This window comes from Diabrotica virgifera, chromosome 5 (genome assembly GCF_917563875.1).
Source record: "Diabrotica virgifera virgifera chromosome 5, PGI_DIABVI_V3a".
NCBI lineage: Eukaryota > Metazoa > Arthropoda > Insecta > Coleoptera > Chrysomelidae > Diabrotica > Diabrotica virgifera.
The window spans coordinates 248,844,648-248,896,085 of record NC_065447.1 but is presented as its reverse complement, the minus strand read 5'-3'; the positions used below and the strand labels follow the sequence as shown (position 1 = coordinate 248,896,085).

Below are 51,438 nucleotides of genomic sequence, written 5' to 3'. Positions count from 1 at the left end.
TGTCACAACAGTACCTGGGGAAGTAACAAAACCGACAAATGTGGTAATCTCTTAAACAATCTCATCGACAATTTAAATTTAGTGTTACTGAACACTGGCAAATCTACTAGGTTCAATTCATACAATGGTACATTTTCAGCTATAGATCTCTCTTTATGCAGTCCGTCGCTAGCTACTTTATTATACTGGGACACATTGGGGTATTTATATGATAGTGATCATTTCCCTATCACAATAAACATAGATACTAATGATATATTGACTTTTCCAATTCACCAAACATGGAAAATAAAGTCAGCTGACTGGGATTTGTATCGAACACTTATAGAAGGACAAACAAACAACTTTAATTTAACCAATACCGCAAACGAAAATCTGGAACTATTTAATAATATTATTATTTCTGCAGCAACAATCGCAGTGGGGAAAACAAAATCAAGTAAAAGGCAGCCAGTTCCTTGGTGGAATAACGAAATTGCGCAAGCACTTACTTTGTCTAAACACGCTTTCAACGTTTATAAGAAACATAAAACTATCGATAACCTTATAATTTTTAAAAATCTCAGAGCAAAAAGCAGACAATTGATCAAGAAAGGAAAACGAGACAGTTGGAAAAAGTATGTGGCTTCAATAAATCCTTCCACTCCCATAGGCGACATATGGAACAAAGTACGCAGAATAAAAGGAACAAAATACTTCCGAGGCATAGATACGCTATCATACAATAACCAAATGCATTCAAACAAGGTAGCTATTCCAGAAATACTAGCAGATATATATGAACTTAATTCTAGTGATTCCAACTATAGCATATCTTTTTTAGAATATAAAAATCTAATGGAATCGTCAAATATACAAATCACCGAGAGCGACAATCCAATAAACAAACCCATAAGTCTTCAAGAATTAGAATTTTGTTTAAGCGCAAAAAATTCGACGCCAGGACCTGATGATATCCACCCTCTTTTCTTACGAAATCTTCCTCTAAATGCAAAACTAATATTAGTTGATATTTTTAATAATATTTTCATTCAGCACGACTTTCCTGATCTATGGTCGCAAGCAACTATAATTCCAATCCTTAAATATAATAAACCAAAAGACGATCCAAATTCCTATCGTCCAATCTCACTTACTTGCTGTACCTGCAAACTTTTAGAAAAAATACTTAATTATCGTCTTAAATGGTATCTCGAAAACAATAACCTAATAAGTATCAGACAAAGTGGATTTCGTACGGGTAGATCCACAACAGACAATCTAATAACCCTTGAATCAGCTGTACATGAATCTTTTCTGCACAATCAAAAACTTATTGCCGTATTTTTTGACATAAGAAAAGCTTTTGACACAACATGGAGACATCTTATACTAAAAACACTTCAAGAATGGAATGTCCAAGGGCATATGTTGTCGTTTATTAAAAATTTTCTAGAAACACGAACTTTTCGAGTTAGAGCCAATGGATTCACATCTTCCAGACGAGTACTGCAAAATGGCACTCCACAAGGATCTACTCTAAGTCCTACACTCTTTCTGATTGCAATAAATAGTATTATACATCAAATAAAGCTGCCTGTATTTACTAGCCTATATGCAGACGACTTAGTCATTTATCTAAAAACAAATAATGTAACTCTGGGATCACATATATTGCAAACGGCCTTACATACAATTGAAAACTGGTCGCAAAACACGGGTTTTATATTTTCTGGCGAAAAGACACGTTATTTAATTTTTAGCAAAAGGAAAGACTATCCTAATATTCAATTAACACTTAACGGAGTTATGCTGAAGCAGTCAGAAGAAATAAATTTCTTAGGACTTTCTTTTGAACGTGACTTAAAATGGAAAAACCACGTAACGAATCTGCAACGTTCTTGCCAATCCAGAATTAACCTACTAAAAATGCTGTCAAATACCTCTTGGGGGGCTGATACAACAACTTTACTTAATCTATATAGATCATTAATAAGAAGTAAATTAGATTACGGCTGTTTATGCTACGATACTGCTAACAAAACATCTTTAAAAAAACTTGACTACATTCAAAATACGTGCTTGAGATTGGTTTTAGGTGCCACACGAACTAGTCCAGTAAGTAGTTTACAAGTTCTGGCTAATGAACTCCCTTTAAGCCAACGAAGGCAACTTCTATCACTGAATTACGTTGCCAGAATTTCAGCAAACAAAAGCAACGTAACCTACTCAACAATATTCTACAGAACAAATATATCTTCTGATCATTACGAAAACATTGCAAGAAATATGCTACCATTTCCTGAGCGAACAAAACGTATTGGTTTTAATTTAGAACAGTTCAGTCTCACTATACCCATTCATGTAAATTTTCCTCCCTGGATGATCAATCCTCCAAAAATAGATATGTCTCTAAAAGATCTCCCTAAACATTCCACACATCCTTTCCTTATCCAGCAAGCTTTTAAAAATTTAATTTCCAAATACCCAACAACTCATCGAATCTTCACTGATGCTTCCAAATGTGATGAAGGACATGCTGCAGCTTATATCTGCGGAAACATCAAGTCTACCGTACGAATCCCAACAAATTGTTGTATATATACCGGAGAACTTACAGCAATTCACCAGGCAATGAAAAAATGTGGTTCTATCCATGAAAGCAAATTTGTGATTATCACCGATTCAATGAGCGCATTACTTGGGATAAAACAGCTATATACAACTCACGCTATTCTTCTCAAAATCAAAGAAGAATTATCTTATCTACAGAATCAACAGAAAGATATTCTCTTCATCTGGGTACCTTCCCATATGGGAATAATTGGCAACGAGGAAGTGGACTCTCTAGCAAGCAATGCAACTACCGACCAAAGTATTTCTATCACAGATCAAATACCTTGGACTGATCACAAAGTAAATATCAAAGGTCATGTCCACAGAACGTGGCAAACTACTTGGGATCAGACTAACAACAAACTAAAAGAATGCCTAAGTCAAGTAGGAACTAAACTCATGTTACCAAGAAATAGAAAAGACCAAGTCATCATCAACCGACTCCGAATAGGACATACGTTACTAACACACAAGCATATCTTCAACAAGGAGGCCGCTCCGATGTGTACCAATTGCAACACGCAACTGACAGTGAAACATATAATTATCGAGTGTCCAGTGTACCAGAAAGAAAGGATCGCGTGTGCTCTTAGTGACAATATTAAAAGTGTACTGACTTCAAACCTAAACTCCTTATTAAATTATCTCAAAATGACTAAACAATACACCAGATTGTAAAGCATGTTTATATAATAATATGTATCTTACTGTTTGTGTATGTCCCCCCGCTAATAACCCTTAGTGGTTGATGCGGGTTTATGTGTGTAAATAAAAAAAAAAAAAAAAATTTCTTCAATACTAAGAAATGCATTAGTGGTTACTAATTTTCTTATCCTAAAGTTTTTGTTTCTTAAATTGAAAACTACAAATATTTTGCAGTATAAGAAATATATGTTAAGTTAATCCATATTTATATTTGTGAACAAGAAATTTTCTTGCAATCAAATAAATATTTTAAACCACAAGAAATAATTCTTCAGAAATACCCTCTTAGGTCTGGATCCCGCGTATGAAAAACAAGTTGATTAATATGGTCTCTCAATGCACGTTAATTCTCCTATATACAAGGATTACAAAAACTACATCTATCATAATCGATTATATTGTCTCAGATTTCTCACCCCTTGATGTCAGCTCTACAGTGTATACGAAGTTTAACATCTTCAGCAAACTCTCCTCAAAAACCCGACGTTTAGGTAGGATTTTTTCCGCCCAGAATTTTTGTAAATTCCAAAATTTATGCTTAACTTCTGAGTGGCAATTTCCTTCTATAGACGTGGACTATAATTTCAGTGTTTTTCTAGATAAGCTTCTCCATATCTTCAATAAGGCATTTCCTTTAATTCCTATTAAGCCAAAACATCGGAAACCTTGGGTTACGAAAGGTATTCGCATATCAGCTAAGAATATGCGTTCACTACTATACATCAAGAAATTTACTACCAATGTTGCTGTCACTGAATATATCATGAAGTACAGGACAACATATCTAAAACTTGTCAGGTCAGCTAAAAAAGCCTATTATCAAAATCGTCTGGGAAGCTCTAAAAGTGTTGCAAAAGAAACTTGGTCTATAATAAACGATCTTCATAAAACTCACACAGCTCAATCATTTTCCCTTCCAAATCTTGAAAGTCTAAACGACTACTTCGTTAATGTGAGTAAAAATATAACATCAACAATTTTGCCGCAACAAGATCCCATTTCCTATCTTTCTAATTCAAGACAGGTCTCGAATTCATTCTTTTTACGACCAGTAGATAACTCTGAACTGATCCAAACAATCAATAGTATCAAAAGCAAATCATCCTTTAGTACTTATGGACTATCTATAAAAATTTTCTCTAATCTCACAGAAAATGTGTTGGAAATCCTCCTCTCACTAATTAATGATTCCTTCGAAAAAGGTAAATTTCCGGAGTGCCTAAAGACAGCCATTATTATTCCTCTTCATAAGGGTGGCGAAAAATCTGATGCCTGCAAATATAGACGTATTGCCTTACTACCGGTACTCTCCAAAATTATTGAGAGACTCACTAAAACTCGAGTTATGTCCTTTATCGTTGATAACAACATTTTATCACAAAATCAGTTCGGCTTTTTAACAAATAAATGTACCACTGATGCCATGTTTTCTGTACTACACGAGGTTTACCAAGCACTAAACAATAATCTTTATACTGCCACTGTTTTCTGCGACTATGCCAAAGCTTTTGATTGTGTAAATCACGACATCTTGATTACAAAACTAAATTTCTATGTAATTCGAGGTATTTCTTTGAGTTGGTTCCAATCCTACTTGAATAATCGGAAACAACTAGTTAGAGCAAATGATACTGACTCTAGTCTCAAAAACATCGTATGTGGAGTACCACAAGGTTCAGTATTGGCTCCTATACTGTTCCTTATCTTTATAAATGACATCACTAATTTAAAAATCAATGGGAAAATTTTTCTTTTTGCTGATGATACCAGTATCACTTAAAGCAACTCAACTATTGCATCTCTTCATGAAACTATAACTTCGGATCTACTGACGATAAAGACCTGGTTTGACTCTAATTTACTCTCTTTTAACGTAAATAAAACAGTAGCATTATCCTATAAAGGAGCTCTTCAACCTTTGCCTCTTAATAACAGCCAGATCAGTACCGTTGATTCTATAAAATTTCTTGGTATTTTTTTAGACAGCAACCTCAAATGGTCCCTTCATATCGATTCGTTAAGTAAGAAACTCGCCTCAGCTTGCTATGCAATACGATCTGTCTCAAGGGAACTCAATTTAGCATCTTCTAAAATAACATATTTTTCGTTGTTCGAGTCTCATCTTCGATATGGTCTTCCTTTTTGGGGTTCTAGTACATCTGCTCAATTTAATGTCATTTTTAGATTGCAAAAAAGAGCAATAAGATATTTGTTTGGCCTCAGAAGATCTACACATTGCAGAAGTTACTTTAGAGATCACGAAATTTTAACACTTCCATCTTTATATATTCTAGAAACGGTTTGTTTAATTCGTAAACACCGTCATGTCTTTCCATCAAGGCCCAATCAGCTTTACTCCACCAGAAATTCAATCTTTGATATTTATTTACCGATTCCATCCACTGAGTTAGTAAAGAAATCTATATTATATTCCGCAAAGAAACTGTACAATCATCTTCCGTTACAACTTAAATCTGCAACATCTTTCCCTAAGTTCCGTAAAATGACAAAAGCCTATCTATCCAAAAGACCATATTATTCAATAGAAGAATTTCTTAATGAATAACTAAGAAAACTGGGTCCCATACGCAGTAGCATAAACTTGTCAGTTCCTTATGTTGTACCTATTTTATTTTATTTGTTGTATGTTCAATTTGCAATTTATATATATATTTTGCAATAAATTGTTTTTGTCTTGGTTTTTATATCTTATACTGTACATTATTGACGATTTATCTAATTTTAGTAAATTGTAGTTGTTATTTGTTATTTATATTATGTTTTTCTTATGACTATATGTAATCTTTGTCCATAAAATTGTAAAAATTTTCAGTGACAATAAAGCATATTTCTATTCTATTCTATGAACCGAGGGGTACCAATCACCATAAAATCTCGAAACTTACAATACTTCGGCGAAATAAATTCAGATATGCCCTCCTACAAGCCATCCTGCAAGGAAAAATATTTGGAAAGTGAGGTCCAGGAAGAAGAAGAACATCCTGATTAAAGAACCTCAGAATCTGGTTCAACACAACATTTGTGCAGCTTCTCCGCGTTGCTGCAGATAAAATAAAGATTGCCATGATGATCGCCAACATTCGTCACGGGTAGACACATTAAGACACACCAATTATGTAACAACTTTGAGTATGCATGCGGATGATACTGCTATTTTGGCAAAACATCTCGAAGGTTTGCAGAGACGATGAATAAGACTTGATCATGAACAAGATGAAGAATTGATCATGCACAAGAATAATGGAATTTCAATAAATATCAAGAAAACAAAATTTATGAAGAATACAAAATCATCTCAAAATAATGATTTTAACGTAAAAACTCTTGAACAGGTAGAGAATTACAACTCACCTGGCACCACCATGAACAATCACAGAAATGATTACTCTAAAATCTAAAAAAATTGAGTACGCATCCAAAAAGGTACGTACAAATTTTAATACACTGAGAAAGGTGCTTTGTACAAGGGATCTGAAGCTGGATTTAAGAATTTGTTTGGTAAGGTATTATATTTTTTCGTCACTTATATATTGAATAGAGGCATGGACCCTGAACGCAGCGACAATTAAGAAACTTTGGAATTGTGGATATACAGAAGAATCCTGAAAATATCATTGATTAATAATTTAACTAATGGTGATGTCATAAGCATAATGCATAAGAATAAGCATATATTATAAATCGTTAAAACCAGAAAGTTGCAGTAGAAGGAAAAAGTGCAGGGAAGGCGAAGTATAGAAAGGAGAAGAATCTCTGGCTGCGCAACTTGCAGAAATGGCTCATTTATCGAACTTTACAGAACAGCCTGATCTAATATCAGAATAGTCATGATGGTTGCCAATCTCTGCCGCATTACGCAACAGCCGGATCTAATATCAGAATAGTCATGATGGTTGCCAATCTCTGCCGCAAATATACCAGTAAAAAATGAATCCATTGTAGCAGGTTCTGCTACATTGGTCGGTCTAATTTATTGAGTTCTTAGTGTACTGCCCATTCTTCTTTACGAAAATCTAATTGTAATACTAACTTCCTTGGTAATTTTTTTTGATAACAGAAAAATACATTAGTCTTTATACAGGGTGTTAGTAAATAGGTATGAAAAATTTTAAGGACTAATTCTACATGAAAAATTAATGCCAGTTTGCTCTATAAACATATGTCCGCAAATGCTAAGTTTCGGAGATACGGGTTGTTGAAATTTTTATTTCAAACTGCCAATTTATTTATTGCTCTAAGACCAGTTGAGCTATGAAAATAAAATTTGGTGAGTTTTAAGAGGTAGTTATTACAAATTTTACGAAATACAATTAAGAATTATGTATTCATCATTGGAGCGCCTACGGGCAATGGTCTGAATTATTTTAAAGAAAAAAATAGTATGCCACTGAGATATTTCGAATTAGAAATTATTTTTAAATTCCACGTCTAATTTATGATAAAAAACCTTTCTTGCCTTTTTTTCATATGATGTACCGTTTTTATGCAGAAAAATAAAACATCTAAAACATCTAAAACATTTTTCATTTCTTAATACATCATCAAGAACTATCCAATATAATAATACTAAACTAGAACAATAACAGAAAATATTACTAATACCATTTCAACTAGGTACAAAGCTGTAAGAAATGTTTAAAATGATCTCCGTTACAGGTAGGTAACACAAGAATTTTATATTCACCCTTGGCGCGCGTACGGGTAATGGTCTGAATTTTTTGAAGAAAAAAATAGTACGCCACTGAGGTATGTCAAACTAAAAATCATTTTTGAATTCCTCGTTCAATTGACGACAAAAAATCTTTCTTGCCTTTTTTTCATATGCGGCGCCGTTTTTATGCAAAAAAATTAAACATCTTAACGTTTACAAAGTATTTGAACTAAGTTTCTATGCATATGGAAACTACCTCAAATACTTGGTAAGCGTTAAGATGTTTTATTTTTTTGTATAAAAACGGCGTCTCGTATGAAAAAAAGGAAAGAAAAAAATTTTTTGTCGTAAATTGAACGAGGAATTCAAAAATGATTTTTAGTTTGACATATCTCAGTGGCGTACTATTTTTTTCTTCAAAAAATTCAGACCATTACCCGTACGCGCGCCAATGATGAATATAAAATTCTTCTGTTATCTGTAAAGGAGATCATTTTAAACATTTCTTGCAGCTTTGCACCTAGTGGAAGTCTTATTAGTAATATTTTCTGTTATTGTTCTAGTTTAGTATTATTATATTGGATAGTTCCTGATGATGTATTAAGAAATGAAAAATACGCGGGGATATGTTTTATTTTTCTGCATAAAAACGGTGCATCATATGAAAAAAAGGCAGGAAAGGTTTTATATCATAAATTAGACATGGAATTTAAAAATAATTTTTAATTCGAAATATCTCAGTGGCGTACTATTTTTTTCTTTAAAAAAATTCAGACCATTGCCCGTAGGGGCGCCAATGATGAATACAAAATTTTAAATTGTATGTCAAAAAATTCGTAATAACCACCTCCTAAAACTCACCAAATTTTATTTTTATAGCTCAACTGGTCTTAGAGCAATAAATAAATTGGCAGTTTGAAATAACAATTTCAACACCCCGTATCTCCGAAACTAAGCATTTGCAGACATATGTTTATAGAGCAAACTGGTATTAATTTTTCATGTAGAATTAGCCGTTAAAATTTTTCATACTTATTTACTAACACCCTGTATAAAAAATAAATTGTTTCAGATATTTAGATGTCCATAAATACTGGATCTTGATAAATATTACGTAGTAGGTTGTAATCCTGATTTATAAATAAAAAAACATAAACAATAAAAAATATATGTAATTATAGTTTTATGCATTCCATCAAGGTTTATCTCTTATCACAGCAATTAAAGAGCTCTTCGACATCTCCATAAAAATCAGCAGGTAAAGCAAAATCGTGCAATAAGACCGCAGAATGGTCGACCAAAACTTCAAAATGATCGTTATCCATATAAGACATCAATACTGCGTCATCCAGAGGACTGGTATCCAAATGTGGGCATACATAGTCGGGAGGAATTATGTTGTCTGCTGCGACTATTCGATTTCTCCATCTCTCCTCTCTTTCTCTTATGAGTTGCCTGCATTCATCATTATTATTTTTATCTGAAAATATTTCATTAGGTACATTAGAAACACAACAGAATACAAAATGGTTAATTAATCAGGAGTATTTACTTGATTGTTAATAATTTTAAATAAAAAGCATAAAGATTGAGTTATTCTACGACGCTGAAGACTTTGCATCTTAAATTTATCGAGAAGTAGCTCTTCAGAAAATCCCCTAGCAGGATAAATGCCAGTGGATTTAAAGTGCATACTTTTTAAAAACCGCCTCTGTACTGATTCCAAAACAGTTGTGTGATTTTGATAAATTGGAGACCAAACTATCGACGCATAATCGAGTTTGGGGAGAACAAGAGATGAATATAAAAATTTGCAAGTGTCAATATCGGTAAGTTCTTTCGCATTTCGTAAAATGAAACCTAGAGTACTAAACGCACCCGCAACGATATTAGTGATGTGTGGAACAAATGATAGTCTGCGGTCAAATATGACCCCCCAGGTCCTTAACAGAGCAGGGGCGAAAAATGGAAGTATTATGTATATGATAATCATAGTGTGTTGGAGAAGGGCTTCTAGAAAAAGACATAACATTACATTTAGACGCATTTAGCTGCAAACAATTAGTGTCACACCATATACTGATTTTATTCAAATTTTCTTGAAGTCTAATGCAATCGGAGGGTGACTTAATTTCAAAAAATAATTTTAAATCGTCCGCATAAATTAGTGAATGAACATCTAGGTCATCAACAATATCATTAACGAATATCACAAACAATAGCGGCCCTACAATTGAACCTTGAGGTACTCCGGATAACTGAGGAAAAGGGGTTGATTTAAAACCTCTAATTTGTGTATATTGCCATCGATCTGTAAAATAAGAGTTAAATAATTGTAACAGCGTAGGTGTGATTGAAATAGAACTGAGCTTATTCAGTAGAATTTTATGACTTAAGCGGTCAAAAGCTTTGGAAAAGTCAGTGTATATGACGTCGACTTGAGCATTTCGGTCTAATGCTTCACACAGGAATTGAGTGATATTAACAAGATTTGTTAAAGTAGATTTACCACTGATAAATCCGTGCTGTTGGGGAACTATGAATGGTGAAATGTGGGTGTAAAGGTGTTTATTTATACATCTCGAAAATTTTACTAAAGTTGGATGTGATAGCAATAGGCCTATAGTTTTGGATAGAAGTTCGATTTTCTTTCTTAAACACAGGGACAATTTTAGAAACTTTCCATTGTGTGGGAAAGACCGAACTGGATAATATGCAGTTAAATAAAGTACACAGAGGAGTTGAAAATACGTGAGCACAATCTTTTATGAGAAATGCAGGAATATTATCTGGTCCCATCGTCATGTTCGGCTTAATCTTCCTTATGGCCTGTTCAATTTCAGATTTTGTAAAAGCGGGAATGTGCAATTGTTCGGCAATATATGTATTTAATTTGGGAGTGATATGGTCGGGAGGAGAAATATCGGTGTATGACTTTAAGAAGAAATCGGCAAATGATGAGGCAATATCCTGTGAAGTCTCTAGCTTTATATTATTATACGACATAGTTTCAGGAATAGAACAATTTGTTTTCTTGGAGTTTATGAACGACCAAAAGCTACGAGGATCTTGTTTAAGATTGAGTTCTAGTTGAGACACATAACGCTTGTACATTATTTGATTTTTGATTTTTCAGATCTTGCTTTATTTATCTTCTGCATTCTGTATTAACCATTTTGTATTCTGTTGTGTTTCTAATGTACCTAATGAAATATTTTCAGATAAAAATAATAATGATGAATGCAGGCAACTCATAAGAGAAAGAGAGGAGAGATGGAGAAATCGAATAGTCGCAGCAGACAACATAATTCCTCCCGACTATGTATGCCCACATTTGGATACCAGTCCTCTGGATGACGCAGTATTGATGTCTTATATGGATAACGATCATTTTGAAGTTTTGGTCGACCATTCTGCGGTCTTATTGCACGATTTTGCTTTACCTGCTGATTTTTATGGAGATGTCGAAGAGCTCTTTAATTGCTGTGATAAGAGATAAACCTTGATGGAATGCATAAAATTATAATTACATATATTCTTTATTGTTTATGCTTTTTTATTTATAAATCAGGATTACAACCTACTACGTAATATTTATCAAGATCCAGTATTTACGGACATCTAAAGATCTGAAACAATATACAGGGTGTCCAGAAACTCTACCGACAAACGAAGACAGAAGATTCCTCAGATAATTTTAAGACAATTTAACCCAACTCACCTAGTTCGAAAATGCTTCTGAAGGGAGCTAGAGATCTTTGAAGATGGTGTCTTGTAATTAGTTTTTCTAAAATACCTCCAGAACGCTGCTATTTAGAAAAACAAAAATTGGTACGCGTATTTATCTTCAAGATATAAATCTAATCCATACATTGCAAATTTCTAGTACCGATCATAGGCGTCCGTTGTGGGTAGGGCAACGGTTATTTTATCGCATTACTTTTTTATCTTTAACTTTTATGCATTTCTGACACTGGATTATTAAATTGTGAAGTATTCTAGTACTAAAAGGTTCTCTTGTTTTAAATCGGTAGGACACACCGTTTTCTAGAAAAATCGATTTGAAAATTTTTCACTTTCTGAATTACAAAAAAAAAATTCAAAAAAAAACTGTTTAGAAAGACGAAAACTGGTACATTTATTTATATTCCAGAGATAAATCGATTTCATTAATTGCGAATTTCTAGTACTGGTCATAGGCGTCGGTTTTGGGTAGGTCAACAGTTATTTTATAGCATAATGTTTTCGTCTTGAATTTTCGAGCATTTTTGACATTAGATTATTAAATTATGAGGTATTCGAGTACTAAAAGTTACTCTTACTTTATGTTGGTAAAATACTTCGTTTTTTGTTGAAAAGTTCTTTCAATTTTTTTTCAAATTCCAAAAACGAAAAACTTTCAAATCGATTTTTCTAGAAAACAGTGCATCCTACCGCTTTAAAGCAAGAGTACCTTTTAGTACTATAATACCTCACAATTTAATAATCCGGTGTCAAAAATGCATAAAAGTTAAGGACAAAAAAGTTATACGATAAAATACCCGTTGCTCTACCCAAAACGGACGCCTATAACCGGTACTAGAAATTTGCAATCGATGGAATCGATTCATCTCTGAAAAGTAAATATGCATACCAATTTTCGTTTTTCTAAATGGAAGCCTTCTGGAGGTATTTAAGAAAAACTAATTTCATGACGCCATCTTCAAAGAGCTCTAGCTCCCTTCAGAAGCATTTTCGAACTAGGTGAATTGGGTTAAATTGTCTTAAAATTATCTGAGGAATCTTCTGTCTTCGTTTGTCGGTAGAGTTTCTGGACACCCTGTATATTGTTTCAGATCTTTAGATGTCCGTAAATACTGGATCTTGATAAATATTACGTAGTAGGTTGTAATCCTGATTTATAAATAAAAAAGCATAAACAATAAAAAATATATGTAATTATAATTTTATGCATTCCATCAAGGTTTATCTCTTATCACAGCAATTAAAGAGCTCTTCGACATCTCCATAAAAATCAGCAGGTAAAGCAAAATCGTGCAATAAGACCGCAGAATGGTCGACCAAAACTTCGAAATGATCGTTATCCATATAAGACATCAATACTGCGTCATCCAGAGGACTGGTATCCAAATGTGGGCATACATAGTCGGGAGGAATTATGTTGTCTGCTGCGACTATTCGATTTCTCCATCTCTCCTCTCTTTCTCTTATGAGTTGCCTGCATTCATCATTATTATTTTTATCTGAAAATATTTCATTAGGTACATTAGAAACACAACAGAATACAAAATGGTTAATACAGAATGCAGAAGATAAATAAAGCAAGATCTGAAAAATCAAAAATCAAATAATGTACAAGCGTTATGTGTCTCAACTAGAACTCAATCTTAAACAAGATCCTCGTAGCTTTTGGTCGTTCATAAACTCCAAGAAAACAAATTGTTCTATTCCTGAAACTATGTCGTATAATAATATAAAGCTAGAGACTTCACAGGATATTGCCTCATCATTTGCCGATTTCTTCTTAAAGTCATACACCGATATTTCTCCTCCCGACCATATCACTCCCAAATTAAATACATATATTGCCGAACAATTGCACATTCCCGCTTTTACAAAATCTGAAATTGAACAGGCCATAAGGAAGATTAAGCCGAACATGACGATGGGACCAGATAATATTCCTGCATTTCTCATAAAAGATTGTGCTCACGTATTTTCAACTCCTCTGTGTACTTTATTTAACTGCATATTATCCAGTTCGGTCTTTCCCACACAATGGAAAGTTTCTAAAATTGTCCCTGTGTTTAAGGAAGAAAATCGAACTTCTATCCAAAACTATAGGCCTATTGCTATCACATCCAACTTTAGTAAAATTTTCGAGATGTATAAATAAACACCTTTACACCCACATTTCACCATTCATAGTTCCCCAACAGCACGGATTTATCAGTGGTAAATCTACTTTAACAAATCTTGTTAATATCACTCAATTCCTGTGTGAAGCATTAGACAGAAATGCTCAAGTCGACGTCATATACACTGACTTTTCCAAAGCTTTTGACCGCTTAAGTCATAAAATTCTACTGAATAAGCTCAGTTCTATTTCAATCACACCTACGCTGTTACAATTATTTAACTCTTATTTTACAGATCGATGGCAATATACACAAATTAGAGGTTTTAAATCAACCCCTTTTCCTCAGTTATCCGGAGTACCTCAAGGTTCAATTGTAGGGCCGCTATTGTTTGTGATATTCGTTAATGATATTGTTGATGACCTAGATGTTCATTCACTAATTTATGCGGACGATTTAAAATTATTTTTTGAAATTAAGTCACCCTCCGATTGCATTAGACTTCAAGAAAATTTGAATAAAATCAGTATATGGTGTGACACTAATTGTTTGCAGCTAAATGCGTCTAAATGTAATGTTATGTCTTTTTCTAGAAGCCCTTCTCCAACACACTATGATTATCATATACATAATACTTCCATTTTTCGCCCCTGCTCTGTTAAGGACCTGGGGGGTCATATTTGACTGCAGACTATCATTTGTTCCACACATCACTAATATCGTTGCGGGTGCGTTTAGTACTCTAGGTTTCATTTTACGAAATGCGAAAGAACTTACCGATATTGACACTTGCAAATTTTTATATTCATCTCTTGTTCTCCCCAAACTCGATTATGCGTCGATACTTTGGTCTCCAATTTATCAAAATCACACAACTGTTTTGGAATCAGTACAGAGGCGGTTTTTAAAAAGTATGCACTTTAAATCCACTGGCATTTATCCTGCTAGGGGATTTTCTGAAGAGCTACTTCTCGATAAATTTAAGATGCAAAGTCTTCAGCGTCGTAGAATAACTCAATCTTTATGCTTTTTATTTAAAATTATTAACAATCAAGTAAATACTCCTGAGTTATTGCAACTTCTTAATCTCCACGTACCACGTGTTGCTTCTCGTACTTCACAAACGTTTTATGTTAACAGAGCCAGATCAAATATTTTGGTGCAGTCACCTCTAGTACAAATGCAAGCTCACTACAATGCGAACTCTGATCTCTTTGACATCTTCAATTCTAATTTACGCATCATTAAGAATACTGCTAACGATATTAGGTTGCAACCAGTCACTTTTTAACATCTTGCTGTTATATTATATATTTATTCTGTATTTTTGTATTTAATTGTTTTACATACTATGTATTTTCTGTTTTTCTTTAATTACTTTATAAGTTTTTGTTCGTCGTTGTTCGTATGTGAGTATGTTTTTCTCATTTTGAGTTTTTTCACACACTTACATATAAACGGCGTTTATGTAGTCTATGTATTTTATACTGTTTTGTTGTTATGTTTATGATCTGTAAACGGTAAATTTACTAATACGCTTAATACACTAACCCAGATTGTAATTGGTCCAGTACTGTTATTTGGGTACTAAATAAATAAATAAAAATAAAAATAAATAAAAATATCAAAAAGAACGTGTCCCAAAGTAAGCAGGCCCCGCTTCGAGATAAAGAATGTATAGGATGTACCGGATAAAGGACGTACGGTTTTTACAACTATCGTCATCAAAAGAGTATGATACTTCTTCTTCTTCTTGTAGTTCCTTCTCCTATTGGAGGTTCGCTATGATCACTGCTATCCTTGCTCTATTGGCGGCTGCTGTGAAAGTATCTACTGAGCTGAAACTATACCACTCTCTTAGGTTTATCAGCCAGGAAATTCTTCGTCTTCCTATGGATCTTTTACCCTTAGATATATGTATCGGTTTTAGAACGTCTTTCGACGTTGTCCGATGCCTAACTCCCACGTCCCCCAGCAAACAGACCGACGTGTTAATTACGTGAATTTTGTGTACATTTGTCACCAATATACGTAAATTGCTTACGTTAATTTCACGTGAAAATTTGGTTGGAATGTCACATTGAAAATACGTCTTTAAATTACGTGAATAACACGTCTTCAATAGGCGTGTTATTTACCTTAAATAGCAATAAAATGTTTCGGAAAATTCATGTTGCAAATACGTGTTGATTAACGTATCTTTTAGGGAATGTATATATTAGTATTCACGTGAAAGATACGTCCTCGGTTCACGTAAATAATTCGACCTTAAGTAACTTATGAATCACGTAATTATTATCCTCATATGAAATAAATAAAACAAGCATAATATAAAGTATTCACAATGTATTTATTTAGTAGAATTTAGAGACTTTAAAACATTTGTCTTGTATAATTATTATACAAGATAACGAACCAAAAATGGTACTGACCTAAAGACACATTAAAAATTTGCCAACACAAAACACAACACAGGTCACTTTTTATTTCGAGGAGGACACTTTGACACTTTCTTGTTTTTTCTAATTGCATCATCGTCACTTCAACCCTCGAGCAGTGAGGTAAACGTTAATACGAAAGACATTATTATAAATAAACCCGCCTAAAATAAAACGAGGGAAATAAAGATCTTCACGTTTCACTTTTTGTTGTGAGAAATGTGAGAAGCTGATATTAGAGGTTATGATCATCGATTATAAAAATCGATTATTTTTAAATTACAGTTAAACTATTCTACTTACTTTAAATTAGTATTACGTATTTTATTTTTGTGTTTAAATTTATTCTACTATTAACTAATTGGTCTTACTAAAAATCTATTTCAATACCAGAATAATATAAAAAAAATAATCCTATCGAAACGTATCTATTATTCGATAAATCGATTAATTTAGTTTTCGAACCAACTATGTTAGATGTTAGTCACGGTTCCGTGGTCACGTGATAGTATTTAAAGGAGGAGAAAGGCTTGGTAATAAGTCGACATCACCGCGCGCGATTTGAAAATTGGACTCAACATCATTTTAGCTCCTGTGATATTTTTAAAGAAAAAATAGCAAAAATAGCGTCAAATCAAGGTTGGATTGAAATAGTTATGCTAAATGATTTTAAAAGCGAAATCATAAACTTTTTGTTTAAATATTGGTATTATTTACATTACTTTTACGTGAAATACATCTAATTTTTCGATGTCCATAAAATACAGTGAGTAAAATTCAAGCGATACGTATTTAACCAACACCGTTGTAAAATTTTGTTTTCCAAAATATTTCTCAAAATTCAACCAAAGGAAGTTATTTCTGTTTCGTGATTATTACGTGAAATAAACGTACCTTTGCGATGTAACCGACATTCGCACCTATTATAAAAAACATGTACCATATTCGTCATTCTGATTTTATATTATTCTAATGTCAAACATGTATAAAGCAAGCACTAATATATAGGTGAATGATTTGGCACCGAAATACGTTTTTTTCCCGTCATAAATCACCGAGTTACGTATTCGTTGAAATTTGCCGTAAATTTAACGTAATCATCACGTAACTGGGCTCAAACCTGTTTGCTGGGCCTTCTATCATCCCATTGGCCATCTCCAAGATTCCTTGTACTCATTGCTTTGGTTACCCCTTCTTTCCATGTCTTTTTGGGTCTTCCTCGTTTTTTGCGGTTTGGTAGTACACACTGCATAATCTTTTTGGGCAATATTGTGTCTTCCATTCTTTGAACATGACCATACCAAATCAACTGTTTCCTTTCAATGTCTGTTGTTAAGTAACCATCTATTCCAATTCGTCGTCTTACTTCTTCATTTTGAACTCTTTCCCTTCGGGATATACCTAACGATCTTCTAAACACATCCATTTCTACAGCTTCTAATTTTTTCCTGTTGTTCTCGGTTATTCTCCAATTTTCTGGTCCGTAAAATAGGCTGCTTTTAATAAGTGTTTCATAGATATTGTATTTTCGCTGTATTCCTATTTCGGAGCTCCAAAGTATTCCATTTAGGCAGCCAATTGTTCTTCTAGCTTGTGTTACACTTTTATTTATTTCCTCATCGTCATTTGCCGTTATATCGAAGATTACTCCCAGGTACGTGTATTCACTACAGGATGTGATTTCTTCATTAGGTATCCTCTAGTTCGATATTGGATAACTCAGCTCCTATGGGTAGGTATTTAGTTTTTTCCACATTAATTTCCAAGCCCCACTTTTACCCTTAGATTTACCTTGAATTATGAGCCTTAATATCTCATATTTCGCACCTCTGGTGATGTGACCTCTGGATAATATTCCAGCTTTCTTGTTTTGATGTTCTTTATGACTTTTCAATCCTTTTGTAGCCTTCTTTTGCATTTGTAACTAATAATACATAGATCCATGGTATTTTCAAAATCCTTCTAACGCCACATCTCAAATGCTTCCAACTTATTTATATGATCAACTTTTAGTGTCCAACTTTCCATTCCATACAACAAAGTTGAGAACACGTAGCATATTAAGACTCTTATCTTCAGCTCCAGAGAAAGGTCTCGATTAACCAATATTTTTTTTCATTTTTATAAATGCTTGTCTTGCAATTTCAATGTGTGTCCTGATTTCTATACCTTAAGCATTGTTTTCATTTACTCAGCTTCCCAGTTATTTGAGTTATTCACTCTTTCTACTTGTTTTCCCTCAATTAGCCTTCCTACTGTATGTTGCTTAGAAATAATCATGAACTTGGTTTTATTAACGTTCATTTGTAGTCCATATTTTATACTGACTTGATGTATGATATTAATATTTCTAAAAACAATCCATATACAATAAACAGGAAAATCTCAAAAATAAACCGGAGAAGGAATAGAGAAGTTAATTAGAAATAAGAAAAAATAAAGCTTTTAGTAAGAATGATACAACGATGTATACTTCCCAGAATAATGAGATTGCCAAAAGAAAGAGGAATAATGACAGATAGAAAACTATACAGGGTGTTTCATTGGGAAACGGAAATACTTTAATGGTGAATAGAGGTCACCGAGCTGTTTCTAGATATACTGCATTTTTTGCCCTACCGACTTTTATAACCGAGTTACAGGGTGTTTTATCGATTTTGCCCATTTCTTTCCCAAGCCATAACTTTAGAACCACCACGTATATTTTTTTAATATTTGGTACACATATGTCTCATTTAGAACCCAAACGACCGATATACTAACCATAAGAAAAATCCAGGTCCGGATTAACAAAAAATTATAAAGTAATTGTGACCTTAAAACAACACCATGTATATTCAAATTTTGAAAATATGTTTGTATATTTGAAAAGAGCACAAAAAAGTAAGTTTAATGGTTTGCTTTAATTTATCGGCCAGATAATTTTCTGACTTTAATTTTGAATTTATATTGAATTTTTTACATTAAAAACAGATATTATTAACTTTTAGTTCTAAATTATTAAATTTAATGAATAAAGACTGATTTTAAAAATAATCAATACTTATTTACCACATTGGAACGACCCAATTACTAATGACAAGAAAAATCCAGGTCCGGATTAACAAAAAAATATAAAGTAATTGTGACCTTAAAACAACACCCTGTATATTGAAATTTTGAAAATTTGTTTGCGTATTTTAGAAGAGCATAAGAAACTGCGTTAAAAAGTGCATGTCAAATTTTTGCGCAGACAATTTAATTACGGCAATTTTGAAATCATATTGATTAATTTTGTCAAGGTCACAAGAAGCTGCCAGGAAAATGAAGAACAATCCCAATGTAATTAGAAAATCGATTCGAAATCTTTTAAAACCAGCACGGAAATGCATCGAACAAAATGGCGGACATTTTGAGCAACTGTTATAGTTCAAATATTTTTAATTTATGTTAAATTGTTGAATTGTTTAAACGATTTTTTTTTATTAAATATATCTGTTTTTAAATTCTTTACTAAATCATTAAAATATCCCAATTCTTGCAATTCTAATTTTTAATGATGTGCATACAGCTACAAATGCAGAGAATCCATGAAGCCAGCGTAGTAAATAAGTATCAAGTATTTTTAAAATAAGTATTGATTCATTAACATCAAATTATTAAAAGTTAATAATACATACCTGGTTTTTAATCTCAAAGTTATTTAAAATTTCAATACACTTTCAAAATTGATGTAATTAAATCAACGGCGAAAAAATTAAAATGAACCTTTAACCACAGTTTTTTATGCTCTTTTAAAATGCGCTGACAAATTTTCAGAATTTCAATATACAGGGTGTTGGTTCGAGGTCAAAATTACTTTATATTTTTTTGTTAATCCGGACCTGGATTTTTCTTGTCATTAGTAATTGGGTCGTTCCAATGTGATAAATAATTATTGATTATTTTTAAAATGAGTATTTATTCATTAACTTTAATAATTTGTACCTAAAAGTTAATAATACCTGCTTTTTAATGTCAAGAATTCTTAAAAAATTCAATATAATGTCAAAATTAAAGTCATAAAATTGTCTGGCCGAAAAATTGAAGCGAACCATTAAACTTACTTTTTTGTGCTCTTTTCAAATATGCAAACATATTTTCAAGATTTGAATATACAGGGTGTTGTTTTAAGGTCACAAATACTTTATAATTGTTTGATAATCCGGAACTGGATTTTTCTTATGGTTAGTATGTCGGTCGTTTGGGTTTTGAATGAGACATATTTGTACCAAATATCAAAAAAATATACAGGGTGGTTCTAAAGTTATGGCTTAGGAAAGAAATGGGCAAAATCGATAAAACACCCTGTAACTCGGTTATAAAAGTCCACAGGGCAAAAAATGTAGTATATCTAGAACCGGCTCGGTGACCTCTATTCACCGTTAAAGTATTTCCGTTTCCCAATGAAACACCTTGTATAAAGATTATTTTTAACAAATGTTTGTTTGGAGGAAAATATCACAAAATAAAACTGAAATATCTGATGAGAATCTTCTTCTTGTAGTGCCTATCCGTTTCGGATGTTGGCGACCATCATGGGAATCTGTACTTTGAACGCTTCTGCTATAAAAAGATTTGGAGTTGTTGTCTTGCACTGACTACGTACGTAGATTTTTCAACTAGGAAATCCTTCGCCTTCTTGGTTCTCGTTTTCCCTCTACTTTTCCCTTTAAAATTAGTTGCATATATCCATTTCTTTCGCTGTTCCTCATTATGTGATAGAGATACCTATTCCATTTTGGCTGTTTTTATTGTATTTAACATTAACAGCTCTTTTTCTTTTCGTATTCGTAACAAAATATCCTGATTAGTAACGTGTTAGGTATAGAATATCTTCAGGATTCGACGATAAAGCCACATTTATTCGTATGTTGCTCGTATATGTTTTTACTCTTTCTATTTGTTGATACTTCACACTATTCGTCCAAATTGCTGTTCCTTCTTAGTGATCATCATATATTTTATTTTCTTAATGTTTAGTGAAATTCCATAGCTCTTACTTACTTCTATGATTCTATTCATTAACTCCTGGAGGGCTTCAGAACTGTCAGCGAGTACCACCGTATCGTCTGCGTATCTTATGTTATTGATACATTCTTCGTTAATTCAAATTCCAGCTTCAACATCATAAACTGCTTCTTGAAAGATTTCCTCTGAGTATACAGGGTGAGTCACCACTAACGGGACGGAAGATTACAGCTAAACGGTAAAAGATTTGAAAAAAATTTAAATTGAATAGTTTTTAAGTTGATAAAAGCTACATTTTAAAATTATTTTGAAATATACAGGGTGTCCCAATAAATGGCGGCGTATCAAAGTTATATTTTTTCTTATAGAACACCCTGTATTTTATTACATTTTTTAACTGTCCGTAAAAAATAAGGTATAGTTTCATAAGGCTTCCCTATACCTATGTACAGAGTGTTCTGAGTTATGTTGACTTTTCTTAAAATGTAAAGTTTTAAAAGAAGGCTTATTCTCAAGTTATTTAAGAAATTATAAAAACATTACTTTTACATCTAAATAGTTGGATATTGGTTGAATATATTCCATGATTAATTATTATACATTTGTCTACAGGGTGTTCAAAATTTACAGTTTCATTATAGGGGTATTCATTGTGTCATATGATGCTTATTTTAAATGGAACACCATGTATAGGTCTGGATCCCGCGTATGAAAAAAAAGTTGATTAATAGCAAGCTGAAAATTTGTTAATAGCTTAAGGGTGTCTAGTCGGATAAACTTTGATATATGGGAACACTGGAACAGGGGCAGTTTTAATTGTGGAACAGGTTAAAAATTTGGAACGGTTACACCACGAAAACGGCACATTTATTTTGTCCGACAGAACAGACTTAAACTTTCGGAACAGAGATTAAACTCTCATGCAAAAATCAGACTGCTATTTATCACCTGTCATAATTCCTGTCATTTGACATATTCTACATGTTTCACTCATTAAAACGCCCATTTGGTGATAAATAGCAGTCTGATTTTTGCATGAGAGTTTAATCTCTGTTTGAAGAGTTTAAGTTTGTTCTGTCGGACAAAATACATGTGCCGTTTTCGTGGTGTGACCGTTCCAAATTTTTAACCTGTTCCACAATTAAAACTGCCCCTGTTCCAGTGTTCCCATATATCAAAGTTTATCCCACTAGACACCCTTAAGCTATTAACAAATTTTCAGCTTGCTATTAATCAACTTTTTTTTCATACGCGTGATCCAGACCTAGTATATTAATAAATAATTATACTAACCAAATTTACCTCTTTCGAATTGTATATGAATGTCCTATACCTAGGTGTCATAGTTTTTGCGTAATTTACAATTATTTAAATTCTTAATCTGTAAATCGATTTTAAAACAAAAGATTAATGTCATTGTATGACATTGTCAGTTTATGACAGTACGGTCTGGTAATTATCAAATCTATAAACATCCGTGTATGATATTCAATTTTTTTTTTACTTAAAAATGGCTTTGGAAGAGCCAATTACATTCAAATTTAATTGTTCCTAAAAATGAATAATCACATTATCATGAAAGAGTAGACATGCTACTTTGCATTGGGGAATATTTTTAAAATTTTCTCTTAGCTTCTAAAGTTTACGCTTAAAAGTATCCTGATAGAGGACACCCAAAAAAGGACGTTTTTGAGAAATTTCTCGATAGATTCCGTGCTGCTGGTAATTTTGCATAGGTAGGAAAAGTTAAATAAAAATAAACCATTTATTTTTGATGACGTCAACGAACTTGATGTCCTGCTTTCTGTTACGGGAAACCCAAATACTAGTACCTACGTGAAAAATGTCGAGTCAATTGGAGATCAGTCTAACAAGTGTATGTAGAATACATAAGAAAAACCACTATCATCCGTATAAAACTCAACTACACCACCATTAGACAGAACAGGAACGTTTAACTTTTCGTTTATAGACTTTAGAATTTGGAAAAGATCCTGATTTTTTTTAAGAATGTATTATGTACAGACGGATCTACCTACTTTTAATAATAATCGTCTAGTTAATAGACATAGCTTTCATTTTATTATGATACAGTAAACAAACATTTTAATGTTGATCGCCAACACCGATGAAGTGTTAATGTTTGGGGCAGTATTCTGAGCCAGTACGTTATCGACCCATATTTTTTTGACGAAAATCTGAATGGAGCAACTTTTTTAAATTTCTTAAAACAAGTTTTTTGAAACCTTCTTAAAACCTTCCACATAGCGTGCGAACAAACATGTGGCTCCAAGTGGACGGAGCTCCTGCTTATTTTTGACGTGATGTTAAGAACAACCTCAACATAAAATTTAGAAATAAATGGATAGATTGATTCGGTCCATATATTTGGCCACCTAGGTCACCAGGATTGACCAAGATGAATTTTTTTAAATAAGGTTATATTAAAAATATTGTAAATGCTGCATTTCCTAACCCAGAAACCTGTGCTTAGTAAAATTTTTGATTAATATACATGGTGTTCTAATAAAATACCCATCATATTATGCTACATTGAATAATCTAATAATGAAACTGTAAATTTTGAACACCCTGTAAACAAATGTGTAATAATCAATCATGGAATGCATTAATTATAAGATAATTACCAGACCGTATTGTCATAAAATGACAATGTCATATAATGACACTAATTAACTTCATCTTTTGTTTTAAAATCGATTTACAGAGTAAGAATTTAAATAATTGTAAATTACGCAAAAACTATGAGACCTATGTATAGGACATCCATATACCATTCGAAAGAGGTAAATTTGTTAAGTATAATTATTTATTAATATACATGGTGTTCCATTTAAAATACGCATTATATGACACAGTGAATACCCCACTAATGAAACTATAAATTTTGAACACCCTGTAGACAAATGTGTAATAAGTAATCATGGAATACATTCAACCAATATCCAGCTATTTAGATGTAAAAGTAATGTTTTTATAATTTCTTAAATAACTTGAGAATAAGCCTTCTTTTAAAACTTTACATTTTAAGAAAAGTCAACATAACTCCGAACACTCTGTACATAGGTATAGGGAAGCCTTATGAAACTATACCTTATTTTTTGCAGACAATTAAAAAATGCCATAAAATACAGGGTGTTCCATAAGAAAAAACATAACTTTGATACGCCGCCATTTATTGGGACATCCTGTATATACCAAAATAATTTTAAAATGTAGCTCTTATCAACTTACAAACAATTCAATTTAAATTTTTTTCAAATCTTTTACCGTTTCGCTGTAATATTCCGTCCCGTTAGTGGTGACTCACCCTGTATATTGAACAGCAGTGGTGATAGTATACATCCTTGTCGGACCCCACGTTTGATATTGATAGACGATGTTTGATGGGAATAAGAGAAGGCATAATATGGTAACGTAACAAAAAAATGTATAATAAATTAATCAAAGGTTACTAAATAATACCTCTAAACTGTTGATTCAATGGCACAACATTCAATGTTACTGTTGGGCCTCTATGGAATTGCGGATCTGGACAAGGTGCAATATCTACTATTTGAGCACCATCTTCTAAAAATAGAATTATGACTAATGATCAAGAAACATGGCTAAAGTAACAGGTTATGTCTAATATACAGAGTGAACCAAAAGTGTGAAAACGCCTAATTATCCATTATGATAGTATGCTCACAACACAGACAGGCCCTATCAAGTCACAATGAGCAATTTTAAAAGTCTCCAAATGAAGTTCAGCAATGGACTGCCGCAGGGATCTATTTTGGAACCCTTATTGTTTAATTTACACATCGCGGACCTCTCTAGGACAACTTCGCGGAAATTTGACAACGCTGACGGCTAGGCTATTGCAGAAAGACATAAAACCATAGATGTTACAGAAGCAATACTAACGGACGACCTTGCGATTATGGGAGAATACTTCAACAAATGGAGGCTACAGCCTAATACAACGAAAACCGAAGTGTTCTGTTTTCATCTAAGTAATGCCCAAGATAACAAAAAACTCTCCATTCACTTTTAAAACAGACTAGTTACTCATAACTAAACTCCAAAATATCTTCTTGGCAGTACTTCTTGGCAGAACTTTGGGTTTTAAAGGACACCTCCATACCCAGATCATTGTATCTTGGTCTTACATACTCGGTAGCTAAATATGCTTAGGTACCTGGTATGACTCAAAAGCAAACACACTAAGATTGTTGACACCCAATTAAACCAGACAATATCAATAGTTTCAGCTACAATTATTCCAACACCGAACTATTGGCCTCGCATTCGATCAGAGTCACATCTCACCGTCGAAACTACGAAGAAGTCATTCTCTTCTCAAGGAATATAGAAGAATCCAGGCTAACCATCAACTGCCTATCCACCATGACAAGCTTGATATAGAAATGAATAGACTACGTTCCAGATATCCTCCATTGTTAAAGGCCACTTCCTTACATCAGGTATATTTCAGCTTCACCAACGCCTAGAGAAGAAAATGGGAGAGCGACTCATCACAAGTACACCAAATGGCCTGTATCGATCAGAAACCGCCAGGGTTTGAACTAACCCGCAAAATATGGACAACGCTAAACAGAATAAGAACAACCAGCAGTAGCTGCGCTGACAGCTTACATAGAAGAGGAAAAGATCTCACTCCTGAGTGTGACTGTGGTGACAACTAAGTAAATATCAGATTGAAGGAATAAATCATGTTACACCACCTGTTTTGAATATTAGGTATTTTAAAAGTTCTTACCCTCTATAAAGTCGTTATACAATGACGAGCATGGAGTCCTTAGATCTCCATTTCTTTGATTATTATTACGTACTTCTCCCATTTGCTGTGATTGATACTGTATAGGTTGCTCAGGGCATATTTCAAATCGAACTCCTGGATTTGATTGATTTCGTCTTTGATTTACTCCTTGTGGATCGTCTGTACAAAACAGTCGTTGAGTCATTTTTGCTAAATTATTGGTTTTGTTTTAAAAATATGTTGGGTATTTGGTTTCTTGTAATTATTTGGAAAAATTGGAACAATATTACTAAAATTTTGCAGAAATGTGACAATGAAATGAAAATATAAATGTATCTGTCAAAAGTTGAACGCAATCGAGTGAAAATCAAATGTTCACAAAAACGCTGTAGTGTCTCCTAAGTCTTCCTGGAAACAGTGGCGTATTTTTAGGACAAAGGGCAAATTTGACCACAAAAAAGGGACCACATTATCAGATATTGAATAAGTGTATGACCCTACAAAGCTTCATGAAATATTAAGAGTTGAAATGGAGACATACTACAATCCTTCATATTTATCTTACAAAACTTTGTCATTTATTTAAGGTCCGTTTAAATGATTTTTGTAAGGCAGATTATCTTTCCAAGAAAATAACGAGACTTATTTTTTTTTTCATAGTAATGTTAGGAGTCCATTTTATAGGTAAGATAATATTGCACTTTTCGTTCAAATCAGTGTAATCTACTGCTATAATTTGTGTAGTACATATTAAAAAAATTATGAGAAAAATTTTAGAGGTTTGAAACTACAGAGCAGATGAGGATAGTGTCCAGTTCCTGGTGAAGTAAGAAAGGAAAACCTATATGATAAGGTGCTAATGCAAAACCAAGCAGGTTAATATTGCATCATTCTCTCATACTATAGTCTTCTAAATACCGTGATAAATGACGAAATCTTTCAGATCTTCTAGGAGCTCTCCGCTGAGAACACGGTCAAATTGCTGCCAATTCAACACATCCTTAAATTTTTTCATTTTTGATCTTGACTTGGTATTGGACACATATGTTACAGACTTTTGACCAGTGATGACCGTGAAAAGCTTTCCTATAAAAATATGACACCACTTTTTTAAAGATTCAACAATAGCATACGCTTTTTTCTCCACAGTACATTGGTTTAGCTCGCTCTAGTTATTCGATATTTAAAAGAAAGCAACGGATCTGAAATCCTGACTCAAGATTGCAGCAATGGAAGTCTAAAACATCAGTTTCAACAAAAAATTGCATATTTTAGTTAATAGCGTGAACTGACGACTTTGCGACAGTAGATTTCAGATTTTTTTCTGCGACCGTTTAATAATATGTTCATTACTAACGATTTTTGAATAGATAATAACACCCATTACTTTACCCGTGAGTAATAGTTCATTACTCACGAGCTGAAGTTACACGCGGGTCATTACTCACGGGCCGAAGTTAGGTTCAAGTGGTGAATGCCACTTTTAATAAATAAAATTACTTAAACTTGTTTATTTTATACAATAATTATTATTGTAATTTATATCAATAATTAACTTCGAAAAATTTTTAACGGATTTTTAACTATAACAATGGGTTGCAATGGGTGAGTATATTTTTTACTTTTATACCTTGTTTATTACGAATTTTGACGTTTATCGTTTCCAATGACAGTGACATTAGCGTATTTGTTGTGTTTATTGGAATTTATTTATAACTTATATTGTGGTTTGTGATTATTTTATAAATTTATATTGTTAAGTATATTATAACATATTATATATATGTAGTTTTATTGTTATATTATAATATAGTTAAATATAAATGTACAGTATAACTTACTGTATAAATACGCCCACCGATAATAGCCATTTTCTATTTATTAGGTATTTACATTGACAGTAGGTATTTGTAGGTATTTTTTACAATTGGCCATGAGCCGATGGGCAGAGGGGATTTGACAGCTTTCGCCAGCGCTGTTAGTTGCAGTTTTGTGCATTTATCTGATAAATTTAAATGGCGCGCCATGGGTAGAGGAGAGGGGATTTGACGGTTTTCTCCAGCGCTGTTAGTGCAGCGTTGCCACATTTAGTAGATTTCTACTTTTTTGGTAGATTTTTGATATTTTTTAAAAAATTCTAGTAGACAATATTTTTTAGTAGATTTTTGGTATATTTCAACATTTCCTTATGACAAAAATAAAATTTGCTTTTTAATAGTATTTACCCCATTTCTAAATTAATTTTTAGACATTTTGTTACAATTTCCCAATGTCATTACCGAAAATAAGATTCAGGGGTGGGATTCTGTGTACAATCGCTAACACCGCCGACCGCTTTCTATCAATGTCAATATATTTGAATTTTTAGTTTTAATTCAAATATTTTCTGGTTTTACTAAGTGTCACTTCAGCATCAACTAGCAAAACTAGAAAATAATTCAATTAAAGCTAAAAATTCAAATATTTTCACGACAATTGACATCGATAGAAAGCGTGTAGATATCTACGGTGCACGGAATCTAGCTCCAGGACGTAGATGATGAATATTAAACAGAAATGAAACTGGATTCTGGTGTAACAAACTTGTAGATTTCAAGTAGCAGTGCAATCAGTACCTATTTCAGGTGTTATTGAAGAGTTCTGGCATTCGGTGAGCCTGTTAGAAGCTAACGATGGAAAACTAAAATATCTAAATATTAAAATTATAATATAGGTATGTAACTTTGCAAAACAACAAATGTTGTGTTTGCGTGTTTCTAATGTAACATGCGAAATAATTGTTTGAAGAATATGATCCAGACATGCAGATGTTAAAATCAGTGGATGACAAAATATTATATACAAATATTAAATATAAAACTGATAAAAATTAATAATAGTTGGTCATTTTTTCCCCAGTTAAAATATAAAAAAGTTTGGTTTTTGTTTACAAACAGTCATATTAATTTCTAGTTAAACTCCCTCTGTGGCTCAGTGGTAAGAGCGCCTACCTTTGGATCGAAAGGACCGAATGGTCGTGAGTTCGAATCTCACCAGGGTAGAGAATTTTTCTTTTATTATAAATTAATAAATGAAAATAGTTTCTATCCTTGTGGGATCGGTACCCACCGGAGGGACCGCAGACGTTCGGATACAATTAGCGTCTCTGCAAAGACAATGACATCGACTTTGCAAAGTAACAAGACACTTACTAAACACACACACTACACATAACACTAGCTACCTAATTGGTAAAATCCACTGTACCATCACTATGCCAATGCCCATTAGTTGTCGAGGCATTAGCTAAATAAAAAAATTTCTAGTTAGTCAGCTGTTATTTTTATTATAGAAAGTTCTAAATTATATACAAATATATTAATAAAGTTTTATAGTATATTGTATTTTAGTTTTTGATAAGTAGATTTTAGTAAGCTAAACTTACAGTAGATTTTCTAAATAAAATGTGGCAACGCTGTGTTAGTGGCAGTTGGCAGTTTTGTTTTGTGCATTTGATAAACTTTATAAACTGAAATGGCGGATAATACGGATTTTTCAAAAAAGAAAACAGGATATTGCAGCTGTTGTATTGATTCATGTAAAAATACTGAATATAACAGTACTGGATGCATTTATTATATTCGGAAACATTGCGTACATGTCCTGCATCAACTAAATCCTTTCCTTTTTTGGTGTTGCTGATTGAAATTGGATATCATGGGAAATAAGACTTGAATCCAATATGTTTAATATCCATTTTGATAGAATTCAAACAAATTACAATTCATACAAATTACAAATTTTAATAAGCAAATCTGTAAGCACACAAAAATAAACAGAGGTAACATTTAAAATGTTAAATAATTCATTTAAACTTATTCTTTTTCTCAATGGTCTCTTGCGTAATCAGTCATCCAGTCGCACGAACTTATATATTAAATATTAAAATTATAATGAATAAAATAAAAAAACATAATTAATTTTACTATTAATTCTGTGTATTCATTTAGTAATCAGGTTACAATAATATTTCAGTTCATAATTTGTGTCTTTCTAGATAAGTATCTATTTTTCTCGTTTTGTATATTTCACATACATAAATTTTATCAGAAAAGTATAAGTTTCAAACCGCGAGATTGCGCTACCGTCGAAACTCACAGTCAATACGTAAAACAGCATTCGCTAATAATAGGCAACCAATTATTCAGCCGTGTACTACTGGTAAAAAGAATTTATTTTTGTAAATAATAATTTTAATCTCGAGTATGTAGTTAATAATTATATTTTTTACTAATTAAAATAACACAGGTCGTAGAAAAAGTATAGTATTCTACTCGCATGTAATGACTATTACTCACTCTGATGAATTACGACACTCATCTACGGCTCGTGTAGCAAACTTCATCATCGTGAGTAATAACCATCATCACAAGCTCGTTGAATAATACCTATACTATTTATACATGGTAAAGCAGTTTCGTCCAATGTAAAATTGTTTATAGGTCTTTAATCCATAATTTCAGCTTTAATATTGTGTTTTGTATGACTTCCTTTCCAAAATAATTCAAGTAGAGGTGTGCCACTGTTGGAGATAATGTCAAACCTGTAGATATACCGTTTAATTCCTTGTAAACATAGCAGGCTTTTTTATTTTCACGGTAGTTTGCAGACAAAATCTGTTTTATCAAGGAATTGCGAAAAACTATAGAATACATAAGACAAGTACGTCCTACAAAACATTTATTTGCAAATATATTTTATAAATAAAAAATGATTCTCAGACTGAAAACTCTTAAACTAAGCTGAAGTAGACTGAAGATGCTTGTGGACACATTCCTCCTTGTTGATGAGATGAGTGATTTTGTTGACGTGCTGCATCAGCTGAGTCAAATCGTGAGCCCAATCGTTCAAGACATCGCTGGGATCTTTGCTTTGTTGGAAATGGACCACTCCTGCTGGTCTATCGGTTTTAGCTTGAATCGTTTTGCTAACAACCATTTGAGACAGGAATTCCTCTGTTTCTCCGGGAGAAAGGTCTAGTAATTCTGAGATGCGGTTTATGGTAATGCGGGTGTAGTATTTGGCCATTACTCGGATGTTATGCTCAACCACTCGGGATCTGGAATTAAAAAATTTAATTTTTATTCATTTACTTTTAGTCCAGGAACCGAAGCTTTTCACCTCGCAATTTTTACAAAATGGATCGATTTGCTTTAAAATTTGAGAATAAGTAGTGGATAGTTTAAGGATCAAAATCTATATGATGCCGAAAGGCGCTTTTACCATGGGGGTGGTTGCCACCCCATCTCGGGGTTGAAATTTTTTATTATATTTTGACCGCAAAAGTTGATAAAAACATTCATTCTAAGCAAAAAATGTTCTATACATTTTTTTGATAAAGTTAATAGTTTTCGATTTATTCGCTATCGAAAGTGTTAGTTTTACATATATCGAAAAAATCAATGTTTTTCGATATACTCATTTACGATTCACTCAATTTTTGCAGTAGAAAAATTTTTTTCAGACCAACTTCTTGGGAATTGAATAACCTACAATTTCATATTTAAACATTTTTTCGTATCTCTGATGCTACTCTTTCTATTCTGAAGAAAATGGCATTTTTTACCAAACTACAAAAATTCGTTATTCGCTTTTAACTCCAGTTTTTTTAAAACTAATCATTTTAAGCCAGTCAAACTTCTAGAATCTATTAATAATACGTAAATAAAGAAGAATGAATAAGGACAATGACTAAAAACACCGCTAACTTACATACATTATTATGATTCCAATTGGATTTCTCTTTTTTTTTTTTCAAAAAAATATATTGATTTTTTACCTTAGAAAGTTCGGTAAAAAAGAATTTTGTAGGTTTTTACAAGATCTATAAGACTATTAACATTAAATATTTTTAAAATCCTCAGTTGCAAAAAGAGGTGACTTTGAAAGGGTTGGTAAAGGTGATTTTTGCATGTTATTACAAGTTTTAATTGTCAATAGCTCACTCAATTTTTGCTGTAGAAAAATTTTTTGCAAACCAGGTTCTTTGGAATTAAATAAGCTACAATTTGATATTCAAACATTTTTTCATATCTCTGATGGTAATCTTTCTATTCTGAAGTAAAGGCCATTTTTTCCAAACAAAAATTCATTATTCGCTTTTAACTCCATTTTTTTTAAACTAATCATTCTAAGCCGCTCAAACTTCTTCTAGAACCTATTAATAATACATAAATAAAGAAGACTAAATAAGGTCAATGACTAATTTTAATTAGGGTGCTGATTAGGAGGTTGCTTCCGATCACATTTCGCTGAAAAAAAAATAGGGACATTATTTTCATTATAAGTCACTTAATTTTTGAGCTAGAGACCTTTTTTAATTTCTGGAGATAGATATTTTTAAATACTTTAAATTAGTATGAACAAGTTATCCTCGAAAAATGCATAGTTTTCCGTATTTTGATTTTGAAACTTCAATATTTAGCATTTGACGAAGAAGCGCTAACATATAATAAAGTATAGCTCCATTACTATTGGTCTTAAATAAAATTAAAAAAACCCGTTTTGTTTATTTTTTTAAAAGGTACATTTTTGTTAAGTAAAGTTGTTTTGATAAAACGAAAACTTTTGGACTTATTAGCAGTAAACTTATTAAAAACATTGATTTTTTCGATATAAAACTAACACTTTCAATAGCGAATAAATCGAAAACTATTAATTTTATCAAAAAAATGTGAAGGTTTTTTGCTTAGACATTTGTGGTCAAAATATAATAAAAAATTTCCACTCCCGAGATGGGGTGGCAACCACCCCCATGGTAAAAGCGCCTTTCGGTATCATATAGATTTTGATCCTTAAACTATCCACTACTTATTGTAAAAATTGCGAGGTTTTCTCCTATTTTAAGTTTCATTACTTGGACTATTTAAAAAACTGTCCATTTTATGTAAATAATAAACCATTCAGAAATAGTTTCATAATATGTATAATGAAATATGCAAGGAATTGTACAATACAAATCAATAGAGGTTCAAAAATAGACTTTATCGATGGCTTAGTATGAAAAACTTGTATGTCATTTACAGGAGAGACAGAAAACTGAATTTCTGCAGACTTTAACCTAAAATATATGTGAAAAATTAATGTGTAACGATCTAAATGTGGTCAGAATCAAAAATATGTGAAGATAATTTTTTGTTTTTAGGTTAGAGTATGCAGAAATTCAGTTTTTTGTCTCTCCTGTAAAATTGTCTGTAAAATGACATACAAGGTTTTCATACTAAGCCATCGATATGTTCTGTTGGTGGTCAACGGAATCAATTAACTTAAATTAAAATAAGTGTAAAAACAACAACTTGTCAATAATATATTTATTTGCGTCAGTAAAATAGCGTGAATATTGCTCGAAAGAGGGTTTGTTATTCTTTGTGAGTGTGGTGGTGTGTCCGCGCCAGGTGGTTGCTGTGACTATACTGAAAAAACACATGTCTGTGGTTTTACGTTGAAGACTAATTTATCGACATAAAGAGGCTGATCCTTTATCTGATGTTTTAAAAGCTGAAAACATTTCTGTCAAGAAGCGTCCTCGAATGCATTCAAAAAGTAATTCATTGACATAAGGACTGATAAGGTTTACTAATTTATGGGAAATTTAGTTTGTTAAACTGAACACACCAAAAACATCTGGTTAGAGATACATTTCGTTTCGTAAAACTTAACGGGCTCTTCTTAGCATCTGGTTTGTATATTAAATGTGAATTTTATATGACCTATATTATTTCGTTTTGAGAAAAGAAAGTTAATATTTAAAATTAGCAATTAAAAAAAATAATAAATGAAGCGTGTCGCTATAGATATGTAAATATCCAATATTTTGTTTACACATTATTAACTTACTTTAAATCTGACCATCTTTTCTGGGCCTGATCGTTACCAGAAAAAACTGGAGTAGTCTTCAGCTGCTTTTCATACAGTTCACACAAGCCAGACCATTTGATCAATTCAGGAGTGGTGAAAAGTTTCAGAAGTTGCTTGTAAGTTGGAATTTCCTCCAATACTTTGTCAGCTAACACCCGGTGTGTCAAATCAACCTAAACATAAAACAAAAACTAAGTCTAGATATTCTAATACAATATTCGGGACTTTGGTTACATCGGTAAAAAAATGGGAACTTATTTCAATAATATCTCAACAAGTCAGTCCAAAATTCTATAAATATTTTTTTATTATGTACTCAACAATACATTACGATATATTAAAGATATAAGCGCATAAGACTTGTTCCGATGGTGGGTGTGTTGACGGAATCGATTAAAAATAAGTGTAAACAACGAACAGTAATATTTATTTTATTTTTTGTTTAAAAGGCGTGTTTATTCATCTCGTAAGAGGGTTGCTTATTGTTTGAGAGCAGCGAGGGTGCGTCTGAACTGCGTGCCTGTCGTGACGATACTGCAGAGACCACAACACTATTATCATGTTTGCGGTTTTACAATATGGCTAGAAAAGGCAATAAATTACTATATCTGGCGTTTTAAAAGCTCAGAACCTTTCTGTAGTTTTAAGAAACGTCTTCGAATGTATTTCCAAAGTGCGTTATTGACATAAGATCTGATAAGGTAATTAATTTATGGGGAATTCAGTTTGTTTAAACTGAACACACCAAAAACATATGGTTAGGGATATATTTCGATTCGTAAACTTAACGGTCCCTTCTTAGCATCTGGTTTGTATATTAAATGTGAATTTTATACGACCCATATTATTTCGTTTTGAGAAAAGTTATTAAAAAATAAAATTTGCAAAAATAGTAATTAAAGCGTGTCGCCACAGACTTACCTGCTCATTATCATGTTGAGCCAATATAATGTAAAGAACAACGGCTTGCGCTGCAGCTTGTCTTTCTTCGGCGTCTGCCATAATGCTTGGAGTATTAAGAACAGCCCTATAATGTTTACAAGTTGCCAAATATGAGCCCTCATGTTCATCCACCTCCATCATCAGTCTGTAATACTTTAATTTTAAATCTGAAGAGCCTGAAATAAAAATAAAAATAAAATAAACAAAGAATTTCATCCAAAAATAAGAATATCTGTCTATAATACTCAGTAGAAGAATGAATAAAGTCATAAAACTGTCTGTGAATGATATATGTATAACACACCAATATTGATCAACAGTGTTCACGTTAAAAATATTGATGTCCGGCTAATTAATAACACCATGAGAATGATCGCTGGAATAATCAAATCTACACCAACCCATTGGCTACCAGTGCTGAGCGACATTCCACCACCACATCTTCGCCGACTCAATCTGCTAACCAAAGAATATAACAAGATCCTTAGCAAGATGCAACCAAAAGTCGACTGCGCTCCAGAAAATCTCCAATACAAACCACAGAACCAACCACAGCCACCGGTTCAACAAGATCACCATATGGATCCATAAATGGTTGGAAGGTCATACAGTCATACCTTGCATCGCAGAGACACCTCCTGGATTTGACCTACCAAGTAAGACCTGGTGCACACTTAATCGCATCAGAACTCAACATGGTCGATGTATGTACATGTTGTCATGCAGCTGTGGCGAGGTCCAATCTATCAAGCACATAACAGAGGAGTGTCACCACAAGATTTCGCGTTTGTGACGATCAAGTAGATTAACTACATGAACAACCTCGACGTATGCCTATAAATTGGGCATGATCTAAATATTTTTATATCAAGCCAATAACGTTTATTATAATCTTTATTGTAACACTATAAATATGTCAAAATGCCATATGCTAAATAAAAATAAATAATATAACACACCTGAGTCCCTGTTTTTAAATAATAGCTAATCATACGAGAGAAAATAGAGAAAAAAATGTGCAAACATCAACAGACAATCTTACCATCTTCATCGAAGAATTTAGTATTGATCTTCTTGGAAATGATCTGAGTTCTAATGTAGTCCTGCTTGGCAACACACAACCTCATCTGCTCTAGTATTAATTCCACTTTCTCTCTTTTCTCCATAGATCCATATGTTTCCACCTGCAGTTCTTGAATAATGTCAGCGGCTTGTTGTATGTCACCATCATCTTCACGGATTTTAGCTAATTTGTGAGTCAGACGAGCCCTTTCAACTTCTACGTAAATTTTGCCTTCTGTAACTTGCCTAAAAAAATTTTAAAATTAAATAAATAAGATAGAGATAAAGTATATATACAGAGTGTACGAAAAGTGTGGAACCACCTAATTATCTCTTGAATGGATGGACCAAATTGTACAAAAACCGGGATTTGCCTGTTCTGCAATATAGAGATTTCAAATTTGATGCTTTCAATGTTACCCGATTTAGCATTTTTACATTAAGGTCTTAAATAAATAAAAATTCTCAGTGCCCAAATAGTTTTGAAGTAATTCAGTAAATATAAAATGCTATGACTTTTACAATAATTCATAAAACTAACAATAGCTGGACATTTATTGAAAAGTTATGTTAAATAAATAGGGAACTTGCACATTTTTTTTATTACATAATAATGTTCAGTTTTGTATAAAAATGAGATTTCCAAAATTTCACGCTTCAAAAACTCATAATAACTTATAAGTACAAATTTAAAGTCTTCTGTATTTTAAAATAGTTCAAACGACCCGTGACGACAGAGTTTAACTATGTGGTTCCGTTTATGGTTATATTTACGTATATTCTTCTTCTTCTTCTTTAGTTTATTAGCCTCCACCTACTTGGGTATTTGCCCAGCTCGTCGTCGCATAATAAAGGAAAAATATTTATATTCTAATGACATTTATTGTATGTCGTTGTAATAATATATACCAGTTTGTTGAGATTGGACTTTGATACATTTTTTGAAGGAAATGAAAGAAGGTTTACTATTGAAAATAAAACCATTTTGTAAAAGTACAAATTTTCTATGAATAGTTCAAACGATCAAAAACACTTTTAACGTCACATAACTGTATTTTTTACTGACGTTTATAATGTCTAATTTAAAATTATATATACAATTGGTGTAGAATGTAAACATACAACCCCGTGACGTCACGACGCGTTTTGGGGTGGCTGGTGTAAGTTGAATTTTTAGTCGTCTTTAGGGGCCAAACGAAAGACAAACAAAACTTTTTTATCTTTGATACAGGTTCTAAATTATGTTCTGTTGTGATTTATACCATTTTTTTCGAATTTAAAATTTTATACAAGTTCCCTATTGTATTAATAACGAAAGCTGACAGTTGTTTTATTGGTTTTAATAAAAAAGAGCGAATTACTGATTTAATGATAATGAGACGATAGAAAAAGATCTAATAGTGAAATAGCCAATTTGTTCAATGATACTTTCCCAAACCATTCTCCTATCAGACAACAGTACAAAAAATTGTAAAGCTTTTTGAGGTAACTGGACATGTAAAAGGTGACATTCAAAGAGGTAGACAAAAAAATGTTATAATTTACAACAAAACTTTAGATTTAATGCAGAGTTTCGTTAACCTTTAACTACATGCGCATCAAGTTATGACATAAGTGCACGCGTGGCATATTTTATACACCACAAGAGAATTAAATATTTTATACACCACTTAAAAACAGCGGTTTTGTTTATCTTTTTTTAAAAAATACACTTATTTGTTTGTTATAAAACTTTATTCGGCGTCAGCGAATGCTTGAATTTTCTTCTCAGTAAGTCAATTGGGATTTCTAAATGGAATCTGATCCCTTGAAATAGAATTACTAATAAAAAATTTTGAAAAATAGATTTATAAAACTAAACCAGCAAGTATGGCAGAACTAGACAAAAAATATGCAAAGGCATATTACTGTGTTTATATGAGATTGTCCACCGTTGATTGTAATGACAAATAAATAACCTAACCTAAAAATTTTTCGTTTCAATTGGAACTCCAGAAATTGTTTCATATCCTCCTTAACACCTTGGCGGTTACACACCCTTTTTAACACAATTTCAGCGGAAATCGAAACATCAATTATTTTGCTTCTTGTCTTCCAAACTGTTCTCCAGACAAATACTTAAAGCTATCCCTAACACGAAATCGAAACATCAATAATTTTGCTTCTTGTCTTCCAAATTGTTCTTCAGACAAATACTTAAAGCTATCCCTAACACGATATCGACAGATAATTAATAATGATAGCACACAAAAAGTATAAGATAACAAAATATGAATAATGCATAAATACAGTTCTTAGGATCTAAAGTCACATATCGTCGTCGTCACGGCAAAACTCACTAAGACCACTTTTGTCTAAATTAAGTTAAGTGTCTTGATCGATCCACAATATCAATTTTCACAGTCTGGCAAAAATAACGAAGTCCTAGAAAGAATCTAGGGATGGTTGCCTAAGTCACTGAATATATAACAATTTTCACAGTCTGGCAAAAATAACAAAGTCCTAGAAAGTATCTAGAGATGGTTGCCTAAGTCACTGAATATGCATAAGTCTAAAATTACCATTGTGTTGTCAGACAGAAGTCACTAAATGTTCCTCAGATCTATTGTTTTGGACTTTTGCCGCAATGACGACAATATATTTAGTCCGAATTATATCGAGGGGTTCGAGCGAAAACCCGATAAATACCAAAATTATGAAAACTGGTATTTTTATTTCTGCTGTAGTAAAAACACGTCTCCTACCACTGGTAAATGTTATTATTTGATATTTACATTTTGAAGCACAATAACTAATAAAAACCAAACATGGTAAAAACAGTTAACTCATATTTTTAAATAACACCAACCCAATATATCACTTTACTGATAAAAATACTTTGTTGTAAACATATTTATAATATGAGAATCCGGTAGAATCATTTATCTTTTTTTCCCTATTATTCTTCTTTTTCCCTATGTAAAGTTACTAATTTTATTAGAAATATTTCTAAGTTAAAAACTGAAAATTAATTTTATCAGAGATGAAGATTACAAAATTGTTTATTCTGACAAAATATGTTCATGCGAAAATCCGATAAAGAATTTTAGGTTATGATAGTTTATTAAATTTCAGCACACTTTTTTCCTGCGAAAACCCAATAAAAGATGGCGTAAATTGACAATTGCATATTACGAAAACAAAAAAGGGGTTAGAATGGGGCCCATATTTATAATGAAAAACAAACTCAGAGCTTCCAAGGCACCACATCAAATCAATTGTAGTAAATTTAAATTTAAGTGTACTGAAAAGTTGTCTGAAGACTATTGAATCTCTGTAGAAATTACTGGAGTCTAGTAGTAGTAGTCTAGTCTAGAAAATTTTTTATTTTGTACAATATAACTGTCAAACTAATTAGGACTAGACTGGTCCCTAAAACTTCCCAAAGAAAGTAACGAACATTTAGTAAGAAATGTTTCTTTCCACTAGCTTACCATGAATGAATTCCAGTATGTCAAAAGCTTTTTAAAAAATGCTGCGTATATTCTCAGATGATACAATAAATGTTGTAGCTAACTGTGATTCTACTGGATGATATTCTAAAGAAGACAATAGCGGAAAATGGTAACCAGTTAATAAAAATATCAGAAGATATTGGTTTGAATTAAAAAAAAACTTGTACTCTACGCCGTAAAAGGCTAAAACAAATTTCATCCCAAAAAGCAACCACAGACTTACCAACTCCGGGCAATTTACCAAAGTTTATAAAACTACCTTTCCAATAAGTGAAGCAAAGAAAACGGATTTGATAAAGATGTGTCAAGAAAATATTTTCCAGAAGAGGTGCATGCTTGAATAACAAATTTAAAAACTGTAAAATTATATTGTAGATCGAATTTCAGACATAATGATGTGAGAAGAATTGGAAGAAGACACATTTTACCTTTTAATTTTCTAAAAAGAATTATTTTTGTTGGAATAATATATAATTAACTTTTATTTTATAATTTAAAAAATTCAACATAAAAACCAATAAAGTCAAATGTTATACTTATTCAACGAGGTAAAACCCAATAAATATCACGTTTTATTTGTTTTGTAAATATGTTTTATAAATTAAACTTAAAATAAATTATTCTAACAGAATATTAAATTCTCTGCCATTTGGCTATAACAAATATTTGATAAAACTGCCTATGACGATTTTAAATCTTCTTCAAACTTCCTAAAATCTTTAACCGTGATTATCTCTTAACAATGGTTTTGTTAGTTATCGGGTTTTCGCTCGAACCCCTCGATATATGAAATAGCATTTAGTATACATAAATAATGTAGTTATTTACCTTAATGTGTCTATAAGTTTCACTTTAGTCTCCTTATCTGGAGTTTCATCCACATAGCTGCAGCATTCTTGAACCATCTTGGCTACAGCTTGCTTCAACTGTGACCTCCTTTTTGTCAACAAAACGATGTGTTCATTGAGTGCAGACCAATTCTTTGCATCCTTGCAAATTTGGCAAATGGCAACCAAGACTCGACCAGTGGATATCATGTCTGCCCCCGTTCTGGTCTGCTTCTCCAAAGCCAGCAATTGATCAAGGGCATCATGCAATTTACCTGATTTTGCTAGTTTTTGACACTCGGGGATTTTATCGTCGCAAGTGGCACTGTAATCCACTTCCATCTTCACTATTTTTCCAGAATCGGTAGCTATGTTCTCCATTGTTAGCCTAGTTATTGTTTATCCTAAAATAAGTATAAAGGATGAGTAAAAACAATAATTGTGTGTGAACTGGCAAGATACAAGGTAAAAGAAAAGGCTGAAAAGGCACTACAACTGTAATGAGAGGAGAGGAGATCCTTTAAAAAAGGTAATTTACTTGTGGCCATAGATCTTGCGGCTAACTTTGAGGTTATAATTTAAAATTAAAAGCAATGTGACATTTATGTTGTAAAACTTAAAATATAATAAATCTAAACTGTAGTACCTGACAAAAATAAGTATCCTTTATTTTATTTTTTGATATTCAAAAAATTACTAGTCATGAAAATATTTATCTGACTGGTCAGTTGACGTTTTAGTTTTGTGTGACAGTTGACAGTTGTCAATTTTCAATTGTCAAAATGTTTAAATAAAAGACAAAAAAATCAAGCAAAAACCATAGAGGTATATATTAACATAGAGGGAGCCTACCTTCCGCGCTTCCTGACGACAAGATCTCATGGACTGGTTTGCTGCATCTCTTTCTAACACATTGTATCGAAAATCTATGATGACATTCAGTGTGAATATAGGCACGGAAGAGGAGGACCACTGTAGCTGCTTTACTATGCGTAAGAGTGAAAGAGCACTAATCCAAATAAAAAAGATGGTGTCGTCACTTCGCTCTGAATGACACTCTCTCTATGCTAATATATAACTCTATGGCGAAAACATGTCTTTAATAATTTGAAATTTAAGTATGTGTTTAAATAATTTTAATTATTTTTGTACATGTTTTAAATGAGTTAGTTTTCTCTTATTAATTATATTTACAAATTGAATTTCTAGACATTTAAAGAAATTCAAACAAGAAACCTTCAAGCCAATGAAGTTGAAGTTTAGACGTCACCCACTAGATGTCAACAGTGCGCAAACTAATAAATTCAAAATCAAATAAATTCAATTAATTTTCTAAAATTTCATTCTTATATAACATTATCCACTATATTTAATTCTTATTTTCTGAAAATATCTATTAAAAATAAAACTTTAAAATTTCTTCATTCTAGTCATTCTATCAATTTCATACACAAAAAAGAAGAATGTCAAGAAAATTGTAGGTTAGTTAATATTTTAAGGTTATATTGAAGGGGAACTAAAAGTACAAATTGATAGAATTTAATATTATCAAAATGCAGAGTGTAAGATTGATACTTCGCCCATTGCAAGGATACAGACGAATTTCAAATTGGTATGTTATTCAACCTTGTATTATTTTAGATATACGTACTAACTTTTTTTGTTACAGTGCTGCATTGTGCCAGTCCGTAGAGGCCCAGACGAATCCCGTAGAAAAAATCCAAATTCCACCCCCTAGTAATGTCGAACAACCAGTATCACCTAAAATAGATAAACTAGCCACAGAAATTTCCAAACTTAACTTAATTGAAGTCTCGGAACTAAGTTCTGTCTTGAAGAAGAGGCTCAATTTAGCTGACGCTCCCGTCTTCCCAGCGGGAGGCTTCGCCCCAGTTGCTGCACCTGCAGAAGAAGAGGATGCCGCCCCTAAAAAAGAAAAATCCGTGTTCACAGTGAAATTGATGAAATTTGAAGAAAAACAGAAAGTAGCGTTAATCAAAGAGATTAAGGCGTTAGTAGAAGGCATGAATTTGGTACAAGCGAAAAAGTTTGTTGAAGGTGCGCCTGCTGTAGTCAAAGCTGATGTTCCCAAGGATGAGGCTGAAAAATTAAAAGCAGCCATAGAAAAAGTTGGTGGTGTTGTAGTACTTGATTAGATTAGTTGTATAGGTTAGTTGTGCAGTTTTATAATAAAATAATAAATGTTAAGGTACTGTTTGTTTAATTGTTATTTTATTACTTCTTTATCAGCTTTTTCTCTTTATAAGTTTGGCATTTTCGTCCTCCACAGCATTCTATTCTCAGTCACCTTCTCTGAGGTCTGTATCTATTATTTCCTACGTAAGTTTTCCATCTCATAACAGTCCGATACTCTTTTCGGCCACCTGTGCTCTGGCATTCTTTGTCCATGTTCGTACCACTGTAGAGCTCCAGCTTTTTTGTAATTGAACTTTCCACTTCCATTCGCTTCCATATTTCCTTTGTTCTTATTCTCTCCTCTCTGGTGATTTGGAGACATCTTCTTATAAAGTAAAATTCAACTGGTTGTATTTAATTTCGTATTGTTGTTGTCATTGGCCATATTTCAACTCCAAATAGGGTAATATGCAACTAGGGCTTACAATACTGGGATCCCGGACGATTTTTGTCTGGTATTAAAAACCGGTATTTATCTTAAAATACCGGTATTTTAGTATTAAAATTAGTTGATAAAAATTGAATTTATGCACAATACAGGTAAATCTAATTTAAAATATTATTAATTAATTACAAGAATTTTTTTCTGAAGATAAAGAATCAATTTCGTTGTATTAAAATCTATATCAGGCATATTTATTACACATATACCGAGCCAAGTAACGCACATCGAGAAGCAGCGGTGTCAGCAATATAAAGTGATTGTTTATGTTTTACGTCTACTACCCAATGCCACATTGTGCAAGAAAAATTAACCCGATGGAATTTTGGAAAAAATACAAATCCACTTTCCCTGAGCTTTATTATTTAGCTATAAAATATCATTTGTCAATACCTGCCACATCAGTATCTTCCAAAAGAGTAATTTCAAAGTCTGAGCAGTTAACAAACCTAAGTATGTTTTAGAAATTAGACTAGGCATAAAAATACCAGTATCCCGATATTTCAAATATCAAATACCTGTATTCAGATTTTAGTTCGGTATTGTAAGCCCTATATTCAACACTATGCTGTGAAAGAATCTTTTTGAAGTTATACTTCTTTATCGGCGATAGAGGGTGAATTTTTATATGGTAAAACCTAGCGACCAGGCGCATGCGCATTATAACTTTGTTCTGATTGGATGTTCAAATGACATGTCAAAAATTATTCAATATGGCGGCTGTGGCACAGCTGTAGTTAGATTATTTATGGTTGTTGCGTTTTAAAATTTGTGTGAAAAGAAACAACAAACAAAAGTTAGTTAATAGTTATACTGCCTTTTTAAATAGTTTTCATATACTTATATTTTTGGACTTTTGGACTATTTTGGACAAGGAAAACTCATTCTAATTTGGTAAGTAGTTTTTATTATAATCATATTGTAATTATACATTTGGATTAGGTTAAAATACATACATTTATTTTCTCAAGAATGCGGATTTTAGAGAGAAATCCCAAATTAGGTTCGATTTTTATTTTTAAATTATGATTTTTTGGCGTAGATTTATTTATCTAGTAGGTATGTAATGCTTTGATTTACATACTTAATTTGATTACCAACAAAAGTTCTACCAATCTTCATCTAATATATTGTTTTCTTACTGTTTTGTTATATTTTTATATTTTCTTCCACAAAATTTAAACTACATAATTTAATTTTCAAAACAACTGTCAACAGTAAAACGTTCAGTTACCGTATTTTTCCACATGATAAATAATGTGGGATTGGACGAGTGAGTCTACGCTTCGATTACGAATCAAAGCGCCACGAAATTCACGGGTTCAATTCCCGATGCAAGTTTTATTTTTTTATGCATGTTATATGATTGTAAGTATATTTGTTATATATTTTTTTTTTTCAGAAAATGCGTATTTAAAATTTTTGCCAACAATTATTATCGTCCAGAAATCATTTTTTCTTTGTGGCATTTTTCAATGTGTTTGTGTGCGTTTTATTCTTTTATTTTTTTAAATTTTTGGTATTGTCTTAAAAATCACATAATATGTAGTAGAAGTATAACCATAGATATATTATAATCTATGAGTATAACTTCTTACGTGCGTACAAAGTACACACAAATTCTTTTTTTTTTGTTTTCTTATTGGTTAGAGTGTTGTTCCATATCACTCCATGGAGTGTTTTCGTGGCCTGTTTTCCTTGTGCCACAGTATAAAGAGGGACAGTAGAACCACTCTCCGAAAAATTGGAAGTAAAATCTTTAGTTGCGCATGGCGACCTCGCAATGTTCCCAGTCGCTTTTGCCCCACTCTCGCATTGCTAGTCGCATAGAAACGTACGGGTTTTAACAGGGAAAACCTGCATCCACCACTGGTGAATTACCAATTGCGTACTGCCGGTATTACTTCTTGAGATCAAAGTGCCAACAAGGAAGAGGTTTTATTGTCCCTCTTTATGCTGTGCTTGTGCTATACTATTATATACTTAAATATTTAAAAATCTTACAACTCTAAACCCTTGGTTGGTGTTCTGGGGTATACCATACCCCAGGTACTCCTTTTATTACTATAAAATCGAAAATAGATTAGAATAAATGATGTTTAACTTTTAAATACCAGACTTTTACAGTAAAATCTTTAACTTATTTTACTCATAAATAAGCAAAAAAACAAGATTAATAATTTTAAATGATTAAAATTTTTAAATTTTTGCTTTAGTTAATTTGGGGTATGACATAACCCAGAACACCTCTCATGCTAACTTATCTGTGGACACTAACGCAGGGTTAATAGTTCCTACTAAACTGCTCCAATACATAAGTATTCAGTCTTACATATTATACACTGCGCGTTAGAGACAATGGGTCATTTTTGATGTCTCGAATTTCCTAAACCTGTTGTCTGAATTAAGTGATTTTTTTAATATGTTATAGCTATATCCTTTAACAATATTGCTGTAATAATATTGTTGCTAGACAGGTAAATTGTCATTGTATACCGGGTGTACCAATCAAAGTGTGATTTTTTCTCAAATTTCACCACACTCTGTGGAATATTCTATCATTTATACAATACTGAAATTAAAACCTAACTATAGCCTAAGGTTTTCTTAACATTCTGTCGTTTGAGTCATTCGCTTATGTGGGATAATAAAAAAGTTAGGTACTTTGACAACTAGCCATGTTCTTCATCAATAAAGGGTGTTTCTAAATAAGTATGACAAACTTTAAGGGGTAAATTCTGCATGAAAAAATAATGACTGTTTTCTTTATAAAGGCATGTCCGCAAATGCTGTTTCCGAGATATGGAATGTTGAATTTTTTCATACAAACTGACGATTTATTTATTGCTCTAAAACTGGTTGAGATATGCAAATGAAATTTGGTAGGTTTTAAGATATAGTTATTGCGCATTTTTGACATGCAATTAAGAATTTTATATTCTCCACTGACGCGCATATTACACGTATGCACGCTCCAAAGACAGGTTCCAAAAAATACTTATCCGGAATGTTATAACCTTAAAAGAATAGTTAACTAAGTTAATAGCTAATTAAGCTAACATAAGCGAGATCCAAAGAATAATTATTCGTTGCGAGATCTTTCAATTTTTTTTACATTCAGGCCCGGTCTTTTCACCTCCGGATAAAGAGTTATCAGGAAGTTTATCCGACAGATTTACATGTAATCTGCCAGATAAACTTCCCGATAACTAGTTATTCAGAGGTGAAAAGACCGGGCCTAAACTGTGCCTAAGTCAAGTTAAATTTTTGCCCCCTAATTTTTTTCCAGTGAAACAGCGCCCTCTAGTCAGTTCGACCTTTAGATTATTTAATAGAACTCTGTGATAATAATATATTGATATTAAATTTTAGATACTGTATGAATGTTTGCATAATTAATAGAGATAGTACGAAAATATTATTTATTTTAATGCCATCGATTTTGCAACAGTTTAAGTTGTGATTTATATACATTTATTTATTTGTTTGTTTCTCTTGAATGTTAAAAGTATCATATTTGACTGCATATAAAACAAACTGAATAAAATTATAACATTGGCAGAAGAACAACAAGGTTTTGGGTCGGGAAGATTTGCAACGACGCTGTAATGAGGCAGGTTCAAGAAAAATCATTAGAATACAACAAACCGGCATACTTATGTTTCGTGGACCTTAAGAAGGCATTTGACAGGGTCAAATTAAAGGACGTTATCCATTTATTGTACGCAGGAGAGGTACCTCTAGGAATAATTAAAACGATCAAAAATATCTACCAGAACAACACAATAAAAGTAAAAGTAGATGAAGAACTAACTGACCCAATTGAAGCTGGCAATAGAATAAGACAGGGAGATTCCCTGAGTCCTCTATTGTTCAACCTGATCATGGACAAAATAATAAAAAAGTAAGAACGGATAGTAAGAAAGGATACCATAAATGGAAGAAAAACAACTTAAAATAATCCGCTATGCAGACGACGCAATTCTAATCTCTCAAAGTAAAGATGATTTACAACGTATGCTGCACGAATTTAATATAACCGCTAGAAAATTTAACATGTTAATTTCCTCAAAAAAAGACTAAATGCATGGTTATAACAGCAGATCTAATAGGTGTAAATTAGAGCTGGAGGGTCAAATAATAGAACAAGTCATGGAGTTTAAATATCTAGGCATCACACTATCTAGCTACGGAAAGCTCGAAACAGAAGTGGAAGATCAGGTGAATAAAGCAAACAGAGCCGCAGGTTGCCTGAATGAAACAATATGGAGAAATAAAAACATCCGAAAAGAAGTGAAAGGCAGAATTTACAAAACAGTCATCAGACCAATAATGACATACTCGGCAGAAACACGACCTGATACAGAAAGGACAAAAATAATGCTAGAAACAGCAGAGATGAAAACTGCGAAAAATCGATGAATAAGACACTGTGGGATAGAGCTAGAAATGCAAATATACGACAGAGATGCAAGGTGGACAACATTAATAACTGGGTGAAAACAGAAGAGTAGAATGGAATGCCACATAAGCCGAATGACAACAAATAGAGTACCTACCCACATAACAATGATGTTCGCATCATGTTCTAAGCATATACTACCAACATTCGTCGGAGTATATTCTTTTTAGTATATGTGTAGTACAAGCATAGCATCTACCTTAAAAAACATTCTAAATTTCATGTTTTTTGCATATACTTCAAAGTATATTCTCGTACCGAATATACTAAGTATATTCGTGTACGTAGGATCTCGGAATATTCGTAAAAGTTTATTCTTAGAATATACCTTTATCGAATATTCTTAACACATACTTATAAGTACATTCTTAACACATACTTATAAGTAGATACTTTTAAAATATCTTAAAAATAATTTGTATGTATAGGAAGTATAATATTAGCCTTATAGATTATCAACTTCGTTATTTTTTAGAATACATAATTAATAAAATTTATGTATGTAGGTAGTATTGGACGAATTTCATTTCAGAATTGTTGTAGGGTAAAAAAGTTTAAACATTAATTGTATTAACGTTTACATAGATACTATTAAAAATTCGTTTTCAGAATTGAAATGACTTTACCATTTCGAGTTTATCATGAATCATTAGTATTTTTACATCCTTGGAATTTGAATTTAGGTACATTCAATTCAATAGGCCATTTCGCAGAATCAAAACGTGCCAAACTGCACAACCAAAGCAACCAAAGGCTTTGGCGTTGCCAACCGTCGAGTAAGCTTTTTCCGTCAACTTACCTTAAAAATTCCCACTTTTATAAAAAAAAACTTCCCTCCTGTTTACAAAATCTGAGAAGATATGTTGAATTATTTTCAAATATTTTGATTTTTTCTTAATATTTTACAATTTGGACTGGAACAATAATTCCCTTTTGAGTTAACTTTTTCCCTTTATCACCTTTTCTGTTGAAAATTTCCGCAAAAAGGGAAATTTCTCTCCGTTTGGCAACACTGACCACCACCACTTTTGTTATTCCACAATACATTCATAACCCCCCCCCCCCATCATATTCTGACCATTTCTATTCTTACCTGAATGGATCAGGGATAGGAAAAAACCGTAAAATATGAAAAAGAAAACAGGCATTATTTCATTATTTGTATCATCTATGGATCTATGCAGGCAGTGTTAAGGATGAAGGCGAATGATGTAGTACTAGGACTAAAGAACATACATAATCTGTTTATTTTGTTTGCGGTGCTTCAAAATACATATTCTATTTTGATAACTCAATATTACTTAAATAGGTAAGTACATATAAGTATTATATAAATTTTAGTTACTTATTACGCAAAGTTTAGTTTAGCTAAATATTATATAATGATTTATATAAATAACTAAAATTTATAAATATGTACTTACTTTTTAAGTAATATTGTAGAATGTAGGTACTAACTACATTCTCATTTGCAATTAAAATATGTAAATAGATATTTGGTAGAACCAGTAGAACCTAAGATGAGATTTGGTGATGCTGAAAACATATACTTCTAAGCAATATAGCACTTGATAGCACTTTCCTAGAATATGTATTCTTAAAAATATAATATTCTTCCCATACAAAGATGTGCGGTAGTACGTTCTTAGTATATAAATAGAAGGTTTATAGCACTTCCTTGGAATATTCTAAAAAGTACCTTCTTGGTATAAACTAAAAAGATGTGCGGTAGTATGTTCTAAGTATACACATAGAAGGTTTATAGCACGTCCTTGGAATGTTCTAAAAAGAACATTCTTGGTATATACTGAAAAGAAGTGCGGTAGTACATTCTAAGTATATACATTAAACGTTTAAGTAATGTAATGTAGTATATACTCAGTATCTGCTCTGCACATTCGCAATGGTAATTACGCACATTCTCAGTATATACTTTTTCTGAAAAGTATGTTCTATGAATCTACTAAGAACATGAAATTGTTATGTGGGTAGTAAGTACAGCGAGAAACGGTTCCCCAATAGGAAGACGATCAGTGGGAAAACCACGAAAAAGATGGAATGACAACTTATTGGAGGCACATTGAAAAACAGAGTCATGTCTACATAAAAAGAAGAAGGAGAAGAGAAGAAGTCTGTTATTCTTAGGGCCGGTATTTTCTGTCCCGATTAAACCTCGGTTAGCTAACCGTAAAACTAAAGTACCGCCAGAACCGGCCCGTAAAGTGTTTTCAGTAAATGTCTTGCTACTTAATAAAGTCGACTTCATTGTCTTTACAAAGAAACGCTAAATTTACCCGAGCTTCTCCCCTTCTCCGGCCCTTTTTGGGATTACCGATTCCACAAGGATAGAAATTATTTTAGTTGTATTTTGCAGTTATCTTGGACTTCTTATCTTTTCTACCTAATCTTTTTTTCCGCCTTGATCTGTTCGTCTACGAAAAAAATGTTGAATGTCTAGTAAAGCTTATAAAAAAGTCATTAATAGTTTATACCAGACGATAATATTTATGCGAATATTAAAACAATAAACAAAATTGCACTATATTGCAGACTAAAATCATAAAAACATCATGTGTGTCAGCACGAGATACGGAAACAATCAAAACAATCGTGATCTAGGATCAAAGATTGAGTGTGATTTGCATTAGAAGGTGCAATGATCAATTCTTTCCAGGAAAGTGTTTATGTAAAACCTGAGGTTGAAGTCAATATTATCAAAACAAATAGTGCTATATTTAGATTAGATAGAAACATTTATTTATAACAAATCGTAAGCTTATGCAATTTTGGAAATTTTTTCAGTCGTTCTCTGTATCTCAGATCCTGGGAATATTAAATTGTAATAGAAGAGCTGAATAACTGAATTGGAGATAACTACAGCGACGAACATCGTAAGACAAACATCATATCTGGGCCACATACTTCGTAACCATAAATACTCTCAGCTACACGTCATCATGCAAGGAAGATTAGAGGGGGAAAAGGCCTGGGAAGAAAGAAGATATATTGGGTGAGGAATATTAGAGATTGGACTAACCTCAGTGTTGAACAGTCGATATTTCACGTTGCAAAAGACAGAGAAGCGTTTAAAGAAGTGATCGCCAACCTCCGTTAGAAGACGGCACAAGAAGAAAAAGACACCGACGAAATCTCCATACAATGAGGAGTCAGACAAGGTTGAATTTTGTCCCCAATATTGAGCAATTTTTACTCTGATCAGTTATTTAAAAAGGCACTTGAGAAAAAAACCATATGGAATTAAAATCAACGGGAAACTACTTAATGTAATTAGATACGCGGACGATACAGTAATTCTGTCAGAAAATATTGAAAGTCTTCAAATTCTGCTTGATCGTATTCACGAAGTAGGAGAAGTTATGGGCATTAAAATGAACTCAAATAAAACCCCAATTTTGTAGTCTTTAGACGTAACCCACATGCAGATGCAGAGCTTCATCTAAACGGAGTCCAAGATGAAAAAGTTCACAGAATGACATATTTGGGAAACGTCAGAACGAACCAACTAGATCCAGACATAGAAATAGAACGCTCAATAGTAATGGCTCTAACTACCTTTATGAAAACGAAGGCATTTCTTTGCAATGATCATCTCAGTTTAGAACTAAGATAAAGAATGGTGCTAGTGCTTTATTTGGTCTGTACTTTTGTCAGGTGCAGAAGTGTGGACACTAAAAGCCTCCAGCATGAACAGAGTTGAAGCATTGAAAATGTGGATTCGCAGGCGGATGCTGAGGATACTTTGGACAACAAGAAAAACTAATGACGAAGTACTAAGGAGGGTCAACAAAGTTAGAGAATTTCTAAAGACTGTTAAACACCGTAAAATGTCTTATCTGGAACCTAGAGTGAGAGAAAATCTATAAATCTATAGAATATTACAACTACTCTGGGCTAATTAGCAAAATACAAGGAAAAGTTATTTACCAGCAATTTTATTGCTGGAATCGAATCTTATTATGATTCTATATATTAATAATATAGGCATGCAATTGCAAAGTCCACAGATAGTGTGCTACTTTTTTTATTAACAAAATGGCGCCCGAAAATCGTGTT

The 51,438-nt window shown here is 32.5% G+C and overlaps 3 protein-coding genes across 6 annotated transcripts; 1 reads left to right on the top strand and 2 right to left on the bottom strand.

Annotated features, from left to right (window-relative positions):
• Window positions 1-9,126: 9,126 nt before the first annotated feature.
• Window positions 9,127-26,410, bottom strand: LOC126884796 (uncharacterized). Of its 4 annotated transcripts, none has more exons than XM_050651034.1 (3): window positions 26,044-26,396; window positions 24,744-24,845; window positions 9,127-9,452 (listed from the first exon to the last, which is right to left on the bottom strand). In XM_050651034.1, the coding sequence occupies exons 1-3, from the start codon at window positions 26,246-26,248 to the stop codon at window positions 9,175-9,177; spliced, it is 585 nt and encodes a 194-aa protein (XP_050506991.1). In that variant the 5' UTR covers window positions 26,249-26,396; the 3' UTR covers window positions 9,127-9,174. The 4 variants fall into 4 exon arrangements, with proteins under 4 accessions (XP_050506991.1, XP_050506989.1, XP_050506992.1 ...); XM_050651032.1 differs by having other exon boundaries at window positions 24,744-24,848; window positions 26,044-26,393; XM_050651035.1 differs by lacking the exon at window positions 9,127-9,452 and adding an exon at window positions 12,890-13,215 and having other exon boundaries at window positions 26,044-26,410.
• Window positions 26,411-30,749: 4,339 nt separating this feature from the next.
• LOC126884790 (26S proteasome non-ATPase regulatory subunit 12) lies at window positions 30,750-41,042 on the bottom strand. Its single transcript, XM_050651024.1, has 6 exons — window positions 40,911-41,042; window positions 40,266-40,668; window positions 35,924-36,189; window positions 34,861-35,057; window positions 33,919-34,112; window positions 30,750-31,141 (listed from the first exon to the last, which is right to left on the bottom strand). The coding sequence occupies exons 2-6, from the start codon at window positions 40,643-40,645 to the stop codon at window positions 30,820-30,822; spliced, it is 1,359 nt and encodes a 452-aa protein (XP_050506981.1). The 5' UTR covers window positions 40,646-40,668; window positions 40,911-41,042; the 3' UTR covers window positions 30,750-30,819.
• Window positions 41,043-41,554: 512 nt separating this feature from the next.
• LOC126884797 (39S ribosomal protein L12, mitochondrial) lies at window positions 41,555-42,488 on the top strand. The gene is made up of 2 exons (XM_050651036.1): window positions 41,555-41,876; window positions 41,934-42,488. The coding sequence occupies exons 1-2, from the start codon at window positions 41,818-41,820 to the stop codon at window positions 42,418-42,420; spliced, it is 546 nt and encodes a 181-aa protein (XP_050506993.1). The 5' UTR covers window positions 41,555-41,817; the 3' UTR covers window positions 42,421-42,488.
• Window positions 42,489-51,438: the final 8,950 nt, after the last annotated feature.

Bases quoted from the DNA above. Each gene is read 5' to 3' on its own strand.
- LOC126884796 (XM_050651033.1), bottom strand. From the start codon at position 26,248: ATGACTCAACGACTGTTTTGTACAGACGATCCACAAGGAGTAAATCAA. The intron at 24,849-26,043 runs GTAAGAACTTTT...TTCTATTTTTAG, and splicing joins GTATAACGACTTTATAGAGG to AAGATGGTGCTCAAATAGTA. The intron at 13,216-24,743 runs GTATTATTTAGT...AAATATTTTCAG, and splicing joins ATTGAATCAACAGTTTAGAG to ATAAAAATAATAATGATGAA.
- LOC126884790 (XM_050651024.1), bottom strand. From the start codon at position 40,645: ATGGAGAACATAGCTACCGATTCTGGAAAAATAGTGAAGATGGAAGTG. The intron at 34,113-34,860 runs GTAAGTCTGTGG...TTTTATGTTTAG, and splicing joins CTCAACATGATAATGAGCAG to GTTGATTTGACACACCGGGT. The intron at 31,142-33,918 runs GTAAGTTAATAA...TTTTAATTCCAG, and splicing joins AAAAGATGGTCAGATTTAAA to ATCCCGAGTGGTTGAGCATA.
- LOC126884797 (XM_050651036.1), top strand. From the start codon at position 41,818: ATGCAGAGTGTAAGATTGATACTTCGCCCATTGCAAGGATACAGACGA. The intron at 41,877-41,933 runs GTATGTTATTCA...TTTTTGTTACAG, and splicing joins TACAGACGAATTTCAAATTG to TGCTGCATTGTGCCAGTCCG.